The 71,878-nt window shown below is 44.2% G+C and overlaps 2 protein-coding genes and 1 pseudogene across 2 annotated transcripts in view; 2 read left to right on the top strand and 1 right to left on the bottom strand.

The window, feature by feature from the left end:
• The window catches only part of DNAJC8 (DnaJ heat shock protein family (Hsp40) member C8), a 21,011-nt gene extending 8,850 nt beyond the window's left edge, over positions 1-12,161 (top strand). The window contains exons 3-9 of the mRNA XM_060081491.1: positions 1,178-1,234; positions 3,985-4,051; positions 4,569-4,663; positions 6,234-6,305; positions 9,585-9,676; positions 10,558-10,633; positions 11,676-12,161. Of these exons, the coding sequence (XP_059937474.1) occupies positions 1,178-1,234; positions 3,985-4,051; positions 4,569-4,663; positions 6,234-6,305; positions 9,585-9,676; positions 10,558-10,633; positions 11,676-11,798 (582 nt within the window). The 3' untranslated portion in view covers positions 11,799-12,161. The remainder of the gene's footprint in view (positions 1-1,177; positions 1,235-3,984; positions 4,052-4,568; positions 4,664-6,233; positions 6,306-9,584; positions 9,677-10,557; positions 10,634-11,675) is intronic.
• A 39,197-nt stretch (positions 12,162-51,358) lies between these two features.
• On the top strand, positions 51,359-52,417 carry PTAFR (platelet activating factor receptor). Its single transcript, XM_060081478.1, has one exon. The coding sequence runs from the start codon at positions 51,359-51,361 to the stop codon at positions 52,415-52,417; it is 1,059 nt and encodes a 352-aa protein (XP_059937461.1).
• Positions 52,418-70,696: 18,279 nt separating this feature from the next.
• On the bottom strand, positions 70,697-71,606 carry LOC132502659 (translationally-controlled tumor protein-like; annotated as a pseudogene).
• Between the last annotated feature and the right edge of the window lie 272 nt (positions 71,607-71,878).

The following is a 71,878-nucleotide window of genomic DNA, read 5'->3' as shown; positions in this document are numbered from 1 at the left end:
ATCTGAACAGACCTGTGTGCTTCCTTAGAGCCATATTGGTTATATGGTATTTATCATTTTGGTAAGAATTACTTGTGACTTGTCTGTTCCTTCCCTCGTGGACCTTAAATTCTATGAGAACAGTAGTGAGCACAGGATCTAGCAATCCCAGGTGCTCCATAAGTTTGTACTGAATGTATAAAACTGGCTTCAAAGGGGTTTGGGCCGTAGTTATAAGCCCATTGTCTTCACTGTGTTTCATGGCCACATATGGCACCTCCAACTCTTAATGGTAGAAGAGGAGTCAGGTTAGCTAGCTTTGAAGGCACTCAGTGAATATATGTTGCTAGTGATCAGTACACATATGATATGACCCTTGGAAAAATAACTTTTGTTGTGTGTGTGTTTGTGTATATTTATACATACCTTCTTCATTTTTGCCAAATCATCTGAAAGTAAGCTGCAGACATTGATGCTTCATGCCTAAGTACTTTCGCATGCATCTCCTCAAAACAAGAACACATTTCCACATAACCACAACACCATTACCACACCTAGGAAAAACTTTTTCCTAGGAAAAACCACATTACTGCAGTTCAGCAACATCATCTGGCATAAAGTCCACACTCCCTGGCATTGCTCTCAGATTTCCACTCTGGGTTGGGAGCTATTGAGCCATGTAAATTATAACATGGAGCCAAGTGGACATTTCTTGATTGAGATGAAAATCAGCTGTGGGGGGGCTTTATTTGAAGATCTACAGTTCTCCCTCATTAAAAAAAAAAAAAAAAATCAGGTAGCCAGCCTAATTATTTCCATGTTGAGTTGCTGTACTTTCTCCATATTTGCAAAGGTAAGTAGAGGGTGGGTACTTTTCTTAATGAATGAAGGAGAAAGGCAACATTTTTCTCATGGCCTGTAAACATGTCCCTGGGTGTAGGGTAATTTATTATTTTTCTGATGGAGTGAAAGAAACCACTGAATTAATTTGAGAACCCTGAAACACTATAGCTATTATTCTGTTATTGGTTTACTCATTTATATTTCTTGAACATTTTTTAGAACTGTATGCCAGGTACTGTTATAGAATGTTGAGTACTGTTCTAGATGCTGATTATAAAATGTATAATTATTGAGCATCTCTTAAATCTATAAATTCTTTTAATCTCTTTTACAGTTTTGATTTTGATTCTTCCAGGTTCTTCAGATAGATCCTGAAGTGACAGATGAAGAAATAAAAAAGAGGTTTCGGCAGGTATGATACTATATTCCTGTAATAGGTGGAGTTTGAACCTTTTAAAAATGTATTGAGCACATGATTCTCTTAGGACTTGAGGGTTATTATCGGGGCATTCTATTATGACTTTTGGGCCAAAATTTAATCTTTTTTTTTTTTTTTTAAGGCTATGTAACTCTGAAAAAAAACTTACAGTGACATACAAATCTTAAATACTTTAATGACCATAGCTTACCTGTGAATAGGATGAATTTTACATCCAAATAGAATCTCTCCAATTCCTTAATTAAGAGAGAGAAGTACAAGGTAGAGTAGTAGAGCTTACATGGAGTCATATTTATCAAATCCTCTGGCTTCTAGGAGATTATAACAGTTTTATTTTTAAGTTCATTTAACAGTGTTAAATGATTTTATTTTTAAAGTTCTATTCCTCCATAATTTTATCTTTTACAAACTTATATGAATACTCAAAAGATACCTGGTTTAATATAGAGTGCTTTCAGAAAGTTCTCTAGGAAAGGGGATCCTCCACCTCTGATTCTTGCCCATTCTAATATTTAATACCTCAAGCTGCAGAGTTTTATAGTAGCCTTTTAAAACACCTTTCCAGTTTTGACAGCTGAGTAACCCCCCCAGCCTTTTCTTCTATGAGTTGAATAATCATACTCCCTGTAATGTCTTTGCAAATTGGATTTTCTGTATATTTCATGTCTTTTTTTTCAACTTTCCTCAACTTATATTTTTTATATACTTCATATTTTAATAGGGCCTGACCAGTGCTGAATATAATTCTCAGCTCCTGCATGACAGACTTGTTAATATCCAGTGTTATGCTTGCTTTTTCAATACAGTCATTGCCTCCACATTGCTGACTCATAATCGTCTTCTGATGTACTATTAAGCCAAGGTGTTTTTATCTTTGCCTACTCAGTCATTTCCCATTATATAACTTTATAGCTTTTTTGCTTCCTGACTTCTTCTCTGCACTTATATTCAGCTTTTTCCCCTTCTTCTAAAATTTCAAGTTTTCTAATGTAATGCATTAGAAATCTTTCCCAATTTAATAAGCAGTCATTCAAATTCATAGTCAAAACTTTTAGACTCTTTATGTAGCTATATGAAGAACTTAATAAGAGTTCTTATTTAGTCATTAATAGAGCCTAATAGTTAAGAATGTGGGTGCTGGAGCTGTATGACTTGAGTTTCTGTCTTGGCTGTACCTCTGACAAGCAGTGTGAGCTCTGGCTAGTTACTTTCAACCTTCCTGTGCCCTGTTAGCTCATTTGTAAAATGCATGTAATGATGGTGGCTGCCCCTGGGGTTTTTATAAGGATTTGAATGAGGCAACACACCTAAAGCACTTAGAATAGGTCTTGGCCTATGGTATGTCCTCTTCATGTGCTAGCTGTTGCCTTTGTGTGTTAGTATGCTAAGTTCTTTACTCATTATCTCATTTCATACTTACAACACAGTGAGATATAGGTATACAGTATTGTCCCACTTAGAGAGGAGGAAACTGAGACGGAGATAGATCAAGTGAATTGCTCAAGGTCTCACAGCTAGCAGGTGATTGAAGTTGAAATTGAAACCCAGGATTTTGGCTCCAGTAATGCTGGATTTAGCAGTAGATCCCTACTTGATGTCATCCCCGAGCACAGTCGCTCTGTTCAAACTGTTTCTGTCTGATGGTGATAGTAGGTCAGTGGTTCTTAACCCTGGCTGTCTGAAAGGATCACCTATGGAGGTTTTTGCTTTTTAACTTTTTGTTATAAGAAATTTTCGTTATATTTTAAAAAGAAAGAATAAAGAGGGGCTTCCCTGGTGGTGCAGTGGTTGAGAGTCCGCCTGCCAATGCAGGGGGACACGGGTTCGTGCCCCGGTCCGGGAAGATCCCACATGCCGCGGAGCGGCTGGGCCCGTGAGCCATGGCCGCTGAGCCTGTGCATCCGGAGCCTGTGCTCCTCAACAGGAGAGACCACAACAGTGAGAGGCCTGCGAACCGCAAAAAAAAAAAAAAAAAAAAAGAAAGAATAAAGCAATGAAAGCCCATATATTCACCATCTATATGCAACAGTTCCCTTCATTAACTATATATGTATTTTTGGCAGAACTGTAATTTACAGACACTATGATACTTCACCACTAAGTACTTAAGCAGTTATCCCGCGAAAGTAAAAAAAGGACATTTTCTTGCATAACTACTTGTCACACCTAACAAATTAACACTAATTCCTTACTATCATCTGATACCCAGTCTAGTGGAGGTTTAAAAAGTACAGATGCCAGAGACTGATTCAGAAGGTCTCAGGCTGGAAAGTAGACCTCTGTATTCCTAAAAATCTGCACAGGGTTGGAACGCAGCCAGAACTGAGAGCCACTGCTCTATATTAGAAGTTCTTTTAGGAAAGAGATGATATCTTAGACCTGTTTAATCCTCTCTAGTGCTCCATATAAGAAACATGAAAGGAACTTGGTACTTTTTGTGTTTTCCTTCCCCCTCCCAAATTATCACAACATCTTCATAATGCTAGGCTTACATTTGTGCTCAAGTAAATGTTTTCCATCTGTGCAATTACCTGTTTGGCACTTGAATTTTATTAAGGACTAACACTTCTGGGCATTTTATGATATTTATTAATTTTTAAAAAATGCTTCTGGCTGGCAGTTTTTGCCCTAATAAGAGCTTTTGGTTGTAAAGAGGCACAGTGCAGACGAAGCGTTACTAAATGTTCCTCTTACTGACAAAGCTATCTCTTCTCTTATTATAGTTATCCATATTGGTGCATCCTGACAAAAATCAAGATGATGCTGACAGAGCACAAAAGGCTTTTGAAGGTATTTGTATATTTACCTGCTTCTGAGTAACATATTGTCAGTGCTCGGGACTAACTGTTCCTAGTCCTGGATCAAGAAAAGAATGTTACAGTTTTGTCTTCTGGTCATGAAGAAGCTGTGGTTTTCAGTAGAATGGTTGTCATTCAAAGCAGAATGTTGCTGTTTAGAAGTAGACCTTAACTTTGGTTTGTTAAAACTTTTATGTGCCAACAAAGATTGTTACTGCATAGGATCATTTTTTTCCTTTGAACATAAAAAATAATTGGAAGAATTTGATCACTGAGTTAAATCTAGATGTGGTGTATTTAACCTTGAACATATATTTAATTTTTTTCCAAGGCTCTCAAGGGAAATCATTGCTGTAGTTGTATGTTTTTAAATTAGCTTAACAACAGTAAATAATTTAACAAAGTAGGGAATGCTTTTAGACGGCACAAGTCCATTTACACTGCCTGAGTATAGTTCAGACTTTGAGAGGGTGTTTGCAGAAACAGTTAATTTCAATGTTTTGCATTAGCTGTGGACAAAGCTTACAAGTTGCTACTGGATCAGGAACAAAAGAAGAGGGCCCTGGATGTAATTCAGGCAGGAAAAGAATACGTGGAACACACCGTAAGTATTTATAGTGCTGCTGTGTTTACAGGAAGTATTAGTAAGCCTTGGGCGCCTTGCCTTGTAGGAGGGTAAATGTTAACATTAACATAGCAATGCCTGACTGGCCTGACTGGCCTGACTGCTCCTGTGGTCTCCGCCACTTTGCTGCGGTGGTCATGAACAGTGCGTGCCTGAATCTGGCATTCACTCCTAGAGCTCAGGATGAGTGGCCAGGACGCTGCTCCTGCCTCTTTCCCTAGCAGGTCCCTTGTCGTGGAAAGAGGGTTTTTCTTGCTCTCTCATCGCAGTACCCCATTCTGAAAGTGGAACAGTGGAGCAGCCATGGTGCTGCTTGACCCTGGACTTTTATTCTTGTCTCTGTGAAAGGGTTGAAACAAGGGCTTGAGAAAGGCTGGCAAGGGGATATGAGTAAATATTTAAAAAAAAATAGGACGAGATACATGTCTGTATTAATAATAGGGTTGGGAAGGACTCAATTGAAATAAATTCAGTTCTAGCTGTCTTTATTTTTTTCCATTACCTAAATCTCCCGAGTGGTGGGAAATGTTAAGACAGCTTCCTTGAGGTAAGAAAGGTCTTTGTTTTAAGTTTTTACTTGCTAGGGTAAGAATCTTGAGGCTGTTTTATAAGAGCAGTTTCAATTGGGAGTGACTATGGATGTGACCTTTTCTTTGAAGAGCTTTGGAATCTGTAACAACTATATAACCAATAATAGTAATGAGGCCAATTTAGATGAGGGACATGAGTAAAAAGAAGAGACAGACTGCCATAACTGTGTCTTGCTGGTCATGTGTTGGAATTTGAGGGCCACATTCTGGTAGAAACCAGAAAAGAACCTGACAATTTGTCCCTGAATTATTGTGATAGTTACCCTTCCTCTGTATTTTGCCTGTAAAGGCGCCACCATCAGGCTTTCTGACCACAGTGGGGCAGTAGGGCCTTTTTGAGCTTGGAAGGCACTTGGCTTTTTGCAGGACTGAATGGTAATTTAATGGAGTAATGTCATTCTTTTATGAATGGATAGATTTATTTTTGGGGGGAATCTCAATGGTGGCCAAAGTGATGAAAACATCAGTTAATGTGTTGTGAAGATCGTTGGTTTAAGGAAGTTTCACAGTGAAAATTATCCAGAATGCCGTTGCAGAAATGCCAGAGAACAATCATATTTGATGCTGCAAATTCTGTAGCTTCTTTAAAACTTGACAAATATACTTTTTTTTTTTTTTTTGCTATAAACACATAACCACAAGCCATGAAAGATAAATGCATAATCTGTTCAATGTATCAAAGGCTCTTTGGATCTGGCCTAGGATCTGATAAGTTGGGGACAACTCCCCACCTGGTCCCCTTGTGTTGGATCTTAGATGAGGTTAGAGAAAGGACCCCCTGGTTCCTAGTTTTCTTTGATTGCGTTGCTGTTTTGGAGGGGAGGGGAGTGGCTCATCTTTTTTAAATGCAAACTTTTTGTTATACCTGTAGAAAAATGCACATATTCTATGTGTGCAGCTTAATGGATGTTCTCAAAGTATGAGTGCTCATTTTTTGATGGAAAAAAATTTCTTTTTAGGTGAAAGAGCGAAAAAAGCAATTAAAGAAGGAAGGAAAGCCTACAAATGTGGAGGAGGATGATCCTGAGCTGGTAAGTTAAATATGAGAAAAACCACTTCATCTTGTGTGAATGGGTTCACTGATCGGTGGGTTAAAGAGAGGGAAGCTTGGGGCTTCCCTGGTGGCACAGTGGTTGAGAGTCCGCCTGCTGATGCAGGGGACACGGGTTCGTGCCCCGGTCCGGGAAGATCCCATGTGCTGCGGAGCGGCTGGGCCCGTAACACATGGCTGCTGGGCCTGCGTGTCCAGAGCCTGTGCTCCTCAACGGGAGAGGCCACAACAGTGAGAGGCCCGCGTACTGCAAAAAAAAAAAAAAAAAAGGGAAGCTTAAGGTATGTTGCATACACGCTAGAAACATTTTCACTTAAAATATTAAAATGTACATTCATTCTCCTTTTTGAAAAATCCACCTTTTTTTGGACATAGGGCTATGGCCTTTCCTTTGAGGGTTTGTCTGCTCATTGGAGTTTGCAGTAGACTTTATTTTATAAAACACACAGAGCATTATCCATAGTTTCTGCTTTTAATTTCTTTTGAAGAACATTGAAAACTTAGGTACCTGTGAAGCAAAGCAAGAGCAGAATCCTAGATTGTTTTTTCAGTCTTTTCCAGATGTCTCACCTGTACCTAATTCAACAGTGGTTATTTTTAGGGACTTGTGTTTGACTCTAAAGCAACCAACAAACATTTATTTTTATAACCTCACTCATCAATTTCTGTGATGTTTAAATCACATAAGTACAGTAGTAATTGCAACTGGGATAGACAGCTTTGGGAGCAACCACGAATGACTCTTGGTAAACAGCTGTCTACAGCCACGGGTACCCATTGTGCTGCAGGTAATAATGTGCTTCCAGGGAAATGGCAAGCATCTTTTTTTTTTTTTTTTTAATTTTTATTTGGTTGCGCCAGGTCTTAGTTGCGGCTTGCGGCCCCCTTAGTTGTGGCATGCATGTGGGATCTAGTTCCCTGACCAGGGATTGAACCTGGGCCCCCTGCATTGGGAGTGCAGATTTTAACCACTGCACCACCAGGGAAGTCCCCGAGCATCTGTTAATCCCACGGGTTCTTCAGTGGAGATTGGTTAAGAGAGAGGTTCTACTTATATATTTGTGTCTGATGGCCTCACTAGCCTGAAAATTTTTTTTTTTTTTTTTTTTTTTGCGGTACGCGGGCCTCTCACTGTTGTGGCCTCTCCCGTTGTGGAGCACAGGCTCAGTGGCCATGGCTCACGGGCCCAGCCGCTCCGCGGCATGTGGGATCCTACCGGACCGGGGCACAAACCCGTGTCCCCTGCATCAGCAGCTGGACTCCCAACCACTGCGCCACCAGGCCTGAAAAATTTTAAGTCATCTTAATCTTGCCTCAAGTTAGGTCAATAAATAACTTAATCCACATGCTTATTTTAAAAGATTTATAGAGGAGCAGCTGTCTTACTAGGGAAACTTCCTATCAACTTCTTCCATCAGTGATCTTACTAACAGCAACTGGTCCCCTCTTCTGTTTGGTAACACTGCTTGAGAACTGTTAGGCCATCTTTTCCACTAGCCACTTGTTTGGGGTTTATTCCATTCCAGTATTTTAGTTTTTTTTCTCCTCAGCCCTACTTTCCCTTCCCTTTAATTATCCTTTTTAGTCTTTTCTGAAGACCCTCTTACAAATATTCCTTGCTCCTCCTAAGTTGTTAAGAACCTTAACTTTTTTTAGTTGTCTTTTTTTCCTGCTTATAAAGGAACCCATGCTAATGATAGAAAATTTGGAAAAAGCAGACAAATATAAAAAATTAAAATCACCAGAAACTGTTCATCCAGGAGCTTTTAAAAATATTGAAATATTCATTACAGATTCCTTCACCTCTTTGATGTTTGTCCTTATTAGGGGCTGGAGTTTGTCAGCATTGCTTTCATTGAGCAGTGCCTGGCAGGTAACAGTATTAAAGAGAAGTGACAGTAATTTGGGGATTCCTTTACCTCTCCTTTTTCCATATGTCACTCTTGCTCCAGTGTCTCTGATTTTAGGATATAAATCGTATGGAATCTGCCTGATGGGTTATTTTTTATATTTCTTTGTTTATTTATTTATTTATTTATTTATTTATTTATTTATTTATTTTGTGGTACGCGGGCCTCTCACTGTTGTGGCCTCTCCCATTGCGGAGCACAGGCTCCGGACGCGCAGGCTCAGCGGCCATGGCTCATGGGCCCAGCCGCTCCACGGCATGTGGGATCTTCCCAGACCAGGGCACGAACCCGTGTCCCCTGCATCGGCAGGTGGACTCTCAACCACTGCGCCACCAGGGAAGCCCTCTTTGTATATTTAAAATACTTTATATTTTGGGGAAAAAGTTTTAAAGATAAGAGTTTTGTTTTCTATCTAATGCTGTGTTACCTGTTTCTGCCAATGTAAGAGTCAGAATATAAGCTCAGCTGCATACAGCTGAGACCCCAATTGACAGTGGTTTGAACAAGTCAGTGACTTTTTTCTCTCCTGTCTAGTAGTCTTTGGGAAGATGGTTGCTGGACTGCCTGTCACTCAAGGACTCAGTGTCCTCCTTTCTGTGGCTCTGCCAACAGTGTGTTGCCTCCATTCTCACAGTCCAGGATGTGTCATCACCTCACCCATGTACAGACAGCAGGATAGAAGAATAGGGCAGGAGGGATAAGTGTGCTCCCTCTAAGAACACTCCAGAAAGTTGCTACATCACTTTTCCTTATAGCTCATTGGCTAAAACAAGTTACATGGCCACGCCTAGCTACAGAGAAGCCTGGGAAATACAGGCTTTTGCGCTGGGTGGCCATGTGCTTTAAGATAAGGGAGTGTACAAGAAGGTAGAACACATCATGGGGCGAGGATAGGGGACAACTAGTATCTCTGCCACGGTTGGGAGACTCCTGAGACTTGTCTGATAGCACCTGCATATCTCCAGTACCTCTCTTGGTGCCTAGCTCAGAGTAATTATAAAATATGCATGAAAAGAAAGAATGAAAGTTATTTTTGGAAGTTCTTTGGAAGAAAGGGCCCTCCAAAATTTCAATGGTTGTGATAAGTGGGAAATTTTTTTTTTCTCTTATTGGTGCTTTTTACCAGAGCAAGCTCCTCTGTATCATCTGAATGGTGAAAGTGGAAAGAGCTCATAGGAGGATGTGTTATTATCTCCCAGGAGAGAGCCAGCATCCTGAAGTGGTTCTCTCTGGAGAGTCTTTTTTCCTTGCTGGTCTAATCTGCTTTTGTCCTGGGCTCCATCTAAAAATATTTGATTCAAATTGCTGGTAAAATATTTACTTTGCTTTTCTTCTTAATTTTTTTGTAGTTCAAACAAGCAGTATACAAACAGACCATGAAACTCTTTGCTGAGCTGGAAATTAAAAGAAAAGAGAGAGAAGCCAAAGAGATGCATGAAAGGTATATATTAGTATATCCGTTTAAGCCATGTCTGTCTGAATACCTAGATTAACCAAGATGGTCTTCGGAGATTTTCCTGGTGAAGGAATTATGTTACACAGTACATCGTTTAAGAGACTGTCTAAAATAGTTATCTGAAACAGCCAAACTTTTGAATCACTAGGGTAAGGAATTCTCTCTGACTTTTGGGAAATATTGAATAGGCCTGTCCTTAGGGAGTTTATAATCAAGATTGCTGTGTGTTTTCTTCCTGATTTCCTGGAGTGAAGTAGGCAGTTATTCAGGCCAGAGCCTTTTGTGTGACTAGTGGCTGCAGCTTTGGTGAGTATGTAGTGTTGTACAGTGTAATCACTTACAATATATTTATTGCCGGAAAGTATGATTTCCTTTGCTCATCAGAAATCTTGAGGTTAATTTAGTTTATGTGTTTTGTATTGTTGATTGGTGTTTAGCAATAACTAGGTTTTGCTGGTTGGGGTTGTGTGAAATGGCCTTGTTTTAGGATAGGGTTTTTGTCCAGTGATCCCCTTGAACAAGAGCCTCTGCTATTGTAATGGTCACTCTACTGAAGTAAGGTGGCCTGGGTTCTTGAGATGGCAGGGACTGGGCCTGGAACCTCCGATTAGTGTTGGCTGGGCTTTGACGACCTTGTCTGTCTCTCTCTGTGACAGGGGTATCTGTATCTTGCCCCACAGTCTCATCTGCATGTTTTAGAATGACATTTGTGCAGTGCTTTGAGCCCTTTCCAGACAGCCATCTTTGGAGAACTCTAGGGAATTGGTTTACTTAATATGCTTGCTTCTGTGGGGAAATGCCTAATTTGTCTGGTTAAAACAGTCTCCAGGTATCATATAAATCCTATGGCCTGGTTTTCCTCCTAGGAAGCGACAAAGGGAAGAAGAGATTGAAGCTCAAGAAAAAGCCAAACGAGAAAGGGAGTGGCAGAAAAATTTTGAGGTAAGTTTCCAAGGTGGCCAGGGACTCTTATTCCAGAGTAAGAAAACTTCCCAGCATAGAAGCTTGATTCCTGGGCATTGCCAGGACTGACTGGGGTGGACGGTCGGGGAAATGGCTTATGTGGGGAAGAGCGGGGGCTTTGGGGACTGAGTCCTGGCTCAGCCACCTCTGCGCTCTGTAGCTTGGCAAGGGCATGATAGGCACAGCTGCCAAGTGGGCTCAGGAACAATGGTTTACACCTCTAATTTAGGGGGTAAACGTGGAGTAGCGCCCTATTTAGAGGTCTGTTAGTAGAAACCGAGGTTCTTGTAACCCCGGTGTCCTGCCTGCAGAGAGACTTAAGGCTTGATTCCTCTTTGACATCCTGGTTATATCCTTCAGGGGCTCAGCCAGTTTCCTGAATTGAGCAACATTTGGTCTTATCTTCTGTAAGATTTAGGACTCAGGGTAGGGATTGGCTAACCAGCGATGATGGCTTTCTTTCTATCCCACTGAGTGAATGCACAGAGAGAAAATGAGTAGGCCCCTCGGTAAGGGGCAGGGATCCCAGTGGCCCTCCCAGCACAGCTGGCCAGGCATTGTGCTGGCTTCACGCCTCCGTCCAGGTTTTAAGGGGTAGGAGGAAGGTGCGGGGGAAGGAGCGGCTGTACTGCTGTCAAGCCAGATGGCTTTGAGAACAGGATGCAGCCTCTGAGCCCTGGTGTCTTCGTTTGTGAAATACCAGTGGCACGACACACCGCAGCTTTTGGTGATGGTTAGAAATAGCGTGCAGTAAGTGTCTAGCCCAGAGGTTCCCAGCAAACGATGGCTTTGTTGTGATGAGTATTATTCGTCTCATCCTTTCCAGCCTGTGGCTTATCCTGCCTTCCAGGGGTGGTATGACCCTTTCCTGGGCCCATGGAAGGGGCAGAAAAGCTCTTGCTCTGTTGTAGGATTATTCCAGAGGGCTGGGCCGGGCCGAGCTGGGCTACGAGGGGGATGGCAGAGCAGGCCCTTCCTTTCCCTAACTGGTTTCCTCACCTCAAACCTCTTCTGTGCTTAGGAAAGTCGAGATGGTCGTGTGGACAGCTGGCGAAACTTCCAAGCAAATACAAAAGGAAAGAAAGAGAAGAAGAACAGGACCTTCCTGAGACCACCAAAAGTAAAAATGGAGCAGCGTGAGTGACCCCCTGGGGTCACAGCCACAGAACCTTCCCTCACCTGTCTCCCCTCCTGCTTTGAAGGACTCATTCTTTCCTCCCATTTTCACCCCAACATAGGGTAGTATTTGCTTTTTAGTCCATTTTGTTTTCAATACAATTTAATATCAATCAGAGTAATTCTTTTGTACATTGAAATGAGGGGCTCGGTTTAAAAAGAAACCTACCCCAACCCCTAGACCAACCGGGATCTGGAAGGTGCCACCACTGGTGCTGCCTTCTCTTCCCACAGCCTGTAACTTAAATGTTTTGTACTTCACTGAATTGTGATGGTTAGAAACTTCGTGTATAGTTTGTGGAAATCATCCAATTAAACATATTGCTTAAAATGGTGTTGCCATGACTTCAGAGACAAGCCTGGGCCACCTTAGGAAGCCCCTTTCCTTCAGTTGCTTGCTTCTGAGTGTGGCATCCTTCGAAGCCCCAGATCAGGTGGGAAGGCATTGGACACACAGAGCAGTCACTCGATGCCCTGACGTCCCGTGGTGTTTGGCATGTGCTTTCCTGTCTGACTGGCCAATCCGTGTGGCATGAGGCTCCAAGCCACCCAAACCTATTCACTTTCCAAAGAGCTAGCCATCCTCCCTCCAGTACCACTGTGTCCTAGCCTGTCTGCGTTTGTTAGTGGTAATATTCTGTATGTGTAATAAATTTTTATACCCGAACCACTGGTGTACTGTTGCTCAGGTAGTTTTCCGTGGGTGAGTCTCTTGTCGGGCTTGGCCCATCTGCAAAATGCTTTAGAGTTGCATGGACCTGGCTTCTGACCCCTTACTTGCCGAACCTTAATTTCTTCATCTGCAAGTGGGACTATAGATCGCTGGCAGCTTTCAGAGAGGCTTAGGTATGGCATATGTAAGGTAACTACCATAGTGCCCAGTGCGTGTTGCCAGGATTATTTCTGTGCAAAATGAAAATACTGATTATTTTGAGGATTAAATGAAATAATGTATGGAAGCATCCTGCTTACGGTATATACTCCAGTGTCGTGCTGGCTGTGAGAGACAGGACCAGCCCTTGGGAGGGACATAAGGTGAAAAATAGAAAGGTGACACCTAAAATGTGAAGACAGGAGAACCTGGGTGACTTGAAGCCAGACTTTTGCATTGTTTTGTAGATGAGTACAGATGTCCAGTAATCACAGAGGTACAATGTCTTGTATCAAGAGATCCTGCAACTTTGACTTGCTTCTCTATGGGAGGGGACAGAAGCTTGGGTGTCTTACTGTCCTTCCCTGTGCAGCTAAGCGAGTCCAAACTGCAGATGATTAGACCACAGGGGGTGGGTGGGAGGGGTTCTAGCTAAAACCTGAGGGAGGCAGAGAGAGGGAACTGTTTAGTCACCCGCGGAATGACACCTGTCGTGAGGGAATGCTGATCGACCTGGGCAGGGAGGTGCCGCCCACCTCACTCCAGGGTGTGTGTGCACACACCCACCCCTTCCTTAGAGCTCTGCAAGCTTGGGAGGGCCAGGCCCTGTCTTTGTCCTCCAGGAGGCTGTACCAGTGATCAGCTACTGGTATGCTTAGGCACTCAACAAATACGCTGGCTTTGGGATAAAGTGGTGAACACCACGGGTCCCTGCTGCCGACCGCGTCCTACTGGGGCGTGTGGATGGTGAACCGGTGCAAAGATCATGAGAGGCACGATGCGTCCACCGCTCCGAGGAGGGGGCCTTTGATCCTGTTCTTAGCAGCCAGGGAGTGTTTGCTGGAGGAAGTGACCTTTTCAAAGTCGGATGTTTTCAGCTGCAGGGAATAAGTAGTGTAAACAAATGGGCCTATTTTCTCACATAAGTCTGGCGGCAGGCAGTTTCAGGTGTTGTTCATGACCTCAGCGGTGCCACTGAGGAACCAGGCTCTTACTCGGCTTCTCCTCCCTCCTCTCAGGAGGGCTTGTCGTCTTCCAGGTGTAGACTCTCAGAAGGTGGTGACTGCACCACACCCCATATCAATTGCCAAACGAAAGAAGTCATTCATGAAGCAAAACTTCCCCCAAAGGTGTCATTGGCCCCAAAATGCGTGATGTGGCCACCTCTAACTGTAAATTTGGGAAAACAGCAAAGGAGAATGAGCAGGCCCTAGACCAGGACTTGCCCCTTGGGACTGGACACCAACTGTTTCCAGTAAAGTCTTGTTGGCAAGGAAGGAAGAAAGGGAGATTGCCCAGCATAGGTGAGGTAGGACTTGAGGGGAAGATGTTTCCATCAGAGGGAACAGTGTGTGCAAAGACCTGGAAGTAAGAGCACAGCACATTCTTGGAACTGAACACCCTTTGTGACGCCTGGAGCAGAGAAGTGGGGTGAGGTGAGACCAGGAAGATGAGAAAGTCATAATAAGGAATTTGGGTTTCAGCCGTGACATCACCTTTTCCCAGACGGCCTAACGCCTTCCCGTTTCCTTTCTAGCACACGATAGCCACAGACCCACTTACAAAGTCAGCAGTGGTCCCAGCCCATTCCCATAACCCTGCTCAGAGCCATCTTTTCAGCGATGACCTGGCCCACGAGAGAGGTGTGCGTTGGGCAATGTACATTGGGCATTGAACCAGCTGTGTTGCTCAAGATGCCTCCAGGGTGTCTCCGTGGCAGCTGGTTCATCCCCTTCAAGGTTGAGGGGCTCCTTGGGCAGGGAAGGCTGGCTGGAGGAGCGCCAGGGCCCAGAAAGAGTGGAAGGCTGGATGAGCCACTTTACTCCTCTTCCTGTGGTTTGCTGTGAATAATGGGGCCGATCCCAGCACTCTCACACCTCCCAGAGGGCTGCTCATTGCTGCCTGTGGGCTACCATGGGCTGAGCCAGATGGGTAGGGGTAGCAGCCGGGCATTTTGGCCTCAGCTTCCTCACGTGTCAAGTGGGAATTGTTCCTTTAAAACGAGGTGTAACCACCTAAAAAAAGCATCAGTCCAGACATCCCACCCCCAGCCCCTCAACATCCCACCCCCGTGGCTGGCCTCTCAGTGTTAGTCTGGGCCCCCGCCTTCCAGTCCCTCTCACAGGCCCCGGGGTGGGGGTGGGGTTGGAGTGCGAGTGTGTGTGTGTGTGTGTGTGTGTGTGTGTGTGTGTGTGTGTGGTGGCGGGGGCGTGGTTGGTTGAGTCTGGGCCTGCACTGACTGGAACCTCAGGGAAGCAGGGTTCGCCCTCTCCATTTCCTTCTCCCTTTCTGCAGCCCCGCATTCATCCTAGCACATCTGTTTCATCTGTCCCCTTGCTGGAGGTCATCCACGCTCCTCATTATTTAGGAATAGTGGGGACGTCCAGCGGCCCTGAGGAAAGAGCTCAGAGGGCCTCGGAGTCACCTTGCCAAGCGCCTGCTCTGCCCCCGACTGGCTTTGTAATCCTGGCCAGTCATTTTGCCTCTCTGGGCTTTAGCTTCCTCTTCTTTAGTAAAATGAGGGTAAACATAGCTCCTCTGTCCGTGTTCCGTGAACTCAAGTAAGATTCTGTTTATTGTAGAAAGAACAAACCTTGCAAGTGGAGGCGACAGGCCTGTGTTTGGTGTCAGGCAGACTGGAGTCTTAAAACTTCTCTGAGCCTCAGCTTCCATCATCTCTTAAATCTGTTGCCCTGAGGGTTCAGAAGATCAGGGAACCCTCTGCCCAGCACAGCGGGGTACACAGTGGGTACTCCTCTCCGTCCCCTCCTCCGGCAGGGTGGTCCCTGCTCCAAGATTGGGTGGAAGAGCAGAAAATGGAGAATGCCTGGGAAACTTGTTAAAAAACATTCTCGGGACTTCCCTGGTGGTCCAGTGGGGAAGACTCCGCGATCCCAGCACAGGGGGCCTGGGTTTGATCCCTGGTCAGAGAACTAGATCCCACATGCATGCCGCAACTAAGAAGCCATGCCGCAACTAAGACCCAGCACAGCCAAAATAAATAAATAAAATAAATAATAAATATTTTTTTAAAACCCACAAAAAAAATTCTCTGGTCTCCCTGAAGATTCTGATTCAGGATTCAGGCTGGAGGAGACAGCTGGATCTTTAATGAGCTCCCGGGTTAACCCCACCAGCACTGGAACGTCAGGCAGGGACAGCCAGTCCGCTGGGAGGTAGCGGGTGGGGAGAGCTTGGGTTCTGCTACAGATGCCAAAATCCTCGCCCTACACATGTGGCTCAGAGCAGGTAAGCGTGGCTAGAAAGAGCTCGTAGGTAATGGGCTCTCCTTGCCTAGTCCCTGGCTCCCTCCAAGCCTGCTCTGCAACATGGACTTCCTACCGTGGAATCACCTGGGTGCTTGTTAAAAATTCATTTCCTTGGCCCCATGACTAGCACTGCTGATTCAGAATCTCTCTTGAAGTAGAATCTGAGAACCTGCTTTTGTTTTAAACCTTCATTTTTAACAAGTTCTCCAACTGAGTCTGATGTGGAGAAAGGATTTGACTTCCAGTTCTGGGACACCAGGCAGGAACTTCGGTAAATAAAGTGATTTTCACTTACCGAGTTCCTACTATGTGCCCAGGTGTCATGCCAGGTCTAACAGAGGGAGTATGTGTGGCTGTTACTGATCCAGGACGCTGAGGCTCCGAGCGGGCTCCAGCTGAAGACCAGAGGCGGCAGTCAAAGCCCGGTCTCATAGATTCTTAGAGTTGGTATTTGAGAATGTCCACCTATGCCAGGGCCCAGTTTGCTTCTCTCTGTGGCCTGACACCTCTGCTTCCTGCTAAGCCCAATCTGATTTTTCGGGGAAGTGGGGTGGGAGATGGAGGTGGAGATAACTCGCAGTGCAGAATGCGCAGTCGGAGCCCGGGCACAGTCCTAGGCTTTGACAGAACTCTGGTGCTTTACCATGGTCAGACTAGGTACTCCTCAGAGCAAGGATCTATCTTCCCTCTCAGACTGGGGGTCAGGAGAGCCGGGATGCTGCATCTCCCCTCACACGGGGCTGGTTTCAGGAGGCAGAATTTTCTCTTTCCTTACAGACTGGGCATCCCTGAGGGCAGGCTGTCTCCTCCTTGGCTGGGGGCACTTGTGGGTAGGTTGTCACACCCACTGGACCGTGGCTTCCTGTGGGCAAGACTGGCTGTGCGTCCTCTCAGACAGGGTTATCTTCTGAAAGCAGCTTTGGTCATTTTCTAGCACCATGGGGCTCGCTGGATTGGAGCGGCACCCACAGAAGCTCGGGCTCCTGAAACAGGGCTGAGCCCTCCCTAGGTCAGGGCCCATCTCCCCCTCAGACCAGGAACCCAGTTCCTCCTTCTCTACCAGCCCAGGCCCGGCCCTTCCTCCCAGAGGGGCTCTGCATTAGATGGACCAGCCCTGTGTTGCTGGCTGAGCTGATTAGCAGAGAGAGAGAGAGCGCGGGTGTTCGGGCTGGGTGTGAGTATTCTTGGTGACCTTGGAGTTGGGGCCCCACCCAAGGAGCTGGCTTCCCTGGCTTCCCTGATCCTTCATCCGCCACTGCTAACCGGGGATTGCAGCTGTAAAGTGAGTCACGCACCTGGGACTGGGCCCGCCTTCTGCCTCCTTCCTGTTCCTTGCTCGCTTCCTGAGCTCCCTGAGAAGCCGGCAGGAAACATGCTCTCGGCGGTCCCAACCTCCCCCTCGGCCTCTTGTCGCCTCCTAGACCACTGGTCCCTGCACTTTCTCAGGTAAGAGGCTGGTGGCCTGGGTGAGAGGGTCAGGTTTGGCTGCTTTGTCTGGCTGCTCTGCACAATCCTTGAGGCGGGTCAGGCTCCAGAGGGGTCCGCAGAGCTGGGTTATGTCAGACTTCCCCCCCGTCAGCACCCTTCATGGACACACAACGCCCTTTATCACTCACAGACACAGCACACATTCTTTCACCCCTCACAGACATTTAACACACACAATCACCAACAGACGTGGCATTCCCTCACACACTTCACAGAAAACACACCCCCATCACCCACAGACACCGTTCATGGCCCCTCACAAATACACGTCATACAACAGACCCTTGACATCTGCTGACCCCACCCACTACACGCAGTACACACGCTGTCACAATTGGCACAATAGTCCCTTGTAGGATGTATATTGTAACTCACAGGATGAAATACACATCCTTATAGACATACAACATGTACGATAGCACTGACGCACAGAACACATGAACACTTGCAGGACACAAGAAGCCCAGACTTGAAAGACCCTCCACTCACTCACGGCAAACAAACCTCTCCACACGCACACGCACACACACACACACACATCGATGAGGTCACACATACAATCATAGAAACTCCTCACACCCCGAAACAGGTCCCCAAGAGCCTTGGGTGGTACTGCTCAGCTGGGGCAGGGGGTGGGGCGCAGTCAGCAACATTATCCCCACTTCTCACCTCCCCACCGTTGGACCCTGTTTGTGTACTGGAGGGCAGCCAGGAGCAGAGCTGGGGGTCTGGGTCACATCATGGAGCATGACGCAAGGGGCTGCCTTTCCCAGCTGTCTGAGTGCAGCTTCCTGATGGCCCTGGGACTCCACACAAGCTGCTGATAAAAAAAACTGGCTAGCATTTATCACATACCTACTGTGAGTCAGACATACCGCTCACTGATTTTGCAAGTATTATCTGATTTAATTATGTGATACCTTTATGAAGTAGATAGATACCATTATCCTCATTTTGCAGCTGTGTTTCGATGTAGGCTCAGAGAGGTTAAGAAACTTCCCCGATATGCCACAGCTACGAGGCAGCAGCGGGATTTAGACATAAGTAAGTCTGACCTCAGACTCCACTTCTTTTATTCTTTTTAAATTAATTAATTATTGCTGCGTTGGGTCGTTGTTGCTGCATGCGGACTTTCTCTAGTTATGGCCAGTGGGGGCTACTCTTTGTTGGGGTGTGTGGGCTTCTCATTGTGGGGCTTCTCTTGTTGCAGCACACGGGCTCGAGGCACACGGACTTCAGTAGTTGTGGCACATGGGCTCAGTAGTTGTGGCTCACAGGCTCTAGAGCGCAGGCTCAGTAGTTGTGGTGCACGGGCTTAGTTGCTCCGCGGCATGTGGGATCTTCCCGGACCAGGGCTCGAATCCATGTCCCCCGCACTGGCAGGCAGATTCTTTTTTTTTTTCCCCCATTTGTTTATTTTTGTTTTTATTTCCTTTACTCTAGGAGGTAGATCAAAAAAGATCTTGCTGTGATTTATGTCAAAGAGTGTTCTTTCTATGTTTTCCTCTAAGAGTCTTATAGTGTCCGGTCTTACATTTAGGTCTCTAATCCATTTTGAGTTTATTTTTGTGTATGGTGTTAGGGAGTGTTCTAATTTCATTCTTTTACATGTAGCTGTCCAGTTTTCCCAGCACCACTTATTGAAGACAATGTCTTTTCTCCATTGTATATCCTTGCCTCCTTCATCATAGATTAGTTGACCATAGGTGCATGGGTTTATCTCTGGGCTTTCTATCCTGTTCCCTTGATCTATATTTCTGTTTTTGTGCCAGTACCATGTTGTCTTGATGACTGTAGCTTTGTATATAGTCTGAAGCCAGGGAGTCTGATTCCTCCAGCTCCGTTTTTTTCCCTCAAGACTGCTTTGGCTATTCGGGGTCTTTGTGTCTCCATACAAATTTTAAGATTTTTTTGTTCTAGTTCTGTAAAATATGTAATTGGTAATTTGATAGGGATTGCACTGAATCTGTAGATTGCTTTGGGTAGTATAGTCATTTTCACAATATTGATTCATCCAATCCAAGAACATGGTGTGTCTCTCCATCTGTTTGTATCATCTTTAATTTCTTTCATCAGTGTCTTATAGTTTTCTGCGTACAGGTCTTTTGTCTCCCTAGGTAGGTTTATTCCTAGGTATTTTATTTTATTTTATTTTTTGCTGTGGGTTTGTCGTATATGGCCTTTATTATGTTGAAGTAGGTTCCCCCTATGCCCACTTTCTGGAGAGTTTTTATCATAAATCAGTGTTGAATTTTGTCAAAAGCTTTTTCTGCATGTATTGAGATGATCATATGGTTTTTATTCTTCAATTTGTTAATATGGTGTACCACATTGATTGATTTGCATATATTGAAGAATCCTTGCATCTCTGGGATAAATCCCACTTGGTCATGGTGTATGATCCTTTTAATATGTTGTTGGATTCTGTTTGCTAGTATTTTGTTGAGGATTTTTGCATCTATATTCATCAGTGATATTGGTCTGTAATTTTCTTCTTTTGTAGTATCTTTGGTTTTCCTTCCTTGTCTCTTGTAACATTCTTTATTTTAAAGTCTATTTTATCTGATATGAGTATTGCTACTCCAGCTTTCTTTTGATTTCCATTTGCATGGAATATCTTTTTCCATCCCCTCACTTTCAGTCTGTAAGTGTCCCTAGGTCTGTAGTCGGTCTCTTGTAGACATACCCCTACCTATATATGGGTCCTGTTTTTGTATCCATTCAGCAAGCCCATGTCTTTTGGTTAAGTATTTAATCCATTCACATTTAAGGTATTATTGATATGTATGTTCCTATTATCATTTTCTTAATTGTTTTGGGTTTGTTTTTGTAGATCCTTTTCTTCTCTTGTGTTTCCCACTTAGAGACGTTCCTTTAGCATTTATTGTAGAGCTGGTTTGGTGGTGCTGAATTCTCTTAGCTTTTGCTTATCTGTAAAGCTTTTGATTTCTCCGTTGAATCTGAATGAGATCCTTGCCGGGTAGAGTAATCTTGGCTGTAGGTTCTTCCCTTTCATCACTTTAAATATATCATGCCACTCCCTTTTGGCTTGTAGCGATTCTGCTGAGAAATCAGCTGTTAACCTTATGGGAGTTCCCTGTATATTAGTTGTCATTTTTCCCTTGCTGTTTTCAATAATTTTTTTTGTCTTTACTTTTTGCTAGTTTGATTACTATGTGTCTCGGCGTGTTTCTCTTTGGGTTTATCCTGCCTGGGACTCTCAGCACTTCCTGGACTTGGGTGGCTATTTCCTTTCCCATGTTAGGGAAGTTTTCGACTATAATCTCGTCAAATATTTTCTCGGGTCCTTTCTCTCTCTCTTCTCCTTCTGGGACCCCTATAATGTGAATATTGTTGCGTTTAATGTTGTCCCAAAAGTCTCTTAGTCTGTCTTCATTTCTTTTCATTCTTTTTTCTTTATTCTGTTCCGCGGCAGTGAATTCCACGATTCTGTCTTCCAGGTCCCTTATCCGTTCTTCTGCCTCAGTTATTCTGCTATTGATTCCTTCTAGTGTATTTTTCATTTCAGTTATTGTATTGTTCATCTCTATTTGTTTGTTCTTTAGTTCTTCTAGGTCTTTGTTAAACGTTTCTCGCATCTTCTCGATCTTTGCCTCCATTCTTTTTCCGAGGTCCTGTATCATCTTCACTATCATTATTCTGAATTTTTTTCCTGGAAGGTTGCCTATCTCCACTTCATTTAGTTGTTTTTCTGGGGTTTTATCTTGTTCCTTCATCTGGTACATAGCCCTCTGCCTTTTCATCTTGTCTATCTTTCTGTGAATGTGGTTTTTGTTTCACAGGCTGCAGGATTGTAGTTCTTCTTGCTTCTGCTGTCTTCCCTCTGGGGCAGGCGGATTCTTAACCACTGCACCACCAGGGAAGTCCCTCCACTTCTTTTTTATTTATTAAAAATAAAAAAAAATTGTTTTAAAGAGGTAACAAATGAGCAAGTTAAAAGTTCAGTAGATATAAATGGACACACAGTGAAAAGACTCCCTCTGATCCTTGTTCTCAAAACACCCAATTTTGCTGTCTGGAGGAAACCCCCCGAGTTACCCCTTGGAGACCTCTCTTATTTTTGGCTGCCCTTGTGACTTGTGGGATGTTTTTTCCCCAACCAGGGATTGTACACAGGTTTCTGGGGCCCCGGCCCTGAAAGTGTGGAGTCCTAACCACTGGACTGCCAGGGAATTCCTGACCTCTCTTTTAACAACAGTCACAGGGCAGTCTAGCTGTAAGAGTTCCAAGTGCAGTGCCCAGACTCTGGGGGCTTCCCATGTCCTCCCCCTCCTCTATCTGCCTGGGTGAGGAGTGGGGCCGGAAGGTCTAAGGCTCCTTCCAACCTAAGACCTAAGTCCACTTCTGCCCTAAATCCTCAGGGAGACCCTTGCCCTTGATTCCGCTGGACCTGGATCTTCTCCCCCTTATCTCACCCCTGGGGGCCCCGCCACACCCCAAGTCTTCCTTTCAGGATCCAGTGCAGGGTGAGGTGACCCCTCTTACAAGCTGGTGGAGGGGAGCAGTTCTTACTGCTGTCAAAGGTGTGCCCAGGCTGAAGAGGGGGAGCAGGTAGGACTCAGCCCTGACCAGAGGAGGGAGAGGATGAGGGAGAAGAAGAGGGAGAGGAGGGAGGAGAATGAGGACTAGCTGCCCAGCACTGTCCTTTACAGACGTAATGCCATGATGAGGTCGGCAGTGTCATTCCTGCTTTACAAATGAAGAATCTGAGGCCCAGGGGGCCCAGTTGGTAAGAGGCAGAGTTTGAGGGAAGATGAGTAAATGAGAAAGAGAGAGAGAGAGAGAGAGAGAGAGAGAGAGAGAGAGTCAGAGAGAGAAACTGAGTTTATGACGAGGAGGAGTAAGAGGATTCAGGGCTGCCAAACATCAGGGCTGGCCATCCCCGAGAGGGCTCTCATAGTGAACCTGCTGCCCAAGTGACTTATGGGTTCTGAGGCCTCTGGTTTTGTAGTAATCCCCCTCCTCCAGTGATTCTCTGTTCTCTTCATTTGCACTATTTGTCTTTCTTTGTGCTTTTTTTCTCTCTGTGAGTGCATGGCTGACTTGCAGAATCTTAGTTCCCTGAGCAGGGATTGAACCTGGGCCCTCCGCAGTGAAAGTGCAGACTCCTAACCACCGGATCGCCAGGGAACTCCCCATCCTATCTTAATTACTTTAAATTTATAGTAAATCTTGATATACAATGTGGCATTTTCTTGACTTATTCTACAAATTATCTAGGCAAATCTCAGACTTAGGTTATAGGTTATATATATAAATACGTATTACAAATTCCTGTGCACCTACTTCTGAGTTAACTAGAATATTACAGATATAATAGGAATCTCCTGTGTATCCTCACTAAACCTCCTCCCTCCCTTTCTCCCCAGAGATAATCATAACCTGAATTTGTCTTTATATGTTGATGCATATGTAGTGTGTCCACTAATAATAATAATGTTTAAAGTCTTAGGAAATAGTATCATGCTGTATGCATCCTTCTGCAACTTGCTTTTCTAGTTTAACATTATGTTTATTGTCCAGGTTATTACATGTAGCTCTGTTCATTTTTACATATGTATAGGATTACATTGAGAAACATACAAATATTAATATTTCCAGTATGTAACTAGGAATAATGTGCATTTTCAACTTTATTATGAAATTAATTTCCAAAATGGTGGTGCCATTTGTAGTTTCTTTTTATCAGTGTAATGAGGGTTTCTATTTTTTTTTCTTTTTTTTTGTGGTACGCGGGCCTCCCACAGTTCTGGCCTCTCCCGTTGCAGAGCACAGGCTCTGGACGCGCAGGCTCAGTGGCCATGGCTCACGGGCCCAGCCGCTCCGTGGCATGTGGGATCTTCCCGGACTGGGGCACGAACCCGTGTCCCCTGCATCGTCAGGCAGACTCTCAACCACTGCGCCACCAGGGAAGCCCAGGGTTTCTATTTTTTTTACATCCTTCCCAATACTTGGAGTTGGCAGACTTTCATTTTTTCCAATCTGGTGGTTGGTTGTTTTAATTTGAATTCCTGATTTTCTGTAATGTTGACCATATTTTTATGGTTTCTTAGCCTTTAGTCTTTTTCTTCTGTAAATTGCCTACTTCTTCTTTTACCCATTTTTCTATTGGGCTTGTCTTGTTTTTGATTTTTAGAAATTTATATTATATTATGCCTGAAAATTCTTTGATATATATGATACAAATATCTTCTCCTGGTCTGTGACTTGTCTCTTTACTATTTTTATAGTATCCTTTGATATACACAGTTTTAAACTTTATATGGTCATATTTATCAAAGTTGTCTTTGCTATTTATAATTTCTATGTCTTAATTTAAGAAAATTTCCCAGACCCTTAGCTCATAAAGATATTGTCCCCTATTTTCTCCCAAAGCTTTTTATATTTTGCTTTTCATAGTTAGGTCTTTATGTCAGTTGGAATTTAATTCTGGATATGGTGCGAGGTAGGAATCTAATTTTATTATTTTTTTCCCCTAATGGATAGCCAATGATTTGCACCAATATCTACTCTTCTTTTATTGATCTGTAATGGCAACTCTGTCATATGTATCAAGTTTCCATATGTGTGATCTCTATTTGTGATCTCTCTTTCTGGGATCTCTATTCTATTCCTTTGGTCTATCTGCTTGTCCCTTTGTTAATACTCAATACTACCCTGTCTTACTACTATAACTTTATAATAAGACTCGATACATCATAGGAGGAATTCTATCATGTGTCCTTATGGTTTGTATGTTCTCATTGTACTTCAGAAATTTCTTGGCTCTTTGCTTTTTCATTTGGAATTTTAGGATCAGCTTGTAAAGTTCCTTGCAGAACTCTATTGGAATTTTTTTTTGAGTGCTTTACATATGCTATTTTCCCCCCAGCTTTATTGAGGTATAATTGACAAATGCAATTGTAAGATATTTAAGGTGTACATCATAGTAAACCCTAACATTGTAAAAGGATTCCCACCATCTAGTTAATTAACATCTATCAGGATTTTGATTGAACTGGCACTGAATTTATTGATTAAATTGGGAAGAACTTCCATCTTTATTATACTGACAGTCCCATGCATGAATATTTTACATCTATCCGTTCATCTAGTTCTTAGTTGTTTTTCAATAATTTTATAATTTCCTCCATCAAGACCTTACATGTATCTTCGGCCAAGATAGTTTTCTTGGTATCATAAATTGTGTCTTGAAAATGACATTTTCTGTTTATTGCTTGTTTATAGGAACATGATTGATTTCGTTTGTTTGTTTGGCTGTGCCGTGCAGCTTGTGGAATTGAACCTGGGCTATGGCAGTGAAAACACCGAGTCCTAACCACTGGACTGCTAGGGAATTCCTGGAACATGATTGATTTTTATTATTGATTTTATATCCAGAAATCTTGCTGAAGTCTTTTGTTGGTTCTAATAATTTGTCCATGGAATTGCTTTAATTTTTCTGTAAATCATATTGCATGTGAAAATGACAGTTTTGCTTTTCCTTTCCAACCTTCATAACTTAAAAAAAAATCAATTAATTCTTTTGGCTGTGTCGGGTCAGTTGCGGCAAGCGGCTCATTGTGGCACGAGGACTCTTTTCGTTGGGGCGCTCGGGCTCTTCGTTGCGGCGCTTGGGCTTCTCTCTAGTTGTGGCATGCGGGCTCCAGGGCACGTGGGCTCTGTAGTTTGCTGCACATGGGTTCTCTAGTTGAGGCGTGAGAGCTCAGTAGTTGTGGCACACGGGCTAAGTTGCCCTGCGGCATGCGGGATCTTAGTTCCCCGACCAGGGATTGAACCAGTGTCCCCTGCATTGGAAGGTGGATTCTTTACCACTGGACCACCAGAGAAGTCCCAAGGCCACTCTTTAAATAAGCAATCCCTTATTTTCCTGATGATAAGATCCCCAAAATATATTTTTTTGGCTGCATGTCTTGTGGGATTTTAGTTCCCCGACCAGGGACTGAATCCGGGTCCTCGGCAGTGAGAACTTGGAGTCCTAACCACTGGCCTGCAGGGAATTCCCTCAAAAGGTTTTTTTAGGCCTACTTGAATATGTAAACTCTTTAGAATGTAGATGATATAATCCTGAGTTTCTCAACCTCAGCACTATTAACATGTTGAGCCAAATAAATTTTTGTTGTAGGGACTGTTCTGTACATTGTAGGTTGGTTGGCAGCCTTGCTGGTCTCTACCCACTAGATGTCAGCAGCACCCCAGTCCCCTCCTCCCCTGCCACTTGTGACAACCAAAAGTGTGTCCAGACATTGACAAATGTCCTTGGAGGACAAAGTAACCCCTGGTGAGAATGACTGCTAGAGTCAAATGCCTGCTTATAATATTTAATTCATTCTTTTAAAAAATTATTTTATTTTTTAAATCGAAGTGTAGTTGATTTACAATGTTGTGTTAGTTTCAGGTGTGCAGCAAAGTGATTCAGTTTAATTTATTCTTTTGGTTACTGACAATCATTTCGGACAATAATTTATTATTTTATAAATTTGAGAGTGCTTCTTTACTCTCTCAAGTTTCATGAGACTAATTTATTCACACTCAGTTTGTACATCATTGACATCAGCATCTTTATTGTTATTCTTTTCTTTCATTTAACAGAATTTTCCAGGTTACAACGTTTTTACTTCCATTTACATTGTATGAGATACAGCACCTAACATTCTAATAAGACACTATCATAAGAAAAGTCCATCCCAAGACACAATTATTCATTATATAGCATTGAGACAATTTTCTTTTTCACTGTTGTTCTCACCTCTAAAATCTAAACAAGTGTTGAATTACTTTAAAGAACAAACAACAAAAAAACCCTTTTCTTATAAAAAATTACAAATACATACAAGAGTGCACTTAATGGTATAATGGATCCCCATGTACCATCAGCCAACTTCAACAATTATCAACCCATTTTTTTCAGTTGAGGTATGTCCCATTTTATTTCGAAGCAAATCCCAAATACATAATTTCACCTGTAAATATTTCATATGTTTCTCTAAAGGATAAGAATTCTTTTTAACATAACTGTGAAGTCATTAACCTAACCATCAACATTAATTCCTTAATATAATTGAATATCTGATGTGTTCAAATTTCTGATTGTCTCATAAGTTTCTCTTTCTTTGCTTCTCTCTCTCTCTCTCTCTCACTCTCTGTCTAGTTTGTTTGAATCAGAATCCCAAAAAGGCTTACACATAGCAATTTGGTTGCTATACCTCTTAATTCTCATAATCTATAGGTTCTTCCATCATCTTTTTTCTCCCTTATAATTTATTTGTTGAAGAAACCAGGTTGCTTGTTCTGTGCGTTCACTGCTGTCTGAATTTGCTGAGGGTACCCTATGATCTGTTCCTCTTCTCTGTTTCCTGTAAACTGGTAGATGAACTTGCTGATTCTGTTTCCTTGGCAAGACTATTTCATAGGTAGTGTTGTGAATTGAGCACGCTCAAACACAACTTTATTAGAAAAGTTTCCAAACACACAAGAAGAGAGGGAAGAGTATAATAAATCCCTGTGCACCTGTATTAATTTCCTACAGCTGCTGTAACAAATGACCATAAGCTTGGCAGCTTAAAACAACACACATTTATTCTCTTACAATTCTGGAGGCCAGAATTCCAAAATCAGTTTCTTTTTTTTTTCTTTTTGGCGTTCTCTCCAGAGGCTCTAGGGCGGAGGCCATTCCTTATCTCTTCCAGCTTCTGGTGGCTGCTGGTATTCCTGGCTAGTGGCCATGTCACTCTGCCTCTATGGCCACATTGCCTTCTCTTCTGTCTGTATCAAGTTTTCCTCTCTTACTCAGGTGCTGGTGATTGCATTAGGGCTCAGTTGGATCCTCCTGGATAATCTCCTCATTTCAAGAGCAGTAATTCAATTGTACATGCAAAATCTTTGCCACATAAGGTAACATGTACAGGTTCCAGAGATTAGGACCTGATATTTCTGAGGACCATTATTCAGCCTACAAAATACCCATTCTCTAGATTCAATATTTTGCCTCTCTCTCTTTTTCTTTCCTTCATTCCTTTCATCCTTCCCTTCCCTCCCCTCCTCTCTCTCTCTCCCCTTATTTTACTGTAATATTTTAAACCATTTCCCTGTAATTTCACCCCTAAATATTTCCATATATATGAACATTTTCTTATATAACCACACCACCATTATGCTCTAATAAAAATTTTGAAACCCCTTAGAACCATCTAAAATCCTGCCCATATGAAATTCTCCCTGATTTTCTCAAATGTGTCTGTCCTGGATATCTTCTGTTTTCCCCTCCAGATCCACTTTCCACCCTTTTCCACCCAACTCTGTGCCCCCAGAGGCTGATCTGTATGGACAACATTATCCATCTCCCTTGCTTCTGGTTGGGCTCAGCCAATGGGAGGCACTGGTAAGAAACCAGAGGGTGGAAGAAGAGAGAGATTCGGGTATTTATGTCCTGGTTCCCTCTCTGCCTGGTCATTGATGACCAGCTACAACTGCCTACGCAAGGTCACAACTCTTGTCAGGCAGCCTTTTCCAAATAGCTACCCTCTTTGTGTTCCAGTAACTGCCCCCTCTCCTCAGCCCTTCAGATGAAAAGGGTACCCCACTCTTGGCAGCCTTGGACGACTACACTATTCCTTTTGGTTCTCTAGACCTGCCCGTGTCTCTTTAAGTAATCCCTTCCTCCTCAGATTGCCCATGTTGAGTGTGCCATCTCTTTCCAGGACCCTAACTGATACATGTATCTTTTTACAGTTGACTTGAGTGATCCAGGTTCCAAACAAGACCCACAGGTTGCATTTGATTTTTTTTTTTTTTTGTCTGCACTGCACGGCATGCAGGATCTTAGTTCCCTGACCAGGGATGGAACCCGTGTCCCCTGCGGTGGAAGCATGGAGTCTTAACCACTGGACTGCCAGGGAAGTCCCTGCATTTGATTTTTATATCTCTTAAGTCTCTTTTAATCTAGAGATTCCTAGATTAAAAGTCCCCTCCCCATTCCTCCCCCCCCCGCCCCCCCGCTGTGGTTGATCTGTCGAAGGAACCGGATCAGTTCTCCTGTAGATTGTTCTGGTCTCACATTCTGGATTTGGCTGATTGCTTCTCTGAAATGCCCTTTAATTTGTTCCTCTGTTGCCTGTATTTCCTACAAACTGAAGTTTGGATCTAAAGGCTTTATTAGATTCAGATTTGGATATATTTTATAGTAGAACTGACAGAATTGGTAACAGAATGAGGTGGGTGTGAGAGAGAGGAGTCAACCTCAGTTTCCTCATCTGTAAAATGTGGATAATAACCTCTGCCTACCTGCCCTGATTATTGATAATCTCAAAGAGTGCTGAACTGAGATTGCTCCGTGCACATACATGAGGGACTATTGAAAACCAGGCGTGAGCCTGGAGTTGAGCCAGGTGTCCTTCAGTCTGTGGTCAGGTTGATCCTGGAGGTCCCTCTGTGCCTCTGGAACGTGGTGGCTGGGGGATGGCTGAGAAGGTGAAGCCAGTTTGGGGGAAGAGGATCTGGGTTGGGGAGCAGAGCTAGGGCCTCAGCTCTAGTGGATAGTTCGTGTGAAGGTTAAACGTGATGAACAGACCACCACGTTCTCTCCTGTCTCAGGTGCTCAAGGCTCAAAATGCCTCCAAGGGAGACGAGAAGCGATGACCAAACTGCACCTTTTCAAAGTCCCTCCCGGGAGGCCTGGGCCACATCTTAGGATGTGAGGAGAGTGTGTGAATGAGCACGAGGAAGGAGGTGACGCTGGGCAGTTGTGAGTGAGGGGATGACAGATGTGACACCTGAGCTTGTGAGTGTGCAGGTGAGTGGGGAGATGTAATTATGACTGGGGATCTCTGCATGATGGTGTGTACTGAGTGTACGTGAGTGTGCAAGGATTGCGTGCTTAGGTGGTTTGAGTGTGTCCACCTGTGTGTGATGGGGTGCAGCTGGGGGAGGGGGCAGATTTTGGCTCTAGTTCTTCAGGGCTGAGGCACATGTTAAAGGTGGTTTGTCCTTTGAGGTCCATTTTTGGCTTTGATAAGGAACAGCAGTGGGGTCCCAAAGAGCAGGAGGGGGCCAGTCCAGACACCCAGGGCAGAGCTGAGGCCGGACCCTGCATGGGGCGTCAGGAGCCAGTACTACCACCTCTGCTTGGCACCTGCCCGGCTGTGGGACCCCGGTCCTCTCTAGACTTGTTTCCCGCCCTGTGTAGGGGGCTTCTGGGTTGGCTCTCAGCTGAGAGGCTTGCTTCCTTAGACAGTGTCCTCTGCAGTGCCCGGTGCCTGCGGGGCTCAGTAAGTGTTTATTGGTTAAATGAATGAGTGGATAAATAGACTGGAAACTGAGGCAGGGGGCTCAGGCCCATCTCTCACCTCTGTTCACACAAAAAGCCTCCACCACCGGACTTTCACACACACGCTCACACACACGCACACACACACACACACACACGCTCACTGACAGACTCATCTGCGTTCACCTCCTCAGTTGCCCACACCTACTCACCCTCACCTATTCCCTCTAACTCACTCACTGCCTAATTCCTGCTCTGGGTCTTACGAGCCTTCCTCCCCCGCAATCCCAGCCCCGCAGGGCTCTGTCCCCATCGGTTCCTTGGTCTTGGTGCTCCTTGGTCGCCAGGGGAGCCCAGCCGGGCCATGGCACGGACCACAGCAGCTCTTCGAGTTCCTCCCTTCTCATCCTCTTTATATTCCAGCTGCCTCTCCCTTTCCTCCTTCTCTCCCTTTCTTTTGTCTTTTCTCTCGTGCTTATACGCGCGCACACGCACACACACACACACACACACTGGGCTCTTACTATCTCGTCTTTTTCTCTGTAACTCCCTTGGTTTTTGTCCTCAAATCTCCTCATTCCTCTCATGCTCTCTCTCTGTGTGTTTACATTTGTCTGTCTCTGTGTGCGTGCCTGTCTCCCTCCGTCTCTCCTTTCCCCGGACTCTCTCTTATTCTGTTTTCCCACTCACGTCTCCTCTCCCCTCTCCCTCACACTTGTGCTGTCTCGAATGCATGCTCTTGCCCCTCTTGTTCTCTCCCTGTCTGCTTCTTCTCTTCCTCCTCCGCAGCTCCCGGCTCGGTGGCCTCTGCCCACACCCCACCCTGCCCCTTTCTCTGCGAGAAACCTCCGAGCAGCACCCAGGGCCTGGGTGACCCAACTCTGAGGTTTCTGTGGAGGGGCCCTGGGGTCATGACGTTTCCTTCTGGGGGTGACTTGGCATGAATGTGCTCTGTTTCCTCACTTCTGCAATTCCAGACAGCACAGAGGCCAGGGCTGCAGACAGATACTCAGACCTGACAGAGGCAGCCGCTGCCCCGGGACAGGTAAGAGGCGTCCCAGCTCTGGCCGGGCCAGGAGGAGGTGTGTGACAATGTCCTCGGGAGACCAAGGTCATGACGCCTAGACTGCGCCTAAGCAAACAAGTGCTTCTGTTTTGGGGTTTATTTTTAATTTTTTAAAATAATTAATTTATTTATTTTTGGCTGCATTGGGTCTTCCTTACCGCGCAAGGCTTTCTCTAGTTGCGGCGAGCGGGGGCTACTCTTTGTTGCAGCCCACAGGCTTCTCACTGCGGTGGCTTCTCTTGTTGCGGAGCTTGGGCTCTAGGCGTGTGGGTTTCAGTAGTTGTGGCACGCGGGCTCAGTAGCTGTGTCTCGCAGGCTCAGTAGTTGTGGCGCTCGGGCTTAGTTGCTCCGCGGCAAGTGGGATCTTCCAGACCAGGGCTTGAACCCTTGTCCCCTGCATTGACAGGCAGATTCTTAGCCACTGCACCACCAGGAAAGTCCCAGTGTTCCTGGTTTTAAGGGAATGTTTTGGCATCTTCTTCAGGCCCAGAGGCTCTTGCTTAAAAGGAATTCCACGTGACCAAACTTTCCCAGGGAATCTGCTCCCCTCTTTGGTTCTCTAAGGCCAAGGCAGTGCTGAAGTGACCTCAGAGACCTCACTGGGAGGTGGCGATGGTGATGAGAGGGGGCTACCTAGATCTCAGGGGCTGGAAGCCATCTGATTTACTTGCTGTGTGGCCTTGACCATGTCACATCCCCGCTCTGTGCCTCCGTTTCCCAAATTGTCAAATTAGGATAATACCGTCTCCCCAGAATGAAGGTCAGCAAAGGTAAAGGGTCTGGTATAGCGCTGCGCACTTAGGAATTCACTAGATGCTGGGTTTTTCCAGGGGGATGATGAAGAGGATAACCAGGTTGCTGGTACAAAGTGCCTGGCTCACAACCTGCTTCCCCGGCAGGTCCCAGGCGGTAGGGACAGAGCACAGGCTGGTAACCCCTGTCCTTCACTGGCAGGTCCAGATGTGGGCATAGTGAATGGAGGCTGCTGCCCAGATACTTGCTCACCTGTAGAGAATGAGGGGACCAGCAGAGTCTCTCCCCAGGCATTCAGGAAGCTCTGATTTAGCTCTTGACTGAATACACAGCTGTGTTCCAGGTGCTTAAGAGTGTGTGTGTGTGTGTGTGTGTGTGTGTGTGTGTGTGAGTGAATGAGATGGTGGTGGTGGAGACTATGTGGGGGGAAGACCACCACTCGGCAGCCCCTCCCCCCCTTCTTAATTCTACAGGAGGGGACCTTCAGGTCTAAGTTTGGAGCTGAGCTCAGCTGGCTGGTGGGAGCAGCATGTCGAAAATTTCTGCTATCTCTTCACAGTTTATAAAGTCCGTTTCAGTTCCCCAAATGCCTTACTGTTTACCAAACCCTTTATCACGCCCAACCATCTTCCTTTTCACAATAGTGTTTGAGGTTTGGTGGGGGAGGGGTGTGTGCAGATGAAGATCCCAAGGCTTAGAACTGGGGAGAGACTCACTCTAGGTGGTGGGTGGCTTGGCTGAGATCAGAGCCCAGATCCTCTGATCGTAATTCCTGATCGTAATTCGTAGTTCTCTTCAGCCACCCTTGGTCGCTGCTTCCAAAGGAGGAGATATGTGGCTGCTTTGGTACATTGCTGATTTATTTGCTCATTCATTCATTCATTCAACAAACATTTTCTGAGGGGGAGGGAGGAGCTCACAGTTATTGATCAATAACCTCGTGCATCAGTTGCTTCATTTTGCACTTATAACTTACCCTGTGAGGAAGGTTCTATTATCACCATTTTGCAAATGAAGAAAGAGAGGCTTCAAGGGCTGAAGATCAGCTAGGAAAGAGCAGAGCCAGGTGCAGATCTGAGTCTATGTGACCGCAGGGCCTGTGCCCTGTAACCTACGCTTTCCCTTGGGCCAGCCCCTGAAGGTGTCAGAATGATTCCTGGTATAACAGAGGTGTGCCCTTGCTGGGGAAGCCCAGAGGAAGAAGCACCTCCTTGGGTGCTTCCTCTTCCCTGCCCTGGCTGACTTCCAGGAGGCAAGAAGTGGGGGAGGGTGACTCACAGACAGATACTACCTGGGTATCTTGGACCCAGAAAGAGAGACTCAGGCCAGGCTCAGGGTCCGCCAACTCCACAGGGATGTCCTAGGTCAGATGAGCAGAGACTGAGTCTCATCAATATAATATATAGGGCTTCCCTGGTGGCGCAGTGGTTGAGAGTCCGCCTGCCGATGCAGAGGAGACGGGTTCATGCCCCGGTCCAGGAAGATCTCACATGCCGTGGAGCGGCTGGGCCCGTGAGCCATGGCCGCTGAGCCTGGACGTCCGGAACCTGTGCTCCGCAACGGGAGAGGTCACAACAGTGAGAGGACCGCGTACCGCCAAAAAAAATAAAAATAAAAAATAAACCTGGGATCAGGTGGGCCCCAAGTGAGAAAGAAAGTTGGGAAACTCTGATGCCCAGGCCACCCCCCATCTCTGGGGCCCTAGACCCTGTCCCTGACCTCTTCCCAGACAATGAGCTCCATTCATCCACCAATAAACGTACCTAGCGTGGTGCTAGCCTCCTTGTACTGGAAACCATGTAGAGCCTAGTGCAGAATTCCCCAGAGGTCAGGAAACTTGCTCCCTTTATTTGCCCCTCAAATCCTTCTGCTTCCTGGTCAAATGGTAATGAAACCACTCCATGAGGGGAATTTTTAGAGGATATGACCAGAAGCACAGAGGCATGGCCAAGCCAGGGCACAAATGTCAAGCATCAGGGGAGGCCAGAATAGGAGGTAACTCATTTATGGAGCATGTTAGAAGTTTAACTGCTTTCAGCCTCAAAGCTACACTGTGAGGTCAATGTTGATATCATTTCCGTTTTATTGATGTGAAAACTAGGACTCACAGAAGGGAAATGATTAAACTATGGTGTTTTAAACCTTTATTTTATTTATTTATTTATTTATTTATGTGTTTTGGCCGCGCCGCATGGCATGCGGGATCCTAGTTCCCTGATTGAACCCGTGCCCCCTGCAGTGGAAGCGCGTAGTCCCAACCACTGGACCGTCAGGGAAGTCCCTGAACTTTGGTGTATTATTGGTCCCAGGGAATCTAAGGGCTAGGAGTGGCTGAGGCTGGTGTGAGAGGTTTGGAAGTGAAGGATGAGGGACAATGCGACTCTGTGTGTGTGTGTGTGTGTGTGTGTGTGTGTGTGTGTGTGTGTGTGTGTGTGTGTGTGTGTGTGTATAATGCCTGAGGACCTGTACCCAGGGAGTTCCCAGCCCAGAAGGGAAAGAGAAATCAACATCCATTATAATGCAATGTGATGTGTTATGGGAACCAAAGGTGGCACCTCTAACCCTTTCTGGGGTAGAGAAGTAAGACTAACAGTAGCCGGCATTCACTGAGCTCTTATCATAGATCAGGCATTTTCCATTTAATCCTTACAAAAATGCTATGATGTAGTGTTAGGATTCGTTTTTTTTTTTTGCGGTACACGGGCCTCTCACCGTTGTGGCCTCTCCCGCTGCGGAGCACAGGCTCCAGACGCGCAGGCGTAGTGGCCATGGCTCACGGGCTCAGCCGCTCCACAGTATGTGGGATCTTCCTAGACCGGGGCACAAACCTGTGTCCCGTGCATCGGCAGGTGGACTCTCAACCACTGCGCCACCAGGGAAGCCCCCTTTTTTTTTTTTTTTAAATAGATGAATGAACAGAGGCTTATGGAGGTGAAATTGTCTTGGGCAAGAATTGGCTGATAGCATTTTGCCAACTGTCTCTAGCTGCCATAAAAAGATGTGACTGTTTCCCAGAAGTTTTCAGGGTTAATGATATATCTGGAAGCTTGATATAGGTGGCTTCAAATTGGGGTAAACTTGGGATGAGCTAGATGTGAACGGTTGCAATGACAGTGGTGCTATTTTGAGAAACATTTGATCTAATCGGCTGATTGTCTGGATTTCCTGTAGATACAGCTTTTTAGAGCTGTTGATCATGAATACCTGAAATTGTGCTACATTATTCATTGAATCTTCACACCATGCTGGGAGCTATGTGCTTGAAATATTATCAGCTCCATTTACAGGGGAAGGACCTGAGGCTCAGAGAATGATAAGCTTGACCATGGTCGTGAAGCCAGGACAGAGACAGGATTTGAACGGAGGTTTGTCTGACGCCAGAGTCTGTGGTCTTAACCACTGTCCTTTCCCAAATACTTTATATCCTTTATCTCGCTGGGTGCTCACAAAAAGCTCTATAGGGTAGATGTGTTATTGTCCTCATTTTATAGATGAGGCCCAAAGAGGGGAAGCAGTTTTACCAAATGTCACACAACCATTAAATAAAAAAGCTGAGCCATATGATTCCAAGTTAAAATTATACAATGTATTTTCAAATCTGCCATCTCTGAGACCCATTAAAATTTGTTTTTATTGTGGTAAAAAAGATGTAAGAGGAATTTACCCTCTTAACAATTTTTAAGTATTGTTAACTATATGCACATGTTATACCACAGATCTCTGGAACTTTTTCGTCTTGCATGACTGAATCTCTACACATTGAACATCAACTCCCTGTTTCTCCCTCCCTCCAGCCCCTGGCAACCACTGTTCTATTTTCTGTTTCTGTGAGTTTGATTACTTTAGAAACCTCATATAAGTAGAATCATTCAGTATTTGTCTTTTTGTGATTGGTTTATTTCACTTATTAATATCCTCAAGTTTCATCCATGTTGTAGCATAGGACAGGATTTCCTTCCTTTTAAAGGCTGCATAGTATTCCATTATACATATATACCACATTTTGTTTATTCATTCATCTGTTGATGGACATTTAGGTTGCTTCTATCTCCTGGCTATTGTAACTAGTGCTGCTGTGAACCTGGGTATACAAATACTTCTTCAAGATCCTGTTTTCAACCTTTTTTTGGAAATATACCCAGAAGTGAGATTTCTAGATCATTTGGGAGTTCTATTTTTAATTTTTTGTGGAACCTCCATACTGTTTTCCATAGTGGCTGCATCATTTTATATTCCCACTGACAGTGAGTGCATAAGTGTTCCAATTTCTCCACATCCTCACTAACACATGTTATTTTCTGCTTTTATGATTGAGGCCATCCTAATGGGTGATATCTCATTGAGGTTTTGATTTGCATTTCCCTGATGATTAGTGATGTTGAGCATCTTTTCATATGCTTTTTTTCCCCCTGCCTCTTGGCAATTTAAAAAAAATTTAGTTTATTGAAATATAGTTGATTTATAATGTTGTGTTGATTTCTGCTCTACAGCACAGTGATTTAGTTATACATATATATGTATATATGTATACATTATTTTCCATATTATTTTCCATTATAGTTTATCACAGGATATTGAATATAGTTCCCTGTGCTATATAGTAGGACCTTGTTGTTTATCCATTCTATATATAATACTTTGCATCTGCTAATCCCAAACTCTCAATCCATCCCTCCCCATCTTTTCATATACTTGTTGGCCGTTTGTATATCTTTGGAGAAATGTTTCTTCAAGTCCTTTGCCCATTTTTAATTTTTTTTTTGTTATTGAGTTGTAAGAGTTCTTTATATATTCTGAATATTAATCCCTTATATTATTTGCAAGTATTTTCTACAGTTTGGTAGGTTGGCTTTTACTCTGTTGATTGTTTCCTTTGCTACACAGAAGTTTTTAAGTTTGATGTAGTTCCAAATGTCTATTTTTCCTTTTGTTACCTGTGCTTTTGGTATCATACCCAAGTAATCATTGCCAATTCCAATGTCATGATGATTTCCCTTTAGGTTTTCCTCTAGGAATCTTATAGTTTCCAGTCTTATGTTTAGGTCTTTAATCCATTTTGAGTTAATTTTTGTATGTGGTTTAAGATAAGGGTCCATCTTCATGCTTTTGCATGTGGATATCCAGTTTTCCAAATACCATTTGTTGAAGAGACTATCCTTTTCTCATTGTGTAGTCTTGACACCTTTGTCAAAGATCATTTGACCATATATGTAGGGATTCATTTCTGGGCTCTCTATTCTGTTCCGTTGGTCTTTATGTCTGTCTTTATGTCAATACCACACTCTTTTGATTATTGTACTTTGTAATATGTTTTGAAATCATTAAGTGTGAGGCCTCCAGCTTTGTTCTTCTTTCTCAAGATTGTTTTGACTCCTGGGGGTGCTTTGAGATTCCTTATGAATTTTAGGATTATTTTTTCTATTTCTACAAAAAATGCCATTGGGATTTTAATAGGGCATTGAATCTGTAGATCAGTTTGGGTAGTATGGACATTTTAGCAATACTAAGTCTTCCAATCCATGGCCGCAGGATGTCTTTCCATTTATTTGAGTCTTCTTTAATTCCTTTCAGCAATATTTTGTAGTTTTCAGTGTACAAGTTTTTTGCCTCCTTGGTTAAGTTTATTCCTAAGTATTTTATTCTTTTTGATGGTATTGTAAATGGGATTACTTTCTTAATTTCCTTTTCTCTTAGGCCCATTTTTAAATCCTCATTTTACCAGTGAAGAGACAGAGAGGCAGAGTCATGGGGTGAGTTTAGCGTTTGAACCAGGATTTGATTCCGGCTTCAACTGCCTGGCAGGAGTTAGATGAATGCAGAGCAGTCCCTCCCCTGCCTTTGCCCTGTTCAATTCCCCACTTTGGGGAGCAAAGGTAAAAGCAGGGCCCCAGGTCGAAGGCAACTCTTCCCGGGGCCTTGCAGCCTCTGAAGCACCTGTTCTCAGGTAATAGGACAGGTCTGTGAGTGGATGAGTTGGTCAAGGAGTGGTTTGCTTCCACCAGGGGCCACAGCTTGGCCTGGGAGAGACAGGATGGGCCTTGGAGTTCAAAATCTCACTGGCCACTTCCCAGCTATGTGACTGTGGACAAGTCTGTTTCCCTCTCTGACCTCACTTTTTTTGCTGGAAAAATGGGCATTTTGTAAAACTCACCTTGCAAGGCTGATTTGAGGAGGAAATATGATCATGGGTAAGAGGTGTCTGTTAATTTAATCAGTGAATGATGCCCAGTGCCCTGAGCTTAGGTGGGCTGGCTCTGGCTCCCCTCCAGTCATGCCCTCCCCCACAGAGCACGGAGTCCTTGGATCTCGGAGGGAGTGCCCACTTGGATCCAGTGCCCCTCCCATGCTCCCAGACTTGCCAGGCTGCGAGGAGCTGCTGATTCATGGAATGTGCATGAACTTAGATATGACTGATTTATAGCTTATAAATATTTAGACATTTTTACTCTTGACCCCAAATGGCCCCACAAATGTTAGGGGCCAGTCTGACTGGTAAACCCAATGTCCCAACCCACAGTCCACACTGGGGAAGTAATCAGCACATAATTCCTTCTGCCCAGATCTCAGTGGTCCCTCTGACTGTCCAGCTGAGGATGGGAACCCTTTCTCTAGGTGCCCTAGGGGCTGGGATTGTTTGCAGACAGTATGGGAATGGCAGCCAGTGGGGATTGGGACTGAATACTCTGCAGGGCAGAGGGTGGGAGATACAGATGGTAGAATTCTTCTTGTCTCCATAAATATTTATGCCCCCCTAGCCCACCCCCCAGCTAAATGCTGGGCCTGGGCCTGTTGCCCGGCCTTGATCCATCAGGGAGCCCTGCCCACGTGTTAAGTTGAGTGGTCTGAGTAGCCTCTTCCTTCTCCCTCCGGATGCTCCTTCCCTTCCTGAGGCGTTGAAAGCTTTTTTGGCATTAGCCCAACACCCTGTCCGGAGCTGGCAGGAAAGCCAGTATGTGGGTTAGGGTCCCTGGGGTCACTGGTGATCCACAGTCCCCTCCCCTGGCTCCAAGTGACTGGGCCAATAGTGAGAGGAAGGCCTGGCCATTTGTGGCTACATTGCATGCTTATCTTTGGAAACATTGTTTGGCTTATAAAATTTTGCAGATGAAGAAACTGAGGCTCAGAGAGGTGAAGTCACTTGCCCAAGGTCACACAGCAAGTAAATGGCAGAGCCAGTTAAGAACCGAGGTCTTTCTGACTCCAGAGGCCTTTTCCCTACCCTGCCTTTTCCCCCCAGAGAGACTGGACACCTTTCCTTCATACTAGTTTCCTCTGAATAATTGTCAGGGCTTGGTCATTCATTCATTCAGTCTTTAATGTCTGACACTGAAGATAAAGAGACAAAAATGATCTAGTCTCTGCCCTCAAGAAGCGCTCAGCCTGGCGAGGAAACATCCACAGAAATCAATATTTACAACATACAGTGTCAGATGCTATGCTGAGGAATGTGCCCAGTACCATGGCAACCCAGAGAAGGAGGCAACTCATTCTGCCTGGGGCAAGCAGAGAAGGCGTCCCAGAGGAAGTACTCTTTAGATTAGGTCTTCAAAGATGAGTAAGACTTTGCTAGATAAAGCAATAGGCAAAAGGCATTCTCAGTAGGGGCCACAGCATGTGCAAAGGCACAGAGGTTTGAGGAGAAATAGTTTTTAGAGAAGCAGTAAGAAGTTCATTGTGGCTGGAGTAGAGGGTGAGTGGTAGTAGAGGCTGGTGAGAGATGAGATGGGGAAGGAGCTTGCACTTGGTGCTGGGCAATGGGGAACCATGGAAGGTGTTAGAACAGGCAAGTATGTGGCTGACAGTGTGTGGAGGCACAGCACTGCTCAGAGTTCAGTGTGCGCGTGAATCACCGGGGAATCTTGTAAAAATACAGATGCTGAAACAGCAGGTCTGAGGTAGAGTCAGGTTCTACATTTCTAACAAGCTCACAGCTGATGTTGATGCTGCTGGTGCAAGGACCACACTTTGAGTAATGAGGTTGTAGAGGGCTCACTCCGCCTTGTCTGGAGGCTGCTCTGGGGAGCAGGCAGCCACTGGTGCTCTTTTGTTACTGGAGAGATCAGGCCTCTACCATCTTCTTGGGTCAGCCCTCTTGCAGCCCTCACAAAAGAGTCAATCTTGTTAGTTGCTAGATATTTGTTCACTAGACAAATATTTGTTAAGCTCCTACTCTGGCCAAGCCTGTGTTGGGTGCTGGGGATGGAGAGAGGAATTGGAAATGCTGCTTTCTGGTCCACGTCACCACCATCTCTTGCCTCTGACATAGTCTCTCTGCTTCCACTCTTGTCCCCTACCATCTATTCTCTGCTCAGCAGCTGGAGAGAGTCAGATCCTGCTGCTCATGTGCTTGACATAGTCCAGAGGCCCTCTGATGTTTATAGAATAAAACCCAAACTCCTTACCATGGCATAGGAGTGATTTGGGGTCTGTTGCCCTCAGATCTCATCTTACTCTTCCCATTTCTCTGGGGACACTGACCCTTTAGTTCCTTGAACGTGACACATTTATTTTTAGGTCAGAATATGATGAACTTATTCCCACTGCAGGCCCTTTGCACGTGATACCCTTTGTCTGGAACATGCTTCTTCTAGATTTTCTCTTGACTAGTTCCTTCTCACTTTTTAGATTTTAGCCAGGGGAAGACACAGGTTTTGTAGGACTCTGAAGCTTATACAATATGTGGGCCCCTCTTTAAGAGATACCAAATTATAAATATACAATTAGAAACAAGGCCTAGGAAGGGGTCTTAAAGCTTAATTCCTTGGCTTCATGGTAGATCTGCCTCTAGTTTCATTTATATGTCACCTCCTCTGAGAAGCCTTCCCTGGTCACTCTATTTTAAGTAGCCCTCTATCCAGTCTTCATCATGTCACTATTTTTATTTCTTTTATTGAATTCATCACAATTTGAAATTACCTTGTTCATTTATCTCTGTACTTATTTTTGTCTGTTTTCCATGACTAGAGTATAAGCTCCTCAAGGGCCAGAATCTTGCCTGTTTTATTGCCACAGTGTCCCCAACACAGTGCCGGGCACTCAGCAGGATGTCAGGTGAATGAATGGACATGGTCTCATTCCTCAAGAAGCTAAGGCCTAGTAGCAGGAGGACACACACAGGCAATTTCAATGAGCTTTGGGAGCCCAGGGGATGGGCACTTAACTGGGTCTTGGGGGAGAGGCAGGATGTGAAAGAGTCGGAGAGGCTTAGGAAAAACTACCTGGAGGAAAGGAGGCCTGAACAGCCTTAAAGGATGATCAGTAGTCAGCCGGGCAGAGAGAGGGAGGGGAGCATGAATGAAAGCGTGGATGTATGAGCCCCCAGACCCAGAGGAGACTAGGCTGGTTACATTTTGGGTGATTTCAAGGGTTCTATTGATGTAAAGGGGCATCTGGGCATTATGTTTGGGATGAGGGCCAAGGGAGTGGGAGTCACCTGGGGACCTGTGACTGAAGAGAAGGCAGCAGAAGTAGGAAGGGCCTGGGTGGTGGGTATTGGAGGCGCCAAGGATGAGGCTACTGGCAAAGGCAGGGGTTCCGCCCAAGGCGTCCACACTGATTCTGGTCCTGTATCTGGAAGGAAGAGACCTACCTCTGCTGGGCCTCCTGTGAGGGCCGTGTGGACTGGGGAGGCGCTGGATTCGGAAGGACCTGAGTACACATTGTTGCAGGTTGGGTTCCTGGGAAGATGCTTCTCACTTGAGATTAGCACACCGGCATGTTTTTCCTGGAGTGTTTTAAAGCAAAATTGAGATATTGTGTAATCCTGCCTATAAATTCTTCAGTATGTATGTATAATAGATAAGGAATTAAAAATCTAAAAGTATATAACCAATATATCATGATCACAGCCTCACAAAATTAGCATCAATTTCTTTTTTTTTTTTTTCTGGCTGTGCCTTGCAGCTTGCAGGATCTTTGTTCCCCGACAAGTGCTGAGCCCTAACCACTGGACTGCCAGGGAATTCCCAGCATCGATTTCTTAATTCCATCTAATACTTTGTGTTTGAGTTCTCCCAGTTGTCGAACATATGTGTGTATATATATATATATATATATATATATATATATATATATATATATATATATATTTTACAGTTAGTTTGTTTAAATCAAGATACACACAAGGTCCATACACAGCCTTTATTTGCTTAACTCAACTTCTTGAACGAGAATTTGACATTCCACTTCCTTGTCTCTCATTCACTCCTGAACGCATGCTTAGGAAACTACTGTCCATTTGATCAGGGAGATAGATTTCTGAGTGGCCCTGTGCAATGTTTGCTTTCCTGTCTTCATTGTGCTGGATCTCGCTGAGGCTTTTCACACCATTGGCCACTTGCTGCCACACTCTTGAAACTTTCTTCTGTTAGGTCTTGCGTGGTGGTCCCCTGGTCCTCCTCCTACATCTTGACCATCCTGTTCCTACCTGCAATGAACATTGTGGTACATGACTCTTTTTGAATTATGGTTTTCTCAGGGTATATGTCCAGTAGTGGGATTGCTGGGTCGTATGGTAGTTCTATTTTTAGATTTTTAAGGAACCTCCATACTGTTCTCCATAGTGGCTCTATCAATTTACATTCCCACCAACAGTGCAAGAGGGTTCCCTTTTCTCCACACCCTCTCTAGCATTTATTGTTTGTAAATTTTTTGATGATGGCCATTCTGACTGGTGTGAGGTGATACCTCATTGTGTTTTGGTTTGCATTTCTCTAATGATTAATGATGTTGAGCATTCTTTCATGTGTTTGCTGGCAATCTGTATATCTTCTTTGGAGAAATGTCTATTTAAGTCTTCTGCCCATTTTTGGATTGGGTTGTTTGCTTTTTTGATATTGAGCTGCATGGGCTGTCTGTAAATTTTGGAGATTAATCCATTGTCAGTTGCTTCATTTGCAAATATTTTCTCCCATTCTGAGGGCTGTCTTTTCATCTTGCTTATGGTTTCCTTTGCTGTGCAAAAGCTTTGAAGTTTCATTAGGTCCCATTTGTTTATTTTTGTTTTTATTTCCATGTCTCTAGGAGGTGGGTCAAAAAGGATCTTGCTGTGATTTATGTCATAGAGTGTTCTGCCTATGTTTTCCTCTAAGAGGTTTATAGTGTCTGGCCTTACATTTAGGTCTTTAATCCATTTTGAGTTTATTTTTGTGTATGGTGTTAGGGAGTGTTGTAATTTCATTCTTTTACATGCAGCTGTCCAGTTTTCCCAGCACCACTTATTGAAGAGGCTGTCTTTTCTCCATTGTATATTCTTGCCTCCTTTATCAAAAATAAGGTGACCATATGTGTGTGGGCTTACCTCTGGGCTTTCTATCCTGTTCCATTGATCTATATTTCTGTTTTTGTGCCAGTATCATATTGTCTTGATTACTGTAGCTTTGTGGTATAGTCTGAAGTCAGGGAGCCTGATTTCTCCAGCTCCGTTTTTCTTTCTCAAGATTGTTTTGGCTATTCGGGGTCTTTTGTGTTTCCATACAAATTGTGAAATTTTTTGTTCTGGTTCTGTGAAAAATGCCATTGGTAGTTTGTTAGGAATTGCATTGAATCTGTAGATTGCTTTGGGTAGTATAGTCATTTTCACAATGTTGATTCTTCCAATCCAAGAACATGGTATATCTCTCCATCTGTTTGTATCATCTTTAATTTCTTTCATCAGTGTCTTATAGTTTTCTGCATACAGGTCTTTTGTCTCCTTAGGTAGGTTTATTCCTAGATATTTTATTCTTTTTGTTGCAGTGGTAAATGGAAGTGTTTCCTTAATTTCTCTTTCAGATTCCTCATCATTAGTGTATAGGAATGCAAGAGATTTCTGTGCATTAATTCTGTATCCTGCTACTTTACCAAATTCATTGATAAGCTCTAGTAGTTTTCTGCTGGCATCTTTAGGAGTCTCTATGTATAGTATCATGTCATCTGCAAACAGTGACAGCTTTACTTCTTCTTTTCTGATTTGGATTCCTTTTATTTCTTCTTCTCTGATTGCCATGGCTTGGGCTTCCAAAACTATGTTGAATAATAGTGGTGAGAGAGAACAACCTTGTCTTCTTCCTGATCTTAGAGGAAATGGTTTCAGTTTTTCACCATTGAGAACGATGTTGGCTGCAGGTTTGTCATATTTGGCCTTTATTATGTTGAGGTAGGTTCCCTCTATGCCTACTTTCTGGAGGGTTTTTATCATAAATGGGTGTTGAATTTTGTCGAAAGGGAAGTGCAGAGTCTTAAGAATTGGACTGCCAGGCAAGTCCATTCTCTTTTAATGTTGGGCTCTTCAGGGTTTAACCCTGGATCCTCCTGGGTGTTTCTCAGGCACTCCACCTGGGATATGGCCCCCACGAAGTTCATCCTCTATGCCCCACACTCTTCCTCCTCAGTGTCATCTTCGTGAAGACAGACACCACCCAGCTCCAGTCATCTGGGCCAGAAAACCTGGCCATCCTTGTCTCCTCCCTTTCTCTCAACCACTATCCCGTGCATCTCTAAGTTCCGTCCATTCCATCTCCCAAATCATTCTCACAGCCATCCATTTCCATCCACTCTGCCATGTTCCAAGCTTCCCTTTGGTGCTCTGGACAGTTGCAGTTATCTCTTTGTTATCTCCCTGCCTCTGACCTGAGGCCCCTCCAATTCATTCTGTACACAACAGTCAAAGCCATATTCCAGGGCCTCCCTGGTGGCGCAAGTGGTTGAGAGTCCGCCTGCCGATGCAGGGGATACGGGTTCGTGCCCCGGTCTGGGAGGATCCCATATGCCGCGGAGCGGCTGGGCCCGTGAGCCATGGCCGCTGAGCCTGCGCGTCCGGAGCCTGCGCGTCTGGAGCCTGTGCTCCGCAACGGGGGAGGCCACAGCAGTGAGAGGCCCGCATACCGAAAAAAAAAAAAAAAAAGCCATATTCCATAAACCTGAAACCCCACATCCTTCAATGACTCCCCATTTCCAGCAGAATCAAATACAAACTCCTTTAGCCTAGTATGCAAGACACTACTTCAGTTGACTGATGCTTGCTTTGGAGGTCCTGTCTCTCCTCACCACCATCCCACCCACCTTTTAAGTTTTAGCCAAACCAAACATCTCAAGTTCCCTGAGAACAAGGCACATCCTCTCCTGTTCTTCCAGACGTCTTCCTCTCTCCCAGCTGCATCTGGCGAACTCCTTGTCTTCCTTCAGGATAAGCAGGAGTCGTTCCTGACCGTCAAGTCTGGGTCACGGGCACCACTCAGAATGACCCTGACATCTAGAACCTCCACCATCCTAACACTTAGCACCTATGTATTTCTGAATCTCTCTCTTGAGAAATGGCCTGTGAGCCACTGAAGGACAAAGACGAGGTCTGTTCTCAGAGGCCTCCGGACTCTGCCCAGGGTGGCAGCAGTGAGCTTGTCCAGTGAAGGCATGAATGAGTGACTGAATGGGTGAGCTGGGCTATTCTGTGTGTGCCCCATTCACATGGTGAGACTATTTTTTAAAAAAAAATCAATTAATACCAAAAAAACCCCCAAACCCCCCAAAATCCATGATGAACAAAACACCAAAAGTTTAAATGAAGACAGGATCATAATACAGGCAGGGCCGTATTAGAGCCTGGGGCAAAAGGAAGCATCAGTAATACTGATTTTTTTTTTTTTTTTTTTTTTTGCGGTACGCAGACCTCTCTCACTGTGTGGCCACTCCCGTCGCGGAGCACAGGCTGCAGACGTGCAGGCTCAGCGGCCATGACTCACGGGCCGAGCCGCTCTGCAGCATGTGGGATCCTCCCGGGCCGGGATGCGAACTCATGTCCCCTGCATCGGCAGGCGGACTCTCAACCACTGCACCACCAGGGAAGCCCAGTAATACTGATTTTGATTCTTCAAATGATTGCATCCAAATATTATTTATCTTGATTACTGAGGTTTTTGGTGCTCCCTTAAATTTTGCACCCAGATGAGCACCTCATGAGCCTTATTCAAATCCTGATCCTCATGGGAAGACTTTCTCAACATGCCTGGGCAGGGGTGGCATAAGCGGCAGGGCCCAGGAGGATGTCCTGAGTGTAGTCTTTTGCCTGGAGAAGGATAGTTTCTGGAGGACAGTTGTCCCTACTCCACTGTGCTGGAGCCTAAACCCAAGAAGAGGACAGGACTTACTTAGGGGTGGGAATAGGGTGTTGGGGGTGAATGGGATGTGACTTCCTCAAAGACCCAGAGTGAGCACCACACACCTCCCAGCTGTGGGCTGCTCCCCGCCCCCCGCCTCTCAGGCCCCAGGAACAGGGTCCCCTAAGGCACAAGGGTCCAGCAGGAAAAAGAAACAAGGCTAGTCCCAGATGAATGCGCGTCTTAGTCTCAAAGGAAATGGGGGGACGGGGCGGGGTGGTGAACTGAGATTGTGGAGCATTGATTTTCAAATTTTCTGGTCTCGGGATCTCTTTATATTCTTAAAATTTATTGAGGGCCTCAGAGAACTTTTGTTTACATGGGTATACCTACCAATATTTACCCTCTTCAAAATTAAAACTAAGACATTCTAAAAATTTTTGTTTTTAAATGTAAAAACCAATAATAAACTCATTTCATGTTAACATAAATAATGTTTTTAGTGGAAAATAACTAAAGTTTTCAAAACATAAACAATTTAGGGAGAAGAGTAACATTGATTTACATTTTTTTCCCCAATCTCTTTAATGTTGGGTTTAATAGAAGACAGCTGGATTCTCATATTCACTTCCACACTCAGTCTATTGTGATATGTTGTTTTGGTTAAAGTATATGAAGAAAATCTTCCCTCACACAGATGTATGTGCATTTGTAAAGGGAGGAATATTTTAATGGCTTTTTCAGATAATTGGTGATATTCTTCTTTGATTCTACCTCAGAACTCCGAAATGGTGGTTTCTTAAAAGTTAGTTGCAATGTATACTGAATCATATCAACAAACTTTTTGTCATCTGTGAACAAGGCAATGTATTGGTCTATCTTGCCCTTTGAATCTTTTACCTCTATTTAATTTTGAAACATCATGCTTTCCTCATCTGGAAAATATTGGTTCACTGAGATATACAGGTCTTCCAGATATTGACCTTTCATTATAAGATGTCAAAAAATTGTATTAATTAATATCACTACCAATCTCATCAGAAAATTCTTTGGATATTGGAAAGCTGTCAAGCTCATGCTGACAGATACAGATTTTCCAAATATTTTAATCTTTCTTGAAAGTTAAAATTTTAATCATGGCAGCAAAAACCCATCATTGGTTTTCCTTGAAGTGACAGGATCACTTTATTTATATAGTGACTTTTTGAGAAAAAGTCTGACAGATACCCAAGTCTCTGAAAAGCCATAGTTTGCCAGTCATTTTTTCAAGTGATAATGATGATCCAAAAAACAGCTCAGCTCACAACTCAAACAATGGCATTGGTTCTTTTTCTGAAGACAACCACTCTACTCCAGTTTGCAGTAGAGATGTTTCATGTGTATTTCCCATTCCGATACACAGATTATTAAACAGATGTGTACTGGGCTTCCCTGGTGGCGCAGTGGTTAAGAATCCACCTGCCAATGCAGGGAACACGGGTTCGAGCCCTGGTCCGGGAAGAGCCCTCGAGCCGCAACTACTGAGCCCATGTGCTACAACTACTGAAGCCTGCGTGCCTAGAGCCCGTGCTCCACAACAAGAGAAGCCACCGCCATGAGAAGCCCGCTCACTGCAACAAAGAGTAGCCCCCGCCTGCCACAACTAGAGAAAGCCTGTGTCCAGCAACAAAGACCTAATGCAGCCAAAAATAAATAAGAATTTAAAAATTTGTAAAAAAAAATATAATAAAAAAATAAAGTGAGATTGGCTTTTTTTTTTTTTTTTTACGCTGAATGCATAGCTGTGAAGGATATGACTCCTATGATAGTTTGGTGTCCCTGCCTTGACTGGTGCTAAGGAGTCAGCAGTTTTGCTCACCCTTTTGTACCGTCGGCGCAAATGTCAGTCAACTCAGTGAAAAAGACAAATAATGTCTTGGTATTATTATGATGATCATTTTGACCTCATGGATTCCCTGAAAGTTTTCAGAGATAGACCTCCTCTCTCAGCCCTCGTTTACATGGACCACCCTTTGAGAGTTGTTGTCTTTCACCTTTGGGATCAGATGGCAGGGTCACCTTTAGGAGGGAAAAGATCCCAGCTGAGTAGAAGCTAGCAATTTGCTGCTGAGGAAGCAGAATAAAAGTATGTAATTCACAATGTGACTTGAGGGTGAGTTTTTTGTTTTTAAAGGAATCGCAATGATTTCTTGGAATAATGGAACCTACATTTATTTAATTAACATAGACAAACCACCACCATATACTAAATAGAACAAAGAACAAAATTTTTCTCAATCAAGAGAAAAATTCTAATTACAGCCACTGGTTTCTTTAAACTCATCTGTAAGTATCTATAGACTTCTTCAACTGTTTCCACTGCTCTGGGGCTCCCTAAGGGGTGGGTGTAATTAACAAGGCTTATTACCCATTCCTTTTATTTATTGATTCATGGTCTGGGAATAGTGTTGATTAGGCAGACAAGGTCCTTGATCTGCCGGTGCTCACAGTCAAGTGGGAGAGTGTGAAACAATCATACAAACATGAATATGATTACAATTGTGCTAAGATTTAAGAAGAAGTACAGGGAGCTTTGAGATGGGACCTGACCTGACCTGGAGGTCATTGAAGACCTCCTTGAAGAAGTGCAATTCAGCTAAGGTCTGAAACATGAGTTGGAGTTGGCCAGGTGGCAGTGGGGTGTGGATAGGGAAGCATATTCAAGGCAGTGTCATGGCTATGTGTGCAGGCTGAAGCAGGAGAGTTCTGGGTGGGTTTGAAGACCCACCTGGGAAGTCCATTTTGGCTGGAGCCTGGTGAGAAGGTGGCATGAGATGAGTGTGGAGTGGCAGCCAGAGGTCAGGGCAAGGGCCATCAGGTGGCCTTTTTTCCAGTTCCTGGAACCTACCAATCTCTTTCCTGCCGCAGTGCTAGACTCATGCAGATTCCTCTGCCTGGAACTCTCTTCCTAGGCTCTTCTTTCAGGCCTCAATGGAAATGTCACCTCCTTTCAAAGTAGATATCTTGGGACTTCCCTGGTGGTGCAGTTGTTAAGAATCTGCCTGCCAATGCAGGGTACACGGGTTTGATCCCTGGTCAGGGAAGATCCCACATGCCACAGAGCAACTAAGCCCATGCGCCACAACTACTGAGCCTGCGCTCCAGAGCCCGTGAGCCACAATTACCGAGCCCATGTGCTGCAACTACTGAAGCCCACGTGCCTAGAGCCCATGCTCCGCAACAAGAGAAGCCACTGCAATGAGAAGCCCACTCACTGCAAAGAAGAGTAGACCCCGCTCGCCACAACTAGAGAAAGCCCGTGTACAGCAACAAAGACCCAATGCAGCCAAAAATAAATAAATAATAAATAAATAAATAAATTTATATTAAAAAAAGTAGACCTCTGTTTTCTTCTCCATGTCAGCACCTTATTTTCTTCATATAGCAGCTATGTTTGTTTACACTGCTTTTGTCTATCGCCCCCATGGGACTCTAAGTTCCCTGAGGGCAGGGTCCTGTTGGTCATGTTCACCTGCCTCTCCTGTGTTTGGCAGTGAGCCTGACACGCAGTTGCTGCTCAGAAATATTTTTGGTTGAATGTATGAAGGAACAAATGAAGACAGAGCTAGATTTGAGATCCTGGCTCCATCCCTTAATGCTGTGTGACCTTGGACAAGTCACATAACCACCCTATACTCTGTTTCCTATTCTGTAAAATGGGGATCTTACTTCCTATCTCAAAGGGCTTTTGCGAGACTCAAAGGAGGTAGTGCATGTGGAAGCACTGAGCAGGGTGCCTGGCTCCAAACGATGTGCTCTTAAGTGTTAACTGTCTTCCTTGCTTCTCACTGCCTATTCCCTGCTCTTTTCACTCTACTATGATATATGATGAGCCTTGGGCCTTACTTAATCGCGAGTCTCTTGCCATCCCATCCCCCTCAGCTGCAACACAAACGTAAGAGGGGCTTCCAGGCTCATGTGATGGCAACATAGTGGGAGGGACAAGAGGGGAGGGAGGAACTGGTTTTTCTGGACAGTGGATGGGGACAAAGAACTGTTGACAATGAACCAGACTTTGGGTAGTACGATTATGGCTACTTTTAATCTTCTTTCATATGTAGTTGAATCTTGAACAACACAGGAAGTAGGGGTGCCACACTCCCCGCAGTTGAAAATCTTCTTATAACTTTACAGTTGGCTCTCCTTCTGTGGGGTTCCGAATCTGTGGATTCATCCAACCATGGATCGTGTAGTATTGTATTTTTGTATTGTATTGTATTAATCAAAAAAAAAAAAATCCATGTGTAAGTGGACCCACACAGTTCAAACCTGTGTTGCTCAAGGGTCAACCGTACTTAAAACAAACAAACACCTTTTTGTTTTGAAATAATTTTAGGCCTTCAAAAAAGTTGCAAAATAGTACAAAGAGTTCATTATATGCCCTTCACCCAACATTCTCAATTTATAAAACCATAGTACAATGATCAAAACCAGGAAATGAACATGGTTACAGTATTATCTAAATTATAGACCTTATTTGAACTTCACCAGTTTTCCCCTAACAATATTTCTGTTCCCGGGTACAATCCAGGATCCCACTTTGCACTTAGTTGTCCTAGGTCTCCTTTATATCCTCTGATCTATGATAGTTCCTCAGTCTTTCCTTGTCTCTCGTGACCTTGACACTATTGGTCGGTCATTTTGTAGAATGTTGCACAATTTGGCTTTGTCTGATGTTTTCTCATGGCTAAATTGAGATTATGCATTTTTGGCAAGAATACCACAGAAGTGGTGTTGTGTTGTTGTCAGTACATCGTACCAGGGGTACATGATGTTGACATGTCTTACTAATGATGGTGCTACTCTTTTTTACTTGGTTAAAATATTGTCTATTGGGCTTCTCCACTGTATACTTTTCTTTTAAAATTATACTTAAAATTTTTTAATTACTAAAGCAATGCACACTCCTAAAAAGTTTAAACAAACAAAAAAATTGTGAAGTAATTATACTTCCCACCAAGCCCACCTCACCTTCCCAGAGGTTTCACCACTATCATCGCTTTGAGGGGTATCCTTCTAGATCATTTTCTATATCATATACAAGTACATAATGGGGTCATACCAACTTTTGTTTTGTTTTGTTTTACTTAACAATATTATCCAGGGACAACTTTACATGGCAGTACAGTCAGATCTAACTCATTCATTCTAATATATAACTACTATTTCATTCTCTGGGTGACTCTAATATACATCTGTGTATTTTCTAGATTTTGTATGGGCACGTGAATTATTTTTTAACATAAGACATTTTACCATCAAAATTTTTATCTCAAATTTCATCAATAGAAAAATATTCAAATTTTGTCAGAAATTAAAAACCATAGAATTTAAAATTTTTTAAAAATTTAAATTTCCATCTGTTTCATCACCAGGAATAGATTATCTAAAACTCTAAGTCAAAATGAGCTAAAGAAGAAAAAAGTATATTTTTAAATGGAACAAGAGAAAAGAAACTGAACTGCCACTGATTTTATTGAATGTCAGAGGCCATTCATTTAAAAAACACACGATTATATTATGTAGGAAGAAAAAAATACCAATTAATTGGAAAATGCCATCAATTTTAGAGTGTTTAAAATGTGCAAAATGGGAGTCTTGGAACTGAGTAAATAAGATAGTCCCTTGTTAGCCCTTCATTAACCAGAATTTCTGTGTGGTCTTCCAGGCATAGGTAGGATCCTATGACCAGCTGCCCATTCCAGCCCACAGTGATGGAGGCAAATGATTCCTCTCGTGTGGATTCTGAGTTCCGATACACCCTCTTCCCAATTTTTTACAGCATCGTCTTTGTGTTAGGGGTCCTTGCCAACAGCTATGTGCTTTGGATCTTTGCCCGCCTGTACCCTTCCAAGAAATTCAATGAGATAAAGATCTTCATGGTGAACCTCACCGTGGCTGACCTGCTCTTCCTGGTCACCCTGCCCCTGTGGATCATCTACTACTACAACAAGGGCAACTGGATTCTTCCTGAATTCCTGTGCAACCTGGCTGGCTGCTTCTTCTTCATTAACACCTACTGCTCAGTGGCCTTTTTGGCCGTCATCACTTATAACCGCTTCCAGGCTGTAACACGGCCCATCAAGACCCTTCAGGTCACCACCCGCAAGCGTGGCATCCTTTTGTCCCTGATCATCTGGGTGGCCATTGTGGCCGCTGCATCCTACTACCTCGTCCTGGACTCCACCAACACAGTGCCCAGCAAGACTGGCTCAGGCAACATCACACGCTGCTTTGAGCACTACGAGAAAGGCAGAATCCCAGTCCTCATCATCCACGTCTTCCTCGTGTTCAGCTTCTTCCTTGTCTTCCTCATCATCCTCATTTGCAACCTGGTCATAATCGTCACGCTGCTCACACAGCCGGTGCAGATGCAGTGCAATGCAGAGGTCAAGTGCCGGGCACTCTGGATGGTCTGCACGGTCCTGGCTGTGTTCATCATCTGCTTTGTGCCCCACCACATTGTACAGCTGCCCTGGACCCTGGCTGAGCTGGGCTTCCAGAACAGCAACTCCCACCAGGCTATTAATGATGCACATCAGGTCACTCTCTGCCTTCTTAGTACCAACTGTGTCTTAGACCCCATCATCTACTGTTTCCTCACCAAGAAGTTCCGTAAGCACCTCATGGAGAAGTTCTACAGTATGCGCAGCAGCCGGAAATGCTCCCGGACCACCATGGAGACAGGCAATGACACGGTCATGCCGCTCAAACAGGTCCCTGTCAATTGCCTCAAAGATTAGTTCCGGATTGTTGGAGCCCAGAGGCTTATCCTCCATGGGCATCATGGAGTGACCTGGGGGAGGAAGGGGTGTCTGATATGGCCCTGGCATCTCCTCCCTGGGCACTGGTGGCCCATTAGACATGGAGGCTACCTCACCAAAGTGTCGATGCTGGCAGAGCCAGACTGCTGGGAAATCCAGAACTTGAATGAGCCCTTTCAGCCACCTTTGGGCACACGCCATAATAACCTTGGTTGGTAACCTCATCCCGAGCGCCTGAGTCTGATAGCTCTGGAAGGAATGTCAGGGCCAGGGGCAGTCCTTGGGGGTTGACACTGAGCCACCCAGTTCACCCTACCAGGACAGCAGTCCCGAATGAGTAAGTCCTAAAGTTTTGGGCAACCACTCCCTTTATCACTAAAACGTCAGAGAAGGGGTTTTGGAAAAGGGATGCTCCCCTCGCTGTGTGGCACCATCTCTGGGATAGACTTTTGAGCTAGGATGGTGCCACCCAGTCTCCACCTAAAGTCACAAGGTCTTTGTGACACTTCTCACGGGAAGTGGCTTGGTGGAACCTTCTCCCGAGTCATGCAACAACCTGTACTGAGTGATGACCAGAGAAGATAAAACATGCATAGACCGAAAGCTAGGATGGGGAGCCTGTCTCCTGGGGCAGATGTGTGTTTCCACACAGGCCTCACCTCAGGCCTGGGGCAGCTCTGGGGCAGCGGGAGAGACACAACGCCCACATCCACTTTCTGTCTCAACAAGGGACCCTGATGAAGTAACACCTGCAGGACAGCCACCCACTGTGGGTGGGCAAAGTCTCCTCAAAGCCAAATTGGGGCCCTCCAGGCCACTGCGATGCCCAGAGGCTTCCGTGGGAAAGAACAGTTAGGCTGAGAAGTGCCTGCAGGAAGGCCTCCAGAGTGGAAGGAGCCTGTAGCTCCCTTCCCCACCTCACCTTCCGGGAGGCCCCTCTGACTTAGCTGCCACGAGCTGAGAAGAGCAACTAGAATCCCAAGGGCAGGCAGACACTTTGAGTTCTGGGTGCAGAAGAGAGGTTCTAGATGCCTGAGCCTCCTCTCACACCCTGAGCACCTGCAGTGTGAACCTGACAGCCTCAGACTTAGGGGCTTGGAGGAGCCTTTCCTTGTTTCCAGAAATCGTCTTCCCTTCCAGCCAGTGACCCCACAAAGCTGGGATCCTCGTTTCCCGCATACTGGGCTGATTTTGATAAATGCCTCCCAATGGGCCAGAGACCTGCTTGGGTCTGGGATGGCAGTTGTGGGCTGGACTTAGCAGGTGGTGACTAGGTGGATAGTGCAGTGGACTTGAACTTCGGTGTCACACAGACCCAGGTTCAAGCTGTGGCTTTGTCACTTCCTGCCCAGGGCCTGTGAACTGAATTTCCTACCTCATAGAGTTATGAGGAGTGGATACCTCTTGGTCAGGCTGACTGCTCATCCCAGATTCTCCCGTCTTCTGAGAATTTGTTCCCCCTAAACCTCCGATAGGAGCTGAAGGGATGCGAGGTGAGCGTCTGTCTCTAGTGGGGCCAGTCAGGTTCTCACTTGGGAATAAGCAGCAAGATTCAGGGATGCTCTTTCAGGCTCTGCAGGCCACTTACTGGAACACATTTAAACTCTGGAGCTGTGTGTCTGTGTGTGCGTGTGTGCATGTGTGTGAGGTGTGTGTGTCTGTGTGTATGTGTGTGTGAGGTGTGTGTGTGTCTGCGTGTACGTGTGAGTGTGTGTGTGAGGTGTGTGTCTGCATGTCTGTGTGAGGTGTGTGAGTGCGTGTGTATGTGTGAGGTGTGTGTGTCTGCGTGTATGTGTGAGTGTGTTGTGAGGTGTGTGTCTGCATGTCTGTGTGAGGTGTGTGTGCGCACGTGTGTATGTGTGCGAGGTGTGTGCACATGTGTGTGAGGTGTGTGCGCATCTGTGTGTGTGTGAGGTGTGTGCGTGTGTGTGAGGTGTGTGTGTATGTGTGAGTGTGTGTGTGTGGCCAGCAGGCCAGGGTTGAGGGAGGCACCTGCATGAATGTAGTAGAGAAAACGGCTCTGCTCAGAGAGAAGACAGAGATGTGCAGAGCAAGGCAGAGACTAGGGGGACCGCAGGGGCCTGGAGAGAGGAGGGGCAGTGCTTCCAGGGGCCTGCTGGCTCCCTTCCTCCAGGCCCAGCCCTTCTCGAAGCTCAACATCTGCGCTGCTTCCTTTGGGTCCTTGTGAGATTCCCTTTTAGGATACATTCTCTTATTTTGCTTAAGCTGATTTGAGTGATTATCTATTACTTGCAACCAAAAGAGTTCTGAATGAGATAAATGCTTGTATGCTAAAGCACAGTGTTTCTTGAATTTCAGCCGTTTGTGTACTCCCCTCGTAAATTTTGCAATATCCATGTACCGTCTGTATGTTTACTCAATAAATATATTTCTCTAAATCGAGTCACTTTTTAAACTTTCACCTGTTTTAAAGGATGCTTTAGAACTAAATTGTAAATGAAAACAAAAACCACCTGCCACACATAGAAGGTAAAAATAAACACAAAACACAAATATTAAAATCAAGAGACTTCCCTGGTGGTGCAGTGGTTAAGAATCCACCTGCCAATGCAGGCGACACGGGTTCAAGCCCTGGTCCAGGAAGATCTCACATGCCGCAGAGCAACTAAGCCCATGCGTCACAACTACTGAGCCTGCGCTCTAGAGCCCGCGTGCCACAACTACTGAGCCCGCAAGCCACAATTACCGAAGCTCACGCACCTAGAACCCATGCTCTGCAACAAGAGAAGCCACTGCAATGAGAAGCCCGTGCACCGCAACAGAGTGACCTCCACTCGCCGCAAGTAGAGAAAGCCCGCGTGCAGCAACGAAGACCCAATGCAGCCAAAAATAAATAAATAAAATAAAATAAATAAATTTATTTTAAAAAAAAGGAAAAAAAGAAAATCAAAATGTTCTTGGTGTCCTGTCTACAGGCACCTAATATGACCCACAAGTTGCACAGCACACTTTAGGAAACATGGCTATGTATATAAAGTGCACAGGGTCTGCATTCAGTAAGTGCTCAATAAAGAGACAGGCAGTTCCGAGATGGTATCTTGTGATTGCCCCCTTGCTTCTCTCAGAATGTTGCTCCAACACACAAGCCAGGGTCTCACTCCCATCCAGGCCCAGGGGAGGTGGTGGAGTATTTTAGGTTGTAGCTCATGCTACGGCTCTGATGATTGCCTCTCCACTCTGAATACAACCACCTTTACTTCCCCTGTGACCTCTGCCTGGTTGTGACCTTCTCAGATGTTTTCTCTTCTTTTTGACCTAGCCCAGCACACCTCTTGGAGGCAGCCTTCCTGAATTCCTCTAGACAGGTTAATTGACCTAGCAGCATTTTAGATCTGGGAGGGGGCAACTTTTTTATACCTTAATAACTATTGAAGTTTATCCATTTCAATGTATTCTTTCCTACCCTGGGGGCAGGAACTGAATCTTTCTTTGTTTTAATCGAAGTATAGTTGGAGGAACTGAATGATAATCAGTGTATCCACGTTTCTCATGTGACGCCTAGAAATGAGCTGTCTATCTCTAAAGCTTCCTGCTTCCCCAAGGTGTAGCATAAGCACACATTGACGTATACATGCACTTATTGTGAAAGGGTTTAAGAAGACTCTCTACAGACAGATAAGGAAGGAATTTAATATATATTTTTCCGGAGTTCTACATCTATATTTAAAAAAAGATGTCAGGAAAAAAAAAAAAAAAAAAAAACTGAAAGGGCTTCCCTGGTGGCGCAGTGGTTGAGAGTCCGCCTGCCGATGCAGGGGACATGGGTTCAAGCCCTGGTCTGGGAAGATCCCACATGCCGCGGAGCGGCTGGGCCCGCGAGCCATGGCCGCTGAGCCTGCGCGTCTGGAGCCTGTGCTCCGCAACGGGAGAGGCCACAACAGTGAGAGGCCTGCGTACTGCAAAAAAAAAAAAAAAAAGAAACAAAACAAAAAAAACAAAAAAGATGTCAGGGATTTTCAGAGGATCAGAACATTTTGAAGCTGGTGGGGTCCAATTCCTTCATCTTACTAAGAGGAATATGGGGCTCAGAGGGGCCATGTGATTGCAGAAGTTACATAGCGTGGAATGCACTTGTGTCTCTCTCTTCTTGCAACGGTGACAGGATTACCGGAAAAGCTGAGTTATAGTTCTTTTTTTTTTTTTTTTTTGCGATATGCGGGCCTCTCACTGTTGTGGCCTCCCCCGTTGCGGAGCACAGGCTCCGGACGCGCAGGCTCCGGACGCGCAGGCTCAGCGGCCATGGCTCACGGGCCCAGCCGCTCCGCGGCATATGGGATCCTCCCAGACCGGGGCACGAACCCGTATCCCCTGCATCGGCAGGCGGACTCTCAACCACTTGCGCCACCAGGGAGGCCCTATAGTTCTTTTAATGAAACATCACCAATCAGGATTTCCAACCCATGTTGGACATTACGAAGTCCTCACCCTGCATTTTCCCCTGATCTCAGCCTTGACCCCAGGGAACGACCAGTAATCTCACTTAGAGAACATTGGCTCAGGCAAGACCTGGCCCCTTACCTCATCCAGATGAATCGTAGACACAAGAGTGGTAAGTGTAGGTCACAGCTGACTAGAACTGGGCACATTTATGCCTATTTTTACTCATCTATGCTATATCTGTGCTTAAGACCTGAGGCCACAAACAGATATAATAAAACCCTCTTGTTAAAACACTTGGTTTTTGTGCAGACTTGGTATTTCTGTAATACAAATCATGTTTTCCCTATCAGCAAGCCATCCTCCCACCTACCCAGTCACCTATCCATTCATCCATCCATCCATCCATCCATCCATCCATCCACCCATCCATCCATCCATCCACCTGTCCATCTAGGTGTCCAACAAGTCCCTATGGAGTACCTGTTTTGGTCCAGTAACTATGCTAACCACAGTTTTTGTCTACTGCCTCACTGGAACCTCACACCCTCCTTGAAAGTTAGGTGATTCAATCCCCACAGAAATGAATAAAATAAATAAGGACCTGAGCTGACTGAATAAGGCAGTGGATGCCTCCCAGGTACTTGGTACAGAGGAAAGGGCCTACTTTTTGGTGAGCCCCAGATATTTGCTTGCCACTTTCACAAATCTTATCTCACTGAGTCCTCACAACTACTGTACAGAAATTATATTTTTCATGCTCATTTTACAGATGGGGGAATTGAGGCTTAGAGGGCTTCAGTGATTTGTAAGCATATATGAGCCAGTAAGCAGCAGAATAATATTCAAACCCAGATCTGCCTCAGTAAATATGGGTCCCTTCCTTTCTTTCCTCTCCCTGTTTGACTGTACCCTCACTCAAGCCCCTCTAGGTACTGTCCTAGCTTTGATGTGTGCTGGGGTAGGGGTCTCTTGAGGGGAATAGCAGTTGGTGAAGGCTCCGCCTTGCTGTCTGAGGGCTCTTGTGCTCCCCATGCAGACCGAAGCCCCAGCAGCAATGACTTTTTTCCAGGCTGAGGCTCCTGTGGTCAGTTAGAGAGGGCACTCCTGCAGTGGATGGTATATGTGAACGCAGTGTTACAAAGAGCTTCTGAAGCCAGAGTGTCATTGTCACTGAAGCTAGAAGGTCACCTGGATCCTGACATTTCTGCAAGAGGAGGGGAAGGGGTGAGTGAATAGTCAACAGCTGCTGAGCACAGACCGTGTGGCAGGCACTGTGAAAGGAACGTTGTGTCCTTACCTGTGGTTGGAACTGACTCTTTCCTCTGCCTGAATTACTCTTCCCCCCCAGATGTCCCTACGACTCACTTCCTCGCCTCCAAGACCTTTCTCAAATGTCCCCTTCTCAGTGAGGCCTGAGACCACCTCATTTAAAACAGAAGCTTAGAGAGTGAAGTGCTTCCCCAAGGCCACAGCAATCAGCTGGGTCATGTCCAAGGGCCATGCACTTTCCATTCTACCACATTGACTTCCTCTGCAGACATCCTTCATGACATAGGATGTGAAGACTCATATCTTCCTATTTTCCAGATAAGAAAAACAAGTATCAAGGAGGGAAATGACTTATCCAAGGCCACATAGCAATAACTTGGTAGAACTGAGATGCATAGATCCTTTTTTTACCTCCATTTTGCAAGACGCTTCTCTCATCCATTTTTCCATCTGAATGCATGTTATTTGCCTTCATCACCATTCTCCAGTCCCATCCTCCATGGTAGCTCTAGCACGTTCAATATCTTTGACTTTTATGTATCCTTGGAAAATGTAGTGTTATTTTTCATGCATATTCATTTAAAATTTACATAAAAGGCATGATTTACATAAACTGGGCTATGGACCTCATTCTGTTTCTCATTTTTTTCCCCACTCAGTATTGCTTTTACGATGTAACCATGTTGAAGTGTGTACATCTGGTTCATTGATGTAAACATCTGTCTTGTCCTCCATCATGTGCATCTACATTTTACTTACCTATTCCCCTGGCAATGGACACTTAGATTGCCTTCAACTCCCTTTTCTACAAACGATGCTGTGAGGAGAGCCTTCCAGATGTTCCCCTATGGACCAGTGTAAGAATTTCCCCGAATGTATATCCAGTGGTGACAGTGCTAGGTCCCAGGCTACACTCATACTTAACTGGGTGAAGAGCTACCGAATCTCTTCTGGAATGGCTGCACCAGACTATACTCCCACCCATAATTACATGAGAGTTTCTATTTCCCCAAATCTTCACCCACACTTGATGTTGTCCAACTTTCAAACCGCTGGTAAGTGTAAAGTGAAAACTTATTTTCAGTTTGAATTTCTGTCAGATTACTAATGGGTTTGTAATCATGTTCTTGTTAGTCATTTGAGTTTGAATGCAGATTAATTCCGACTCCGAAGCCTACAAAGTGTCATACTGTGATCAGTAAAGTAGCCGCTGGGTCTGCATGGCCAGGGTTCAATTTCTGGCTCCACCTAGTCTGTAATTTAACCTCTTTGGGCCTCTGTTTCTTCATCTGTAAAATGGGAATAATTTTACTGTCAACAAAATAGGGTGGTTTTGAGGATTTAAAATTGCTTAGAACAGTGCCTGGCACAGAATAAGTACTTAGTAAATGCTACATCCTGTTCTGATAGATTGTGTTGTTCTTCATGCAGCCTCCTTTTCCACTCTCTCCATCTCCTCCCACCTCCCTGACACATTTTCATGAAGTTCATATTGCATATTCATATGAATTTTCCTTAGAATTGTGAAACTGTTAAAAAGAGTGTTAAAAACAAGACAACAGACTCAAAATGGAGTCACTTATGCTAAACCCCAAGTCACCAAACCAAGACTTAATACCTAACTTGATTGCAGTTTCAGCCTCTCCCAGGAATGGAATCTTAAACCAGTCAATCTGAAATTACCTAAACAGCACTAGTGAGGTCATCTGCCTGATACACCCTTGCCTTCCCTGGCCCCTAAAGGAAGGCGACCTTGCCACAAACAATCTGCTTTTTTTTTTTTTTTTGCGGTACGAGGGCCTCTCACTGCTGTGGCCTCTCCCATTGTGGAGCACAGCGGACGCACAGGCTCAGCGGCCATGACTCACGGGCCTAGCCGCTCCGCCGCATGTGGGATCTTCCTGGACCGGAGCACGAACCCATGTCCCCTGCATCGGCAGGCGGACTCCCAACCACGGCGCCACCAGGGAAGCCCAACAATCTGCTTTTTGTAGTAAAACTCCCTTGTCCCTGCTCTCTTCTGCCTATAAAAATCTTTCTTTTTGTACAGCTCCTTTCTGTCTGTTACATGGGGTGCTGCCTGATTCATGAATCATTGAATAAAGCCAATAAGATCTTTATAATCTACTCAGTTAAATTTCGTTTTTTATCAAGAGGAACAGAGTGTGATTAGCCTGGCTTTCTTTTTATTTAACTTCCCAGGTCATTCTAAAATACATTCAGAGAGCTTCCCCAGTGATGCAGTGGTTATGAATTCACCTGCCAATGCAGGAGACACAGGTTTGAGTCCTGGTCTGGGAAGATCCCACATGCCATGGAGCAACTAAGTCCATGCACCACAACTACTGAGCCTGCGCTCTTGAGCCCACGTGCCACAGCTACTGAAGCCCACACACCTAGAGCCCGTGGTCCACAACAAGAGAAACCACCACAGTGAGAAGCCCGTGTACCACAACGAAGAGTAGCCCCCTCTCGCTGCAACTAGAGAAAGCCCACGCACAGCAACAAAGACCAAATGCAACTATAAATAAATAAATAAATAAATAAATAAATTTATTAAAGGAAAAAAAAGAAAAGTTATTTTTTTAAAAATGGCTGAGATTAGGAACCGAGATGGCAGAGTAGAAGGATGTGCTCTCACTCCCTCTTGTGAGAACACCAGAATCAAAACTAGCTGCTGGACAATCATCTACAGGAGGACACTGGAACTCACCAAAAAAGACACCCCACATCCAAAGACAAAGGAGAAGCCACAATGAGATGGTAAGAGGGGCACAATCACAGTAAAAGCAAATCCCATAACTGCTGGGTGGGTGACTCACAAACTGGAGAACACTTATACCACAGAAGTCCACCCACTAGAATGAAGGTTCTGAGCCCCACGTCAGGTTCCCAACCTGGGGGTCCGGCAACGGGAGGAAGAATCCCTAGAGAATCAGACTTTGAAGGCTAGTGGGATTTGATTGCAGGACTTCGATGGGACTGGGGGAAACAGAGACTCCACTCTTGGAGGGCACACACAAGGTAGTGTGCACATCAGGACCCAGGGGAAGGAGCACTGACCCCAGGGGAGACTGAACCAGACCTATTTGTTAGTGTTGGAGGGTCTCCTGCAGAGGCGGGCAGTGGCTGTGGCTCACCATGGGGACAAGGACACTGGCAGAAGTTCTGGGAAGTACTCCTTGGCATTAGCCCTCCCAGAGTCTGCCATTAGGCCCAGCAAAGAGCCCAGGTAGGCTCCAGTGTTGGGTCGCCTCAGGCCAAACAACCAACAGGGAGGGAACCCAGCCCCACCCAACAGCAGACAAGCCAATTAAGTTTTACTGAGCTCTGCCCAGCAGTGCAACAGCCAGCTCTACCCACCACCAGTCCCTCCCATCAGGAAACTTGCAGAAACCTCTTAGATAGCGTCATCCACTGGAGGGAAGACAGCAGAAACAAAAACTACAATCCTGCAGCGTGCGGAACTAAAACCACATTCATAGAAAGATAGACAAGATGAAAAGGCAGAGGGCTATGTACAAGATGAAGGAACAAGATAAAACCCCAGAAAAACAACTAAATGAAGTGGAGATAGGCTACTATCCAGAAAAAGAATTCAGAATAATGGTAGTGAAGATGATACAGGACCTTGGAAAAAGAATGGAGGCAAAGATTGAGAAAATGCCAGAAGTGTTTAACAAAGACCTAGAAGAATTCAAGAACAAACAAACAGAGATGAACAATACAATAACTGAAATGAAAACTACATTAAAAGGAATCAATAGCAGAATAACTGGGGCAGAAGAACGGATAAGTGACCTGGAAGACAGAATGGTGGAATTCACTGCTGCAGAACAGAATAAAGAATGAAAAGAATGAAAAGAAATGAAGACAGCCTAAGAGACCTCTGGCACAACATTAAGCGCAACAACATTCGCATTATAGGGGTCCCAGAAGGAAAAGAGAGAGAGAAAGGACCCGAGAAAATTTCTGAAGAGATTTTAGTTGAAAACTTCCCTAACATGGGAAAGGAAACAGCCACCCAAGTCCAGGAAGCGCAGAGAGTCCCATACAGGATAAACCCAAAGAGAAACATGCCGAGACACATAGTAATCAAACTGGCAAAAAGTAAAGACAAAGAAACTTTATTGAAAGCAGCAAGGGAAAAACGACAAATAACATACAAGAGAACTCCCATAAGTTAACAGCTGATTTCTCAGCAGAAACTCTACAGGCTAGAAGGCAGTGGCATGATATACTTAAAGTGATGAAAGGGAAGAACCTACAACCAAGATTACTCTACCCAGCAAGGATCTCATTCAGATTCGATGGAGAAATCAAAAGCTTTACAGACAAGCAAAAGCTAAGAAAATTCAGCACCACCAGACCAGCTCTACAACAAATGCTAAAGGAACGTCTCTAAGTGGGAAACACAAGAGAAGAAAAGGACCTACAAAAACAAACCCAAAACAATTAAGAAAATGGTCATAGGGACATACATATTGATAATTACCTTAAACGGGAATAGATTAAATGCTCCAACCAAAAGACACAGGCTTGCTGAATGGATACAAAAACAAGGCCCATATATAGGCTGTCTACAAGAAACCCACTTCAGACCTAGGGACACATACAGACTGAAAGTGAGGGGATGGAAAAAGATATTCCATGCAAATGGAAATCAAAAGAAAGCTGGAGTAGCAATACTCATATCAGATAAAATAGACTTTAAAATAAAGAATGTTACAAGAGACAAGGAAGAACACTACATAATGATCAAGGGATCAATCCAGGAAGAAGAGAAAACAATTATAAATATATATGCACCCAACATCGGAGCACTTCAATATATAAGGCAACTGCTAACAGCTATAAAAGAGGAAATCGACAGTAACACAATAATAGTGGGGGACTTTAACACCTCACTTACACCAATGGACAGATCACCCAAAATGGAAATAAATAAGGAAACAGAAGCTTTAAATGACACAATAGACCAGATAGCTTTACTTGGTATTTATAGGACATTCCATCCAAAAACAGCAGATTACACTTTCTTCTCAAGTGCGCACAGAACATTCTCTAGGAGAGATCACATCTTGGGTCACAAATCAAGCCACAGTAAATTTAAGAAAATTGAAATCATATCAAGCATCTTTTCTGACCACAACACTATGAGATTCGAAATGAATTACAGGGAAAAAAAGTAAAAAACACAAACACATGGAGGCTAAACAAACCAAGAGATCACTGAAGAAATCAAAGAGGAAATCAAAAGATACCTAGGGACAAATGACAATGAAAACACAACGATCCAAAACCTATAGGATGCAGCAAAAGCAGTTCTAAGAGGGAAGTTTATAGCTATACAAGCCTACCTCAAGAAACAAGAAAAACCTCAAATAAACAATCTAACCTTACACCTAAAGGAATTAGAGTAAAAAGAACAAACAAAGCCCAAAATTAGCAGAAGGAAAGAAATCGTAAAGATCAGAACAGAAATAAATGAAATAGAAACAAAAAAACAATAGCAAAAATCAATAAAACTAAAAGCTGGTTGTTTGAGAAGAAACACAAAATTGATAAACCATTAGCCAGACTCATCAAGAAAAAGCGGGGGAGGACTCAAATCAATAAAATTAGAAATGAAAAAGGAGAAGTTACAACAGACACTGCAGAAATACAAAGCATCCTAAGAGACTACTACAAGCAACACTATGCCAATAATATGGACAACCTGGAAGAAATGCACAAATTCTTAGAAAGGTATAACCTTACAAGACTGAACCAGGAAGAAATAGAAAATATGAACAGACCAATCACAAGTAATGCAATTGAAACTGTGATTAAAAATCTTCCAACAAACAAAAGTCCAGGACCAGATGGCTTCACAGGTGAATTATTTTTATTTTTTTATTTTATTTTATTTTTTGGTATGCGGGCCTCTCACTGTTGTGACCCCTCCCATTGCAGAGCACAGGCTCCCGATGTGCAGGCTCAGCGGCCATGGCTCACGGGCCCAGCCATTCCGTGGCATGTGGGATCCTCCTGGACCGGGGCATGAACCCATGTCCCCTGCATCGGCAGGTGAACTCTCAACCACTGCGCCAACAGGGAAGCCCTCACAGGTGAATTTTATCAAACATTTAGAGAAGAGCTAACACCCATCCTTCTCAAACTCTTCCAAAAAATTGCAGAGGAAGGGACACTCCCAAACTCATTCTATGGGGCCACCATCACCCTGATACCAAAACCAGACAAAGATACTACAAAAAAAGAAAATTACGGACCAATATCACTGATGATCATAGATGCAAAATCCTCAACAAAATACTAGCAAACAGAATCCAACAACACATTAAAAGGATCATACACCATGATCAGGTGGGATTTATCCCAGGGATGCAAGGATCCTTCAATATACGTAAATCAATCAAGGTGATAAACCTTATTAACAGACTGAAGAATAAAAACCATATGATCATCTCAAGGGAGGAAGAAAAAGCTTTTGACAAAAGTAAACACCCATTAATGATAAAACCTCCCCAGAAAGTGGGCATAGAGGGAACCTACCTCAACATAATAAAGGCCATATACGACCAACCCACAGCCAACATCATTCTCAATGTGAAAAAGTAAAAGCATTTCCTCTAAGATCAGGAACAAGACAAGGACGTTCACTCTCGCCACTATTATTCAACATAGTTTTGGAAGTCCTAGCCAAGGCAATCAGAGAAGAAAAAGAAATAAAAGGAATACAAATTAGAAAAGAAGAAGTAAAACTGTCACTGTTTGCAGATGACATGATACTATACATAGAGAATCCTAAAGATGCTACCAGAAAACTCCGAGAGCTAATCAATGAATTTGGTAAAGTGGCAGGATACAAAATTAAAGCACAGAAATCTCTTTCACTCCTATACACTAATGATGAAAAATCTGAAAGAGAAATTAAGGAAACACTCCCGTTTACCATTGCAACAAAAAAAATAAAATACCTAAGAATAAACCTACCTAGGGAGACAAAAGACCAGTATGCAGAAAACTACAAGACACTGATGAAAGAAATTAAAGATGATACAAACAGATGGAGAGACTTACCATGTTCTTGGATTGGAAGAATCAATATTGTGAAAATGACTATACTACCCAAAGCAATCTACAGATTCAATGCAATCCCTATCAAATTACCAATGGCATTTTTTATGGAACTAGAACAAAAAATCTTAAAATTTGTATGGAAACACAAAAGACCCCGAACAGCCAAAGCAGTCTTGAGGGAAAAAAATGGAGCTGGAGGAATCAGACTCCCTGACTTCAGACTATACTACAAAGCTACAGTAATCAAGACAATGTGGTACTGGCACAAAAACAGAAACATAGATCAATGGAACAAGATAGAAAGCCCAGAGATAAACCCACGCACCTATGGTCAACTAATCTATGACAAAGGAGGCAAGGATATACAGTGGAGAAAAGACAGTCTCTTCAATAAGTGGTGCTGGGAAAACTGGACAGCTACATGTAAAAGAATGAAATTAGAACACTCCCTAACACCATACACAAAAATAAACTCAAAATGGATTAGAGACCTAAATATAAGACTGGACACTATAAAACTCTTAGAGGAAAACACAGGAAGAACACTCTTTGACATAAATCACAGCAAGATCTTTTTTGATCCACCTCTTAGAGTAATGGAAATAAAAACAAAAATAAACAAATGGGACCTAATGAAACTTAAAAGCTTTTGCACACAAAGGAAACCATAAACAAGATGAAAAGACAACCCTCAGAATGGGAGAAAATATTTGCAAACAAATCAGCGGACAAAGGATTAATCTCCAAAATATATAAACAGCTCATGCAGCTCAATATTAAAAAAACAAACAACCCAGTCCAAAAATGGGCAAAAGACCTAAATAGACATTTCTCCAAAGAAGACATACAGATGGCCAAGAAGCACATGAAAAGCTGCTCAACATCACTAATTATTAGAGAAATGCAAATCAAAACTATAATGAGGTATTACCTCACACCAGTTAGAATGGGCATCATCAGAAAATCTATAAACAACAAATACTGGAGAGGGTGTGGAGAAAAGGGAACCCTCTTGCACCATTGGTGGGAATGAAAATTGATACAGCCACTATGGAGAACAGTATGGAGGTTCCTTAAAAAGCTAAAAATAGAATTACCATATGACCCAGCAATCCCACTACTGGGCATATACCCAGAGAAAACCATAATTCAAAAAGACACATACACCCCAATGTTCAATGCAGCACTATTTACAATAGCCAGGTCATGGAAGCAACCCAAATACCCATCTACAGATTAATGGATAAAGAAGATGTGGTACATTATATACAATGGAATATTACTCAGCCATAAAAAGGAAAGAAATTGGGTCATTTGTAGAGACGTGGATGGATCTAGAGAGTGTCATTCAGAGTGAAGTAAGTCAGAAAGAGAAAAACAAATATCGTATATTAACGCATATATGTGGAACCTAGAAAAATGGTACAGATGAACTGGTTTGCAGGGAAGAAACTGAGACACAGTTGTAGAGAACAAAGATATGGACACCAAGGGTGTAAAGTGGCGGTGGGGGGGTGGTGGTTGTTGTGATGAATTGGGTGATTGGGATTGACATATATACACTGATGTGTATAAAATTGGTGACTAATAAGGACCTGCTGTATAAAAAAATGAATAAAATAAAATTCAAAAAAAAAAAGAATTGGATAAAGTGACAAAGGGAGAATTGTTTTAGAATTCAATGTCAGGACTTCAATTTCCTTTGAATAGACCCCTTATTGAGTTAAAAGAAATCACAATAATGCCAGAGGATTATTACAAGAGCAGGTAGTTTTCCCCTGGGAGTGAGAAGAGCTACCTAAAATAATTTAAAAGTCCGAAACGTCCAAGCAGCAAAACAGCAGGAAATAAAGTGAGGGATTGAGTAAACTAATATTAATAATTTTAAAAGTATTAAAAATTATGATAGATTCTAGGTATGAAGATCAAGATTAAATTTCCATAAAAAAGCAATAAAATTCCTTTGCAAAACTTAATAAATCAAATTACAAAATGACCCAAAAAAATGACTACAATAGTCAATTTTATGTTAACACACACAAAAGAAAGTTGGAAAAAAGTGGGGGGAGGATGGGGTAGGAAGAAGTGAGGTTGAGGGGAGAGAAATTCAGACTTCCAAAGGAGCTGTTCTTACAGTGGGTCCAGCATGTTCCAGGTGGGGTTGCCTGCCATGGAGTCAACAAACTGCCTGAGTTACTGTGTGTGAAAGAGCTTAGTCAGTAAAATTCTATACATATGTAATATTTTTGGTATGTGTGGCCGTCTGAGGCAGCATGGCCTCGTGAAAAGAAAATGGGTGTGGGCATATATATATGTATATACACAATGGAATAGTACTCAGCCATAAAAAAGAATGAAATAATGCCATCTGCAGCCACATGGATGGACCTAGAGATTGTCATACTGAGTGAAGTAAGTCAGAGAAAGATAAATATCATATGGTATCATTTATATGTGGAATCTAAAAAAATGCCAGAAATGAACCTATTTACAAAACAGAAATAGAGTCACAGATGTAGAAAAGAAACTTATGGACCAAGGCGGGGAAGTGGGGTGGGAGGGATAAATTGGGAGATTGGGATTGATATATACACACTACTATATATAAAGTAGATAACTAATGAGAACCTACTGTATAGCACAGGGAACTCTACTTAGTACTCTGTAATGACCTATATGGGACTAGAATCTAAAAAAGAGTGGATATATGTATATGGATAACTGATTCACTTTGCTGCACAGCAGAAACTAACACCACATTGTAAATCAACTATACTCCAATAAAAATTAATTTAAAAAAAGAGAATGGGTTTCCTTCTTTCATTCCCCAATGTTTAATGATTGCCCATCATAGGTAGCACTCTGCCATGTGCTGTGGGGACAGAAAAAGATAAAGTCTCTGCCTTCACGCTCTAGCAAGTGGCAGATGTGTTAAAAATGCAATAGTATGTTATGTCTGCTATTCAGTGGTGTTAGAGCTGGGTCATCCTGGCTTATGAGGGTCTACTGTGAACATCTCTTCCCACCTCTGTGTTCAGAGATGTCATGTTGGTAGCTTGACTGAGTATTTACACCACAGAAATTAGCAAATGCTACAAATCTTTTGAATCTCAGCTCCGTCACTGGCTGTGCAATCCTGGGTGAATCACTTCACCTCCCCAGCCTCGGTTTCCTTACTTGTAAAATGGATATAGTAAATGTTGGTTCTTTTCTCTTTCCTAGGGAGAGGATGATGTGACACTTGGAATGCAAATTGGTTGTTCTTGGATGACACAAAGCCCGTCTCTCCTCAGATTAACGGCTGATACCCCTACCGCATCTCCTCAACTGGCACTGATGTTGCCCCAGGCTGGGGGTTGTCCAGGAAGGGCAGTAACTTATAGTGCCTACAGGTCACAGGCTTATTATGTACCCTGTGGGCACTAGGGAGAGGGAGGGGGAGACTAGAAATGGAGGAGATGATCATTGCTCTCTGCAGTTCATTGTTTCATTGTTTATAGCAATACTTGATCTCACTGCCTGCAACATTATGGATGTTTCACAACAAATGAATTTTAGCTACAGCAGCAGCCAAAAATTGTTCAGGAAGGCAAGATGGGGAATGTGGAAGAACCCTGGCCTTGGAGTTAGATCTAGATTTGTCTCCCAGTTCTGTCATCACTAGTTGTTTGGCCTTAGGTAACTGAATGCCTATCTCTGAGCCTCATTTCCTCCAATTGTAAAAATGGAGGTGATGACAACTACTGCAGAGATGTGTTAGAAGGTGAGGGGGAGGCAATGGAGACAAAACCATTTTGTAACCTGTCAAGGACCATTACATGGGCCATCGAATGTGAGCAGTTAATTGCGGCAATATTGCCAGTTACCTAATATCTATTCTCTCCCTACTTCAAAACAGAACCTCTATTTTTTAAAAATAAGTTTATTTATTTATTTATTTTTGGCTGCATTGGGTCTTCGTTGCTGCGCATGCTTTCTCTAGTTGTGGCGAGCAGGGGCTACTCTTCGTTGCGGTGTGGTGGCTCTAGGTGCGTGGGCTTCAGTAGTTGTGGTACGTGGGCTCAGTGGTGTGGCGTGCGGGCTCTAGAGCGCCGGCTCAGTAGTGGTGGAGCACGGGCTTAGTTGCTCTGCTGCATGTGGGATCTTCCCGGACCAGGGCTCAAACCCATGTCCCCTGCGATGGCAGACAGATTCTTAACCACTGTACCACCAGGGAAGTCCCAGAACCCCTATTTTATTGGAAGTAACAATGCATCCAGCTTAAAGACTATACTTCCTTGCAGCCTCGGAGTGCCAGCCTTGTGACTAAGTTTCAGCTAATGAGATGTAAGTAAAAGAGGTTTTTTTTTTTTTTGGAGTATACTTGCTTTACAATGTTGTGTTAGTTTCTGCTGTATAGCAAAGTGAGTCCGTTATACATATACATATATCCACTGTTTTATAGATTTCCTTCCCATTTAGGTCACTACAGAGTATTGAGTAGAGTTCCATGTGCAGTACACACAGTATTCTATACAGTAGGTTCTCATTAGTTATCTATGTTATAATTAGCACTGTGTATATGTCAGTCTCAGTCTCCCAGTTCATCCCACCCCTCCTTCCCCCCTTGGTAACCATAAGTTTGTTTTCTACATCTGTGACTCTATTTCTGCTTTGCAAATAAGTTCATCTGTACCATTTTTCTAGATTCCACATATAAGTAATATTATACGATACTTGTCTTCCTCTTTCTGACTTACTTTAGAGATGTAAGTGAAAGAGCTGATAGGACTTCTGGAAATGTTACTTCAAGACAGTTGACTCAGCTAAGTGAGCCTCTTCTGCATGTCCCTCCTTTCTCTTCTCACCTGGAATTTGGTGCTCCAACAGCCATCTTTGGCCTTGAAGTGACCTTGAAAATGGAAGCTCTTTGCCATGATGGTAGAAGAGAATGTTACAAGGAGCCTGGGCCCGTGATATTGGTGGCGTACCATTCCTGCCCTCTATTACCTACCTCTGGGCCACTTCTATTTGAGAGAGAAATAAAATTCTCTCTTGTTTAAGTCTCTGCTGTTTTGGATTTCCTGTTACATGCAGCTAAATCTAACCTATATGAATATTTCTGGATGGAGCTGTAGGAGACTAGAGGGGAGAGGAAGCACCTCTGGGAGCACTTGCCCTGGGCTCAAATGGTTTACACGTTTATGAGGTTTCAGTGTTTCCACTTCTCAGAAGCATTGGACTCTGTTAACCATTCCTTTCTTCTTAAAACTCTCATCGTCTGGCTTCTGTGACCTCACATTTCCTGGTGTTTATGGGGTCTCTTTTTTTGTTTGTTTTTTGTTTAGTTTAAATGCATTTCATTTTTTAGACCACCTACATGACATGTTTTGTGTTTTTTTTCCTCAAAAACAATGCCTCTACTCCAAATAAAACAATGTCAAAATAAATGAAGAGTTCAAGATGACATCAGTCCCATTTATCTACGTCCTGGTGTTGTGTGGATGAAAAGCAGCAGCCAGCCAGTTATGACGATAGGTGATAGATCCAAAGTAACAGCCAAATCTGTTCACATTTTTCCATCCCTAAACCTTCCTTAAAGAAAATCATACATGGGGTCACACCATCCTCATGGTAGTCCAGCAGAGCAGCCATGCCATCTGGATTTATGTTTTCACCAGTAAAGAACTGATCGTTTTTGAAATTAGCAAGGATGTGTTTGATTTGTTCTGCAGCCCCTGTCATAAAGGTTTTACTCTTTCTGATCTCTGTTCTTCAAGTTTCCCTTTGATTGACTTCATATAATCTTTGATGTACTTTTTTAAAAAAAAATAAATTTATTTATTTATTTTTGGCTGCATTGGGTCTTTGTTGCTGTGGGCGGGCTTTCTCTAGTTGAGGCGAGCGGGGGCGACTCTTCGTTGTGGTGTGCGGGCTTCTCATTGCGATGGTTTCTCTTGTTGTGGAGCACAGACTCTAGGTGCGTGGGCTTCAGTAGTTGTGGCTTGTGGGGTCTAGAGTGCAGGCTCAGTAGTTGTGGCTCGCCAGCTTAGTTGCACAGTGGCATGTGGGATCTTCCCGGTCCAGTGCTCGAACCCCTGTCCCCAGCATCGGCAGGCGGATTCTTAACCAATGAACCACCAGGGAAGTCCCTGATGTACTTCGTGTAGGCTTCTCTTGTGAAGCTGGTTTCCTGCAAGTGATGGTTCATGACAATACCCACACCAGTGATTACTGTGCTTTCAGTACCTTCGCCCTCCCAGCCTTCAGCGGAGGTATTTCCACCAATCAGCAAGTTATCAGTGTTACCCTCTGTCCTACTATCTTCCCCTCCACCTCCAGACACAGCCCCTCACCCCACCCCCGTGACCTCCCGGATCTTGTAGATGTTGGAGATCAACTCATCATGGTGGATGAGGTCCCAGTAGATGATCATGATGGGAAGGAGACGGCGGCGCTAGCTTAGTGGGAGCCCGGAGCTCAGGGCAGCAGCGCAGGGCAGGGAGTGGAGAGCGGTTGGAAAAGTGCGGTGTCTCTTTGGATTATCAAGTGACAGAAACCTTGACTTCTACTGGTTTCAACAACAACATCAAAAGAACATATTGGGGCTTCCCTGGTGGCGCAGTGGTTGAGAGTCCGCCTGCTGATGCAGGGGACACAAGTTCGTGCCCCGCTCCGGGAAGATCCCACATGCCACGGAGCGTCTGG

This window comes from Mesoplodon densirostris, chromosome 2 (assembly GCF_025265405.1).
Source record: "Mesoplodon densirostris isolate mMesDen1 chromosome 2, mMesDen1 primary haplotype, whole genome shotgun sequence".
NCBI classification, from domain to species: Eukaryota; Metazoa; Chordata; class Mammalia; order Artiodactyla; family Ziphiidae; genus Mesoplodon; species Mesoplodon densirostris.
The sequence above is the reverse complement of the archived record's forward strand: the minus strand, read 5'-3'. Positions and strand labels throughout refer to the sequence as shown.

What these genes read in the sequence shown, in the direction of transcription:
- PTAFR (XM_060081478.1), top strand. Translation starts at nt 51,359, where the DNA reads ATGACCAGCTGCCCATTCCAGCCCACAGTGATGGAGGCAAATGATTCC.